Source organism: Camellia sinensis, chromosome 11 (assembly GCF_055761805.1).
Source record: "Camellia sinensis isolate YWXY chromosome 11, ASM5576180v1, whole genome shotgun sequence".
Taxonomy (NCBI): domain Eukaryota; kingdom Viridiplantae; phylum Streptophyta; class Magnoliopsida; order Ericales; family Theaceae; genus Camellia; species Camellia sinensis.
The window spans coordinates 110451036-110523124 of record NC_138971.1 but is presented as its reverse complement, the minus strand read 5'-3'; the positions used below and the strand labels follow the sequence as shown (position 1 = coordinate 110523124).

Genomic DNA, 72089 nt, shown 5'->3' with positions numbered 1-72089 from the left:
CTCCAAATTAGTAGTTATTGATCTAAATTATAGGATCTATCATTTTTGTATTAAAATTTTAAAAGACAAAGTGTTAAGTATTAATTTGTTAATGAAAAAAAAAAACATTGCTCTATGAGAACTAAATACTTGTGACTTTGTAGTATTGCTCATAAAAATAAACAAATTCATCCTGAGATGAATTTTTATTCATTTATTTATTTATTTTGGGTAATGATGATTCACATTTAGAGGGTGAGACACAAGGCCTATTTTCACAAAGGGCCTGACTTTGGTCCAGTCCACCATCGGATTAGACTGTACTGTTGGGTTTGTGAGGGTCCACCACGGGTCCCGTTTTGAAAATCTGAACCGTTCAATGTGTAGAACTCGTCAAGTACTATATGACTATTGAAAATCACGTTGATCGGATATCGATAGCTATGTGATCAAAAAAGTTTTTTATCAACTGTTAATTTATTCACCGTCTATTTTTTTATACAAAACTGATTTGATCACATAGTTATCAATATTCGATCAACATGATTTTTCACAGCCATATAGTACTCGACGAGTTCTACACATTAAACGGTTTAGATTTTCAAAACGGGACCCGTGATGGGCCCTCACAGACCCAACAATACGATTCAGTCCGATGACGGACTGGACCAAAGCTAGACCCTTTGACAAATTAGTTAAAAGTGAATTTTTTAATTTTTTAAAATCACAGCTTATTTGATTTTAGCTTTCAGAAATAAGTTTTGAGAAAATTTTACTTTTTTATTTTTCATATTTTAATGTTTTCAATAATTTGTTTAATATTTTAAGTATTTTTTAAAATTTTTAGGCACACCTAACATAAATACATTTAAAAAGTATAATATTTGTGATTTTTTTTAACAATACATTAAATACCAAAAAATACACACAAAAAATATACTAAATTCAATACATTTTTCATATTTTTGTATATTTATTAATTTTTTAAAATATTTTTTCACAAATATTTTATTATTTAGATACATCTAAGTAAGATACATCTAAAAAATAAAAAAAAAAATTACTTCAAATTTAAAAAATATTCACTAAAAATAAAAAATAAAAAAAATAAAAAAAACTTAATTTTTAGAAAACTGAAACCGAACACATTGTCTTTTTATTTTTTTCACCTATTTTTTTAAGAAATCAAGAAAAACAAAACACTAACCTTTAACATATTTTTCAAAATAGGCCCAAATCAACATAAAAAAATTATTAGTTGGTCTAATCATGTCCTCCGCTAATTACAATTTATTATTTTTTTTTCATATTTTTCAATTATCTATACAGATTCATTAATCTATACTATATATTAAGTAAAAGGAGGTTTTTAATTCCAAACTTTGTGGGAGCTCTAATCTCCCAATCTAAATTTTTTGATTTTTTAATTTAAAAAAAAAATATTATCATTTATTAACTTCTTCCAACTCCTAAGTCTTACCCTCATAATAATACTTTAATATATTAAAAACAAGTATAAAAAAAATTCTTTGAAATTCAACACATATGAATTTCTTGAAAAGTCCTAACACATATGATTATTATCCCTCATAATAACACTTTAATATATTAAGAACAAGTATAAAAAAAATTATTGAAAAGTTCAACACATATGATTATTATCAAATTATTAAACTTTAATATAATATAATAAAAAAAGAAGACATTTAATTTCTTGAAAAGTCCAACACATACGATTATTATTAAAATATAAAACTTTAATACAATATAAAAAACGAAAAAAAGAAGAAATTTAAAATATATATATATATATATATATATATATTTAAAAATCACAGTTCACATATATAGATAATTGTAAATATATTAAGAAAAATGGGGTTTCTAAACCCCAAGCCTTGTGGAGCTCTAATCTCTCAATCTTAATTTTCTAAATTTTTGATTTAAAAAAAAAAATCTCAGCATTTATTGATTTGGTCAAAATTTCCTGATCAGCATTTATTAATTTTTTTCAATTCACATGCCTACATTTATTGATTTGGTCAAAATCCTTTATTAGCATTTAAAATCTTCTTATACAAATAATTATAGATATAGTTCGTACTTAGTTACTGCAGTAATCTTTTTAATTTCTCTTATATACTATAATTAATAATAAAATTATTTTTATAAAAAATCTTAAAAAATATAATTTATATATTAAAAACAATTAAAGTAAATATAAATATGTATAATTATATGCACGGCTGATTGGCCAAAAAAAAATGATACAAAATCTCCTTTTTATCTACAAACCCAGGTCTAAAAAAAAAAAATAAAATAAAAAAAAATGATCAATCACCATTCTCTCCATCCTTGAATCGTTTTCTTCGTACATCTCCATGGCCGAAGATGGTGATAGCGAGTGGTCGACGACGACGCCGTCGTTTCGGTTCAGGTGGGACGTGTTCCTGAGTTTCAGAGGCGAGGACACGCGTCACAAGTTCACTGGCCGACTCTACACCGAACTCGTACAGAACGGCGTTCGAACCTTCTTCGACGAGGACGGTCTTCTTCGCGGCCATGAAATCTCTCCGAGCCTCGTGACGGGGATCGAAGACTCGGCCGCTGCAATCGCCGTAATCTCGGAGAAGTACGCCAATTCCTGGTGGTGCCTCGAAGAGCTTGCTAAGATCATAGAGTGTCGGAAGTTGTTACTCCCAGTGTTTTACGAGGTCGATCCCTCCGACGTTCGGCGTCAAACCGGTCCTTTTAAAGAGGATCTTCGCAAACTAGAAGATCGATTCGGAGTCGAAAAGGTTCTCAGATGGCGAAAAGCTATGGAAAAAGCCGGTGGAATTGCCGGTTGGGATACCAAAGTCTGGAGGTATTAGCCAGTTTCGGAATTAATTATTTTAGTTGATTTTTTATTTTTATTTTTTTATAAAAAATTGTGCAGAAACGTAAAGAGAATTATGTGATAAAATGGGCTTTAGAGTATGATGAAATGGTTAGAATACCGTTTTCTTTAATTTATGGGCAAATTACATATACACCCCTCGAGGTTTGGCTAAATTACAGATGCCCCTGAGGTTTGAGAAATTACGAATTCCCCCTGAATGCTATATTTGCATAAGAAATTAGGGGGTAATTTGTTATGAAATATAAACCTCAGGGGGCAAATTGTTATAAAAATACAAACCTCAGGGGGCGGGATGTAATTTCTGAAACCTCAGGAGTATCTGTAATTTAGCCAAACCTCGAGGGGTGTATATGTAATTTGATGAAAAATCTGTTGCAATGTTAGAGATGACCTTAGTATCACTTGGGTGTTTGTTATGTTTATGTCTGCTAATTTGTTTTTGAAAGCATAGGGATTCTATAGCTGAAAGTGCATTAATCAGCCAATTGTGTTGGTTGAGTTGAAATTTGATGCATTTTGAAGTAAAATAGACAGTGGTGGCGTAGCATATATATATATATATATATAATATTTGTGGGATGCCAATGAGTAGTGTAGTTGAGTTTTTGTTTGTTTCAACTTGGAAATTGTTTAATTATAAACTGCTTGTCCTCTCTTATTACTTTATATAAGTATTTTACTGTTCTTGTAATGGCTTCTAAACATTTAAATATTAGACCCACTATCATTTTCTTTAATATTCTGAGCATCCATTAAAAAATCAATTGTTGTTTCTATTACCTTAAGTAAAGTTATTAGACACTGATTTTGTGCAATGTTTGCTCTTGTTAGTGATTTTGTGCAATGTCGGCTCTTGTTTTTTGGGATAGTTATTGGGTGCTTTTGGGGCACAGGCCACATGGTGCTTCACACTGCTTACGGATGGACACATTATGTCGGTGACTCAGTGGGTTCCGTTTATGGGTCCCTTCTTCACCACTCCCGTATCCAAGGGCCACAAATTGTCGTAATATATCGCACCATACGTGGTGTGGAGCAATGCCCCGTGGTGCATATAGATCACTCTTTACAGTGTATATAACGGTTGGCAAGTGGTACATTGAAGCTACCAAAGTGCAGCCACTTTGCCACCGTAAGGTATCAACATCCTATCAATAGGAGTTGAATCCATGACCTCGCAATGCATAGTTGTGCTACCGATCACTGGGCCAAAATCCCTAGTCATAGAGCACTAATTAGTTTTCTCACTTTCTCCCCCTTTATACTTGTTATTAACAATTTGTTTGAAGGGGCTTATTTTTGTATTTATTTATTTTACAGCCATTCCAAAATGACTGCTCATCTGGTGTGCTTATATCATTGTTATCTTTATCTTCTCTTTGATATGCAAATTTGGTTGACCTAACCTATTTAAGAAGACTAAGCTCTATACTTGCATTGTTATCATACAAGTGTATGACGTTAAAAGCTTTCTTAGAATGGTAAGTTGGCAACCAACACCTCATCTAAATACTTTCCATGGATTTAATAATCCAGGAAAACAACTTGCCTTATTTCGCTATAAACCCTATTAGTCTTGTTGTGAATTTCATTTTGTTTTTGGAAGAACTTAAAAAGATTCAATGCCATAGGTGGATATATATGTATATCATGTGATTGCAATGGTACATCTTACAGTTAGTTTGACCCTTAATTGCAAAATCATCAAGTTGTGTAGTGCTTCTGATTGGAAGACATGCTAGATAGTTTTCCAGTACCTTGAACTATATATACTTCCACTATTAGAGATTGTATATATGTGAATTGAGTAAAATATCATGAACCATGAAACTTTATGCTGATGCTAATTACACCATTGCTTTCAAGGTGGAATACATGATAGGAAACATCTCATCTTAATCACAACTTTTATCACTCGAGAATCAAAATTTATAGTTTTTGCCCTATTGGCAATCTTTCCTTCTCAAATTGGTACAATCTCTTGGCTAATTTGATATTATCATGATTATTTTCAGGGAAGAAACGTTGTTAATCCAGTCTTTACTCAAGAATATTTTGACTAAATTGAGTAATACTCCCTTGGGAGTGGCTAAACATCCAGTTGGACTTAACCTTCGCCTTCAAAAGTTGATGATCATGTTAGATGTTAAAGCTAATGGTGTTCGAGTGTTGGGATTTTATGGAATGGGTGGGGTAGGCAAGACCACCCTTGCCAAGGCTCTTTACAATAAACTTGTCATTCACTTCAAACGACGTAGCTTTATTCCTAATGTTAGAGAAAATTCACGATTGCATAATGGTTTAACATCTCTTCAAAGCAAGTTTCTTGGTGATCTTTTATCAAGTCCTCCCCCAGAAGTAAATGAGGTAAGGAGTGGTATCATGTCAATTAAGGACGTCGTTCACAAAGAGCCAGTGCTTGTTGTTCTAGATGATGTTGATGATGTAAACCAATTAAATGCACTAGCTGGTGGGAGAGATTGGTTTTATGAAGGAAGTCGAATCATTATCACCACAAGAGATAAGGGAGTTCTACATGAGAACTTTGTGACAGAATTCTACGAGGTAAAAGAGCTGACGTTTCCAGAGTCACTTGAGCTATTTAGTTATCATGCATTTGGGAGAGAGAAACCTAGCAAAGATCTCATTAGTTTCTCTGAGGAAGTTGTGTCGCTTACAGGAAGACTACCTTTGGCTCTGGAAGTATTCGGTTCTTTTTTCTTTTATAAGAGGAGTATAAGAGAACGGGAAGATGCATTGAAAAAGTTGAAACAAATTCGTCCTGGTGAACTTCAAGATGTGTTAGAGCTCAGTTTTTGTGAGCTAGATATAGAAGTGAAGCGCATATTCCTTGACATTGCTTGTTTCTTTGTAAATATGAAAATGAAGAGAGAAGATGCAATTGACATTTTCAAAGGCTGTGGTTTTAAGGCTGAAATAGCAATGTCTGACCTCGTAGGTAAATCTCTCATTAAGATCATAGATGACAATATTTTGTGGATGCATGATCAACTTGGAGACATGGGAAGACAAATTGTTCTACGTGAAAGCCATGGAGATCCTGGTAAATGTAGTAGACTCTGGGATCGTGACAAAATAATGACTGTATTGAAGGATAAGAAGGTATCAGTTCTAACATGATATCCCATTCTTCTTTTATTAAATTCTTATTCTATTTGAAGGTTTTGATGGTATAGTTAACGTGTACGCATCAACCCCTCTCTGTCATGTTACCCTTTTATTTGATAAATTCACTTTTAGAAATTGTTTTAGTTTATTCTAGGAGGGAGAAAGTAATAAGAAAAATGGATGACATATTCTAAAAACTCTTTTTCTTCTTCTTCCCTTTTTTTTTTTTTGGTCAATTTGTTGTTTCGCTGAATGCTTATTACCAAGAATTACTTATGATTTGCGAAAGGATTATATGTTGAGTGTAAACATCAGTTTTTCTTGGAAATTCTGGAAATAATTGTTGGTTTGAGAGTTGTGTTACATGGATTCTTCTGGTTCTCTTCTCAGTGTACCCGTGTCACTATCTGCTGGATATGACAAGATAAAGAGTGTGGGATATGAGTCCACACCTGTATCCAATTTAGATAATTGGATCTTCTAATTTTATATGATGTTTGAAGAAGAAGAAACTCAAATTTGTTAGTAAGGCCAAGTTTGGGAAGACTAAAAAAGTGCACTTTTTGTCTTTTTGGACTAAAAAATTGAGGTTGAAAATATGGATGTTTGGGTTAACTTTTTGACTTTTTATTGAAAAATGTGTAATAAAAAATTGTAAAAATTCATTTGTAGGGAAAAATTTGAATTGGGAGTTGTGCAGCCGTAATTGTTGACTTTTGGTGAATAGTGTTAACTTTTTAACTTTTTGAGTAACTTTTTGGCTTTTTGGCTTTTTTTGAAGTCCCCAAACTTGGCCTTAGATACAAAACTTTTCACATGCATGGGGGGTATAAAATTCATATTTTTTTTCTTAGCCTTCATTTGGGAAGAACTTTTTTAGCCTGGGTTTTTGGGTATTTTAGATTGCCTAAAAAAGTTCAGTTTGGAAAGAACTTTTGGCTTTTTTGTAGTTTTGTGAGAGAAAGTGAAATGATTATGGTTTGGATGTGACATTTTGTTTTATTGGTTTGTTAGCTTATTTTGTCTTTTAGCTGGCTAATTTAGTCCCAACCTACTTCCCAAACGAGGCCTTAATCTCATTTAATTTGAATTACATTATTAAATAGTTTACTTCATTTTATCTAAGAATATTATATAATATATAATATATGTAAACGTTTAAAAGGTGTCCTTGTACTCATTCCCAACTTGTGGATGCATATCCAAATATCTTAAGATATAGGCTTAGGAAAATCTGACATTTGGTGACGCACCTCCACCCGATACTCGTATTTGAGTCCACGTTATATAGTGTGAGAGTATTTTGTAAATTTAACACAATAAGGTGGTGAATGCTACTTTGCAAACTACAGAAGAAGCTTATAGTTTTGCAGTATATTTGCATTAAGTATCATCTGCAAAAATATTTTGTATTGTTGATCCTTGGTGAATTTAAACTTTTGGTGAAAAGAGGTTACCAGTTGCAGTCCCATGCATCATATTTTTTTTGGCTATAGTTAAGAACGTCTTTTTGCTATGGAATCAATTTTATTATGTTGGTCTATTCTTTAACATTTTCATTCATAAGTCAATTAATCTCGCTTGATTAATGTTAGGGAACAAGAAGCATTGAAGGCATCACCCTCAACTTTGAGAAGAATTGTGATTTAAGCTTGAAAAATATCTATTGGATGAACTTTCAAAGATGGCCTGGTTTGGCTTCTGCAACTGCATACTGGAAGGAAATATACAACAAATCTTTTGGTGATTGTGTGGAAAATGAGAATAATGTGATACTTAGCACTAAAGCATTTGAACCTATGGTTAACTTGAGGCTTCTTCAAATTAATCATGTGAGTTTGGACGGGAGTTTCAATCATTTTTGTGCTGAATTGAAGTGGCTGCAATGGAAAGGATGCCCCTTAAAAACTCTTCCTGCTGAGTTTTTTCGTCTGGATCTTACTGTCCTTGATCTCTCAGAAAGCAAGATGGTGCAAATTTGGAATCGCAAGTGGTGGCATTGGCACAAGAACAAGGTTAGTGTTATCAATAGCCAATTTGAGAGCTTGACTTGATTCTTACAGAACGTATCAGGTCCAAGACTTCATGGGAAACTTGCCTATGGATATCAGCAAAATTAAGTAAATAGTTTTCATTTCCAAATGATTTTTGGTGGCACTTATGCTTCAATTCATGCATTAAGAAATTACTAAAATAATATATACTAAATATCTGAATTATTTCGTTGTAGATCCAGTCCAGTCTGATCCCATTCCGCTAATTTGTTCAAGGGTAAATTACACTCACCTCCCTTGAGTAATGAGTATAATATAATAAAACCCATAGTTATGACATAATTACATTCACTTGCACAAACTAATATATTAATAGTGAACTTTAACAATCAAATTACTTGTTTGCCCTTAATGGCAAATTTCACTTCAATCCCTTGTGGTTTGGTTCATTTTGGATTAGTCCTTATCATTTTGTTGTTTGTGAACTAAAATGCATTGTTAGCTTTTTCATCTAAGATAACAATTTTTGAGAGCCACACACGTAAGTTGAGAGTAAGTTTAGTTTTTTAGACGAAAATACCCTTTAAACATCTTCAATTTTATTTTTATTTTTATTTTTAAATGCCTTTCTTTTTTCTTCTTTTTCAATTGTCTCTCTCTCTACTCCCCTTCTTCCCTAGTCATTAGCAATGCACCTCTTATATTTACTGGAAAAACCACAACAGCCATTAGCAACTCCTCTTTCCTTCCCTTCTTCTTCCTTCATTTTCTTCTTTTCTTCTTTCGGCTCCTCCATCAACCTTAACTGTTTCACAGTGTACTGCCATAACCATGGCAATTCGATTGTAGGGTGATTCTCTCTTTTCACAGAAAATGGAGAGATAAATTGATGTATTTATTGGATCCGTCCGAACTGACGGGGCTCGAACACTCAGCTTCCGCCTTGACCCACCACCAACTACACAATCACTTCATCACCTGTGCCCCCACCCTGCCAGACCCTCTCCTTCCCACGCCATCCTTGAACCCCCTTCCACATTCCATGGCAACCCACTACCCAGTCAATCCCTCTGATCCGTCTCATAGCCACCGCCCTCCAAATCAGGTCAACCTTCGTGAATATTTTAATGCCCAAAATAAAATCAATACACACATCTGTTGAAAGTGGAAGAGGGATGTATACTACCGGTTATGTAGATGTACAAAAAGAGGAAATAAGATTGAATAAGCACTCCTTTTATTCAATTACAAACAAATTATACAAAACAGAGCTATCTCTCTATAAACTCTCAAACTCTCTGCTCTCTTAGAATTCTCCTTATCTGGAGATGTTATGTTTGTCTCTGGAGATTACATTTTCTCCCACTCTTTCTAATACAACCACACAACCTATCTATTTATAGATTTCACAAACGGGTGTAAACTGTGTGTGTTACAGTGTGTCTTCCTCCTTAAGTTTTATCATTGGAGCTTCCTTGAAGCTTCCTTCTTCTTCTTCATTTTGGTTTCCTCTTCTTCTCTCTGGAACTTTTCAGCAGCATCTTGCATGTTCTCCTCTTCTCTGGAATTCTCCTTCACCAAACTTAAATTGAGTTTGTTCTTCTAACATCCCCCTCAAACTCAATTTGTTGGATTCTCTACATGATGCCTCATATTTGCTCGTGGATGACCTCTTATCTGGTTTTGTTGTCAATCCTCTATTGACTTCTATCTCTCTCGAAACAACCTCTTGTTGTTCGGTACTGTCAACCACCTGTTGACATATGTCTCTTGGAACAACAACTTGTTGTTTGTTGTCTGTAAGGCTGCAAACGAGCCGGGCTGAGCCGAGCCGAGCTTTACTTAGCTCGAACTTGGCTCGTTTATTTATCGAGTTCGTTTATTAAACTCAAGCTCGACTCGATAATGAACTGGGCTCGAGCTGAGCTTGGCTCGATAATTTTTTTCAAATATTATTTATATTATTTAATATATAAATAATATATTTATTATATAATTTAAATAAAGATAAACGAGCCTAATATTCGAGCTCGAGTATGGCTCATTTATTAAACGAGCCAAGCCGGGCTTGTTCATGAATAGCTCGGTTCATTTGCAGCCCTAGTTGTCTGTGAAATAATCACATGTTCTCTATTGTGCGAAACAATCAATTGTTGTCTTTTGTTGCTAGAAACAACCATCGGGTGTTTATCTTGCGGAACAACCACATGTTGTTCACTCCTGCCAACCATCTGTTAACTTATATCTCTCCAACGTTATAGAGTAGCCACCCATTGCTTGTCTCATCCACAATATCTGGGATGTCTTCTATCACCTTTTTGTGATATCTTTTTTGTTGTATTCTTCGACTCCCGCTTCAAATAATATTTTTCTTACTTCATCTCTTCAAATAAAATATGCAAATTTTTGGTATAGAATTTGCACAATTTGACTGTACGGATGTGTCCAGAATGGTCCAAATAGTTGAAAATGACTATTGGATTGTTGTGATTGGGCTCAAGATGGCTTAGATTTAGCCAAAATAGATTGGCCGGTTTGGATCACCGATTGCACCTCAACCGTGTCACACGGAATAATTCCCTCTGGAATTCCGTACAATGACGTCAGCGGCTCGCGGCTTGGCGCAGCTCCTTTGCGGCTCGACTTGGCTTCAATGGTTTGTCAAAAAAAATAATTGAACTTGTGGGTTGGGGGATTCGAACCCTCGCCATTGTGGTTGAGGAGTAAGACTTAACCACTTTGCCAAACAGCTCCTTTGGTTTATGTTTCTAAAGTTATATAATTTAACTTGACTCTTGTTCACTTTGTCTCACTCGTCGTCTTCCTCTGGTTCGTGCGTGCGGCGCGTAAGGCGCGTGGGAACAGCGTCAGACGGCGCGTGAAGCGCATGCGGGCTTCTCTCGGCTCAATTTTTGATGCTGTTTTTTTTCTCTGTGCTCGTCTTGTCGCGAGTTTCAACCTGGTGTGATCAAATTTGGATTTCGACCACTTTGAAATTTGGGCAAAGTTTGAAAACACCTTTGTTCGTCTCTGTTTTTTTATTTTTTTGGCCAAAACTAACTCTTCTAGCTCTGATACCACTGTTGAAAGTGAGAGAAAGGTGTATACCGGTTGTGTAGATATACAAAAAGAGGAAATAAAATTGAATAAACACTTCTTTTATTCAATCACAAACAAATTTGTATACAAAACAAAGCTATTTCTCTGTAAACTCTCAAACTCTTTGCTCTCTTAGAATTTTCCTTATCTGGAGATGTTATGTTTTTTCCTAGAGATTACATTTTCTCTCACTCTCTCTAAAACAACCACACAACCTATCTTTTTATAGATTTCACAAACGTGTGTAAACCGTGTGTACTACAGTGTCTTCTTCCTTAAGGTTTATCAATGGAGCTTCCTTCTTCTTCTTCATTTTGTCTTATTCTTCTTCTCTTTGGAACTTTCCAGCAGCCTCTTGCTTGTTCTTCTTTTCTCTGGAATTCTCCTTCACCAAACTCAAATTGAGTTTGTTCTTCCAACAACATATTGATTGCCAACACTATTACCATATATTGGCTTTGATATTGATTATTCAATTCTAACATTTCTTGATGCACTATATATATGTATATGTATGTGTATTTAATAAATAGAGAGAATAGTTCACAGCACACAGTCATGGCTTTGTTTCTTTTTTTAATCAGCCAAAATAGAGGGAAAATTTGAGGCGTTGATTTTCAATCTTTGGAAGATGGCTGGTTTAAAATGACGGTGGAAAGTTGTGTTTGGATCGGTGGAGGCAGTGTATGATGAAGATAATATTTGTAGTGCCAGTGACTAGTGGAAGATCTCTGAAAAAAAAAGAGATGGTGGCACTAGCAGGTGTTCAGTGAGTAAGTATAAGGGATATCAAAATCATTTTAATCATGTTGTTAACAGAGTTAATGGTGCGCTTTACTCCACAAATGACTAACACCAGATTGGGGTGGGGGTTATTGTGGAGCTAGTGGTGGGGATTCAGTGTGGAGGCAATGAGGGTGATGAGTTGTAGTGGAGGGAATATAACGAAGAGGTAAGAATGGAGAGGGATGGAGATAGAGGACATTGGGGGAAGGAGGCTGCTGGGAATGGCGTCGGTGGTGATTCAGTGAGCTGGATGAGAAGGAGAGAGGTGAGAGATCAGGTGTTGTGTTTGCATCAAATGCTTTGATGTGAAAGGGTAATTTTATCTTTTCACTCTTAACAGGTGGTTTTTTGGGGTATACTCAATTAACTAAGGGCAAAATAGGTATTGTAATACAAAAATGACTCTTCCATTTAGCTGGTTGACGGCAATGGGTGAAAGTGTAATGCAAATTTAATAGTAAGGGAGGACAATAAAATTTATATCAAAACTATGGGGCTAAGTGTAACTATATCATTACTCAAGGGAGGTCAGTGTAATTTACCCTTTGTGTACGTAAAATCAACCGTCAAAATGCATTTTAAATTTTATATTATTATTAGAGTATCTCCAATGCTTACTCAAAATTTTCATCAAATTTGAGGAAAAGTTTGGTCTGATATGATGCTCTCTAATTGTTTAATCAAATCCAGCCGGTCGTCCGGCCTAGAGTAAATTTTCACCAAATCTTTCCAAATCCAGTGGTCCAGCCTGTCGTCCACCAACGGTCACCTATGAAATTTGATGAAAGGTTAAATGCTCCCTTGATTTGATAAAAGTTTTGATTTTGCCTTCATTTGATATGAGTTTGATGACATAGAGCCCTAAAAGTAGGCGCTTTTCATCAAATTCAAATTTGATGAAATGTTTGAGTAAGGGTTAGAGATGGTCTTAGACATTATTCCTATATAGTATGTGACTCTGCATTTGTGTTATGTTCCATTAATTTCAATATGTAATTGGTATGCATCACGATTCGCCATCAAATCCTTTTAAATTGGCTGAATTTAGATGATGATCTGAGAACTGAAACTTTTTTACACATTGTTTGTTCTACAGATTACTATTTAGTGGTGTCTTTACTGAAGCATTCCCAAACCTTAATTCAATCCAAACTTTGCCCTCTAAAGAATGCTGCAACAATTACTGCTTCCTATTTAGTCCTCTATTTTGTGTGGCACTTGCATGTAGATTGTATAATATTAAGAAACACTTTCTTTTTGGACAGATGGCCAAGAAGCTGCTTGTTATGAATCTCAGTGATTGCTACTATCTTACACATATCCCTGATTTATCCATGCTTCCCTTGGAAAAACTAATTCTTGAGCGATGCAAAGGACTAGTTAAGATCCATGAATCAATTGGTGACATGAGTACATTAACTCACTTGAACATGAAAGATTGTTCGAGCCTTGAGGAATTTCCTAGTGATGTCTCTGGTCTGAAAAATCTTGAGAACTTTATCCTCCATGGTTGCTCCAAACTGAAAGCATTACCAGAAAACCTTAGTGGCTTGAAATCTGTAAGAGAGCTTGACATTGATTGCACAGCAATAGTGAATCTACCTGATTCTATATTCCACCCGAAGAAACTTGAAAGGTTCAGCTTAAAAAATTGCGAGTCATTGAAACAACTACCTCCTACTATAGGGAAATTGAGTTCACTCTTAGAGCTTTACCTCGATGGTTCTTCTGCTTTGGAGGAAGTGCCTGATTCTGTTGGAAATTTGACAAATCTTGAGAAATTAAGTTTGAGGAGATGTGGTTTACTGACTTCAATACCGGATTCTATTGGCAATCTCAAATCTTTAATTGAATTGTTTCTTGACTATACTTCAATTGAGGAACTTCCAGCTTCTGTTGGTTTATTATCCCATCTAAAGATGTTGTCAGTTGAACGTTGTCGATCTTTGAGTAAATTGCCAGATTCTATTGGAGGATTAGCATCTTTAAAATTGTTGCGGTTGGTAGGTACACCAATCACAGAAGTACCAGATCAGATTGGCTCCTTGAATGCTCTTGAGAAGCTTGAGTTGGGAAATTGTGAGGAGCTGAGATCTTTACCAAACTCAATCGGGAACTTGTTGAATCTCACTACTTTGTCTCTAGATGATACTATAATAATAGAGTTACCACAATCCATAGGAATGTTGGAAAGACTTGATATGCTGAAATTGAATAATTGCAAGTATCTTCGAAGACTACCATCTTCCATTGGAAGAATGACAAGTCTGCGTTACTGCCTGATGAAAGGAACCGTTGTGGCAGAATTACCTGAAGAATTTGGGATGCTTTCAAGCTTAAGAATATTGGATATGGCAAAATGTTCACATCCCGAACAGGCCCAGAACATTGGAGGAATTTCTGAGGCCGAAGACTTAGCTGCACAAGATAATCTCAAACCCGTTGTTCTTCCAACATCATTTTTAAATCTCTCCTTGTTGGAAACCTTGGACTTGTCTGCTTGGAAGTTATCTGGCAAAATTCCTGATGATTTTGAGAATTTAACTTTGCTGAACAATTTGAATCTTAGTCACAACAATTTTTGCAGCCTCCCATCTAGCCTGAGAGGTGTTTCCCTTCTAAAAAAATTGACTTTGAATCATTGTAAACAGCTCAAGTTTCTCCCTACACTTCCCTCAAGTTTGGTTTATTTGACTGTTGCAAACTGTACTGCATTGGAAAGTGTACCCAACCTGTCGAATTTGGAGAGTTTGCAGGACCTGGATCTCACAAATTGCAAGAAGGTGACGGATATTCCTGGCCTTGAATACCTGAAGTCATTGAGAAGGTTTTATACCATTGGTTGCAATGCATGCTCTACAGCAGTAAAGAAAGGGCTTACTAAGGTCTCTCTCTCCCTTTCTCTCGCCTGCACATGCATAAGCTTTCTTTTTTGAAAACAAAAAAAACACAGGCAAACATTTTTTGAGAACTAATTTTGAAGAAAAAGAGGAAGAAAAATTACAATAACTCAAGTTTTATAAAAAAAAAAAAGAGATTATAAGTTGTTTTCTATAATCCTGAAAAAAAAAATGTTTTTGAATTCTTGAAGATTTGGTTATCGAAAACTCGAAAAATGAAACATAAAAAATGAAAACAGCACCAAAAAAGCCAGTATTTTTTATGGAATATTTCTTGAAATGCAGGTTTCTTTAAGGCATATACGCTTTTTGGGTATTCCAGGGAACCAAATTCCAGATTGGTTTGTCCCGGAAATACCCAGTTTCTCAACTCAGAAAAACCGTGATCTAAAGGGTGTGATTGTAGCTGTTGTTGTCTCTCTTGACCAGCAGCACCAGGATGATTTCAGAGATAAAGTTCCAGGAATAGTGGATATTCAACTGAAGATCTTCAGACCCAATGAGCCAGCATATAATGATAAACCAAAACATTCAACAGTACTTGACTTGAGGGGAATTCCTGATACAGATGAGGATCACCTCTACTTGTGTCGATTTCATGACTATAATCCATTTGTTCGGATTTTGAAAGATGGTGACAAGATACAGGTGACAATGCGCAGCCCGAGACCACTTTTCAATGGGCTTGAACTGAAGGAGTATGGAATTTATTTGGTTTATGAAAATGATGATGATATTGAAGATGATGATGTTGAATCGCAAGAGTCTGTAACAGAGAGGCTGTCCAAGTTTTTCGGGTCTCTGTGAAGGAGTTTATTGTAATTGTCGTTATCATTATTATTTTTTATTTCGAGTTGATTGTGACTTTCCTTATGATTTATATTGAGGGACAGAGTGAGAGGGACCATCATTGTGTTGGTTGGATTTGGTTCTTTATTTGCTCCTTTTGGTTTGTCAAATGATATTTTCTGTTTTGTTATCAATATTGGTCAAATGCTCTTATTAATGAGGGAGATTCAATGATACATACTCCAAAAAAGTGGTCTATCATATGTTCAGTTACGATTTTTGTAGTTTTAGTTATGATTAATATATTGTTTGTTATGATTTGATTATAATTTATTATGATATTATTTGAGTTATTGCAGTTATTTTGATTATGATTGAAGAGAAATTTAGTTATGTTTCAATCAGTATTTGGTTATGATCTATTTTAGTGTTGGTAATGACCTATTAGTGTTGATTATGATTTATTGTAGTTATTATTTTGATTATAATTGAAAAAGTTTCTTATTTTATCTCATATGCTGTTTGGTTATAATTCATTGTATTTCTTTTAATTATGACTAGATGTGATTTAGTTATAATATTTGGAATATCAATACCATAAATTATCATAATTTACATATGATAGGCATAGAAGAACCTTTATAGCCGACCTCATTTGATGAGAGTTAAAGCTTGGGTTGATTTGGTTTGGTTTAGAAGAACCCTTATACGTTGGATAATTAAGTGTTTGGTTATCATATTGTTATTCCACCAGAAAACCTTATTCCATGTATGTGACTAAATGAGGGGAATAACTATATCACTTCCTCATGGATTGTTTGGATTAAGTCTTACAAATTATTTTTCTTCTTTATTTAATGGTCAAAAAAATTCTTCTTATCCCACACCTTTATTGGGGTGATTAGTGAAAACTAATACTGAATAATTTTATTTCCCGATAAATTGTAAGAAAAATCCATTAATTCATTCAATCCCACTAATATAGAATGTTAGAAAATGAAATTTCATTTTTATGTTTTCACGGGTTTTAATGACTATTTATCATTGATTTTAAATGGCTACGTGTATTATTATGTCGACAAACATAATTGTTCTTTTCTTCTCTGAAGATTTGCATGATAATTAGTAGATATAACTGGCACTTTCTTACTTCTCAATGATTTACTTTTTTTTGTTGCTATTACATTCCACAACATTTCACAAGGTTGGACCTCTCTTCCTTCTCTCATTGCTCTACCTCTTTATCGCTATTACATTCCTCCGCCACAAACTTTCATAATCATCTCAACTCTTAAAACTCGATGGAACCAGTGAAACAAACCAATCTAGTCCAAATTGCCGGTTTGATCTGGTTTATGTTTGTTTCGATTTTGATTTTGGTTTCGAAAATGGTTAAACCATTCAAATTGATCTGGTTATTTATTGCAATAAATCTAAAATGGAGTCAAAATATACACGCACTAGACTGTGTTCTGTTATAAATATTATAACAATATTGTTTGTAAAAATGATATTGTCCTTTCAAATAATTGTTATAAATGTTATATAATAAATGTAGGGTAGTGAACAGCTTGAGCATGACTTACTTAAATCTCATTTTAAACTCAATTACTAAGTGATGAGTTCGAGCCAAATTTGTAAACTTTGTTTAATAATCTAGGTAAGCTCAAGTAGAACAAACTTGACTTGAATGACTTGTGAATACAAGGAAATGCAGATTAGTTTATTTTATTTTATTTTTAATAATATATCTATAATATGTTTATTATTGTTCTTTAAATTTATTTGCGAGTACAAGGAAATACAGATTAGTTTTTTATTTTTAATAATATGTAAATAATTATTGTACTTTAAATTTATATTGGTGTTTCTACAAATTTATATTTGGTGGATAAAATTATTAATAATATCAATTTTTTTTCTAAATCTTTTGCTCATAATTCCCCCCCCCTCCTAATGTACACGTTAATTTAGGTATGAATTTTCTTTTCAAACAAATTCGAACTTGAGCATGGCTCGTTTATATTATTGAGTTGATTCGAGTCAACTTCGGATTAAACACTAAAACAAGCCGAGTTCAAATTTTTTTTTTTTTTTGTTCTTTTTGTTAAATGATAACAGAATAATTATAAATATGAAAAATATTTACATCGCCAAACAACAGATTACTAGCTTACTATAACTATAAAGTCAACAATGTCACAACTAATATATCAATCTCACCAAGCCCAAACCCAAGCCCAATAACCACTACTAACTACATTCAATCCTATAAATGAGAGAGAAATAAACCACCACCATAAAGGGTATCCATTTCCTATCTACATGAGTTAAACTCTGAGACCATACACCACACAACTACTAAGCCAAATAACCTGGTCAAACTTGATTATTTAGATTTGACTTGAGCTCGGCTTGAATTTAACTAAGTTTTAAAGGCTCAAGTTCAAACACTTCAAAAGTTTAATTTGATTTGTTTCAATTATGAATATCTGTAATTTAGTATTGTTATATTAGGGCATCTCTATCCGTGGTTTAAATTTAAATTTGACAAAAAAAAAAAAATCTAATTATTAGGTCCAAATTCATCTCAAATTAAGTTTTACTTATTTATTATTCAAATTGAAGGAAACTCATTCTAAACGTAAATTTTCAACCTCTAAATATAAAGACAAACCAATTCATTTTTTTCACATTTTGTTCTCTTAACTCAAATTACAAATTTAATTGGAGTTTGCCACTGGAGAACTTGACATCAAATTTCATATAATAACAAAGTTACTATTACACATATTTTTACATCTAAATTTGAGTGTTGTTTGTTATCATCTTTATTGTTCATGTAATGAATTTTTACTAAAGTTTAAGTAAAAACTTGAGTAAGAATTGGCTTAGAACGAATCGGGGTTTTAACTTAATGATTATGCAATACCGTTTGGTATTGTGAGATTGTGGATTCAATTCCTATAACCAAGAGTTTTAGTGATTTGTTTGATATAATACTTTTTAGGCCAAAGGCTTATTTTTTTAACTTTTGAACCAATTGGCCAGAGCTTAATGCTTCATTTGGTTTCAATTTTCAAATGAGTTTTTGAGTGTCTAAAATTGAAAGCCCGTTTGTTTATCTCTATTTTCAAAATTATTTCCAAAACTATTTATCTCTATTCCCAAACTATTTCAAATCTATTCAAATTTATCTATTCCCAAAGCTATTTCAAATCAAATTTATCCCCATTACCAAAGTTATATTAATTGAACCGATATCTATGTTGGAGTATGCGGTATATCATATTTTCAAGTTACTCGAATTTTTTTGGATGAAACTTTGTAAAGAAGCTATTTGCAAATTCATATAAAAAATTAAAATAAAATAAATTTGTATTTCGAATTAACAAAAAAAAATTGAAAATAGTGAAATAAAAATGTGTTATACATTTTAAGTGTATTTAGATTGAGTAGATCTAAAAAAAAAAAAAAAATTAAAAAAATGTATATTTGTTAGTATTTAGTGATTTTTTAAAAGATTTTTTTTTATAAATTTTACCCATTTTAAGTATATTTAGATTGAGTGGATCTAAAAATTAATTAATTAATTTTTTTTATATTTGTAAGTAATTAGTATTTTTTTAAAAAAAATCATAAATTTTATATGTTCTAAGTGTATTTAGAAATTATTTCAAAATCACCAAACCAAATGCAATTTGGATTTTTAATTTTCTATACACTATCTTTAAAATGTATAACCAAACAAAATTTTAAATTTTTTACAAAGTTATATTTCAAAATTAATTTTAAAAACTAAAGCAAAACGAAGATTTTTCACTACACAATTTGTCTAAGTTTCTGGCTTCAATAATATCATAGGAATTTTTTTTTAAGATTCTTGATATTAAGATTTTATAAGACAAAAGGAAATATAATATTTTCATAAATAGTTAAGGTCCCGCAATATTTTCACAGAAAAAATTCAACTCACGGAGGAATTTCAAAATTTCTCTATGAAATTAGAGAAATTTCTCTATGAAAATTATAATTTCTCTAAGTCGTACAAAATTTCTCTGATTCAAATTTTTTCTGTGAAAATATTGAGGGACCTTAAGTAATAAAAAAATATCTTGAATCTAATGTTTCACTAATTTTTCCTAATATCAATCCTACTAGAATCTAATTTTTTAAATTATTTTAAATAGTGTACAATTAAAAAGTCCACCACAACTAATGATTCACAATTTATTAGCCTTTTATTCCAAGCCCAAATTGGATCCATTTTCCTATTTAGCATCACCACTTGTTGTTTTTTTTTTAATATAAATATTAAAAAACATATATAGGGTTTTGAGATGTAGGTTGGCTTTTTAACTTTTAACTATTTTAGTCTGTGGCTAAAAAATCTCGTTTGAGATAAGTTTTTTGACTTTTGTAAGAAAAAAATTAAATGATTATAATTTTAATGTGACATTTTATCTTATTGATTTGTTAATTTATTTTATCATTTTATGGCTGAAATAGCCTTTTAGCCCAAAAATCTTGTATGCCAAATGAGTGCATATTAAGGCTTCAACCAGGACAAATTGAGGGGTATGTTTAGGAGTGTAAAAATAGCTCGCAACCGATGGGCGGCCTGGGGGTGGGCCCGGCCCGGCCCGATTAAGCTCGGGCCCGAGCCTAGTTCGGGACCCTAGGCTTGGGCCTAGGCCATCATTTTGAAACTCGACCCGGCCTATGGGCTCGGCCTGCTTGGAGCAGCCAATCGGCTTGCTCAAGGCCTACTCAAAGTTTGGCCCAAGACTTGACCTGCTCGAGGCTTAGTGTCATTTTTGGTAGAAAAAAATAAAATTTTGGTGAAAAAAAAAATATATTCAAGCCCTGTCCAAGCCCGAGCCCAGGCTCAGGCCCACTACCTCGAGGCCTGACTCACCTGCCCACCCAAGGCCCAAATTTCCCATGGGCCTAGGCCTAATTTTTCGGCCTGTGGCTCGGCCCGACCCAACCCGAATTTTGACGGGAGCCCGCGAGACCCGACATGGGACGACCTAAGCCCGAACTCAGGTGGGCCGGGCTAGACCAGGCCAAATTTACATCTCTAGGTATGCTCAAACTCAATTCGAAGTGTAGATTTCGAATTATAGTCTTCAACTTGGACAAAAAAATGCGGATTTCATTTTCCTTTAAAATTTCACCAAAACATAGTCATCAACAAAGACTTTTATTTTAGACCTAGGTTGATCTAAGTGGTTTTGTTGCCACACCTTAAGATATGGTGAGTGGAAAGTCAAGGGTTTGAAGTGATGAAGCAGAGATGACCCCTTTAATTGTAACATAACTATACTAATATACTAATCACTATCTTGTGAACCCCCCCTAAAAAAAATATATTATTTTAAAAGAGGCAATTTTATAAATTTTGACTCAAAGTCAAGGTCAAATTATGAGTAGTGCTATTAGCACTTCATGAATTATTTTAGACCTTCCATTTCTTTGGACCCCCACTTATAAATTTTGAAACCCTTAAAATTTCTTTTCTCCTCTCAAATAATATCAAAATTATCCTTAAGCATTCCACCTATTGAATGCACATCCCTCACACCTTCACACCCCCAAAAAAACCTCACTTCTAAAAAATCCTAACAAAACCCACTAAGAAGAAAAAGAGTCTCATCCTTTTCAAAACCCACAAAGAAGAAGAAGAAGAATACTGTCTTTACCGGTTTAACCAACTTTTCATATGATATTTTTCATTGTTCTCAAATCCAAGCTCTTGATTTGAGCCACAATAGTCTTTCAAGGGATGTTCCAATACAAAACTTGTTTATGGTTGTCACCAACCTTAGTTATCTTAACCTATCATACAATCACTCTTTGAAGATTAAAATTTCTGATTCTCAGTTCTTATAATTGGTTTAGTTCTTCTAGTTTTCTTCATTCTGGACTTATCTTAGATCACAAAAAGTTCAAAATCAATGTTCAGGAGTTCAGTCTAGAAAAAATGACGAACATATTTTATTATTTTTGCCATTTTTTTCAAGAAACTTACCCTTATAAGGCTAATCTCTTCTGAGCTAAGAGCAACATCAAAGTTATGAGCCTCCTCTAAGCTTTTATTGTTGTACTTTTCTCGTCTTATGGAGTTATGATTACTAGAAAAACTCACTCATTGTCATAGCCGGAAAAGTATAGTTAATCAAATGGTTGCCACTGTTACCGTCGGAATATTACTGCCACAAGGTTTTCAAGGTTTTAAGGATGAGTAGGTTTTGAATGTGAGATTTGAGAAAGATGGATGGGTGGTAATGGAGGTAAGTGCTTTCATTAACTCTAATTAATGATGTAATGTGTGTTGTGCGGGGAGCAAATATTCAGGCAAGTCGCACTCCTTTCTTCCAAGCTCCTGTTTGTCCGATCGACCTGCGAGCACAACGGCGGTGAGCTACCCGGCGGCGTGTGGCCGGAAAACCCCTCCGACGATCAAGTTAGAACACACGCACAGGGGATAGATAGAGAGAAGGGAGAGTCTTGTGTTTAGTGTTTATCTCACCAAAAATGTCCTGTCTCAAGCATGGGGGCGCAGACTTGCTTATATACCTTCTGCGCCCCAAATCTACTCCCAGTGATCTCTCGACACGTGGTTCTGCTATCCCATCTGTCAGCATAAACCTTGCTAAGCACCACCTAACCCAACTGCCTGCCCATTCTCCTTGGAGCTCGGCAGCCGGGCAGTACTATCTCGGCCATCGTCTGCCATGCTGCGCTTCCTGCCCAAGTACTCCAACAGCTAAGCTTAGATAAGGATCGGACTTGGCGGCATCTCGGCAAAGTCGAGCTCGGGACAACTCACGCTTGTCTGCGGTCGACCTACCTGCCGAGCAAACAGGTACCTTGGTCCAACCTTGCCTTTCCTGGTGCTGGACTTTTCACCTGACCGGCTTCGTAACCACGGATCCTTGCAGCTCGGTCAATCCACGCGCTGCCTTAACCGAGCAGCTTCCTTCAAGGCCGGGCCACACAACTTGGCCCAACACTTGTTCGGCCCAAATCTGTCCGGCACAACTCTGTCCAACCCAAATTTGTCCGGCCCAATTCCATATCATTAATCTCCCTCTCAATTGCCCCTTAATTCCGTCCGCTGAAGCGTGACTGGGATTATCTATCCTGACCGAGGTAATACTTCCTCGGTCCTCAGTATGCAAGACGGTGACCGCACTAAGAAGGCGAGCAAGGTCCACTCCACGACTTCCTTCTTGGCGAGCAAGATCAGCTCGGCCAAGGAACTCCAAAGAAGGCGAGCAGCATCAGCTTGGCAAGGAACTCCAAGGAAGGCGAGCAAGGTCTGCTCCGCGACTTCCTTCTTGGCGAGCAACATCAGCTCGGCCAAGGAACTCCAAGGAAGGCGAGCAAGGTCCGCTCCGTGACTTTCTTCTTAGCGAGCAACATCAGCTCGGCAAGGAACTCCAAGGAAGGCGAGCAAGGTCCGCTCCGCGCCTTCCTTCTTGGCGAGCAATATCAGCTCGGCAAGGAACTCCAAGGAAGGGGAGCAAGGTCCGCTCCGCGCCTTCCTTCTTGGCGAGCAACATCAGCTCGGCCAAGGAACTCCAAGGAAGGCGAGCAAGGTCCACTCCGCGACTTCCTTCTTGGCGAGCAACATCAGCTCGGCAAGGAACTTCCAAGGTCGGTGAGCAAGGTCCGCTCCGCGACTTACTTCTTGGCGAGCAACATCAGCTCGATCAAGGAACTCCGAGGAAAGCGAGCAAGGTCCGCTCCGCGACTTCCTTCTTGGCGAGCAACATCAGCTCGGCAAGGAACTTCCAAGGTCGGCGAGCAAGGTCCGCTCCGCGACTTGCTTCTTGGCGAGCAACATCAGCTCGGTCAAGGAACTCCGAGGAAGGCGAGCAAGGTTCGCTCCGCGACTTCCTTCTTGGCGAGCAACATCAGCTCAGCAAGGAACTTCCAAGGTCGGCGAGCAAGGTCTGCTCCGCGACTTGTTTCTTGGCGAGCAACATTAGCTCGGCCAAGGAACTCCCAAGAAGGCGAGCAAGGTCCGCTCCGTGACTTCCTTCTTGGCGAGCAACATCAGCTCGGCAAGTAACTTCCAAGGTCGGCGAGCAAGGTCCGCTCCGCGACTTGCTTCTTGGCGAGCAACATCAGCTCGGCCAAGGAACTCCAAGGAAGGCGAGCAAGGTCCGCTCCGCGACTTCCTTCTTGGCGAGTAACATCAGCTCGACAAGGAACTTCCAAGGTCGGCGAGCAAGGTCCGCTCCGCGATTTCCTTCTTGGCGAGCAACATCAGCTCGACAAGGAACTTCCAAGGTCGGCGAGCAAGGTCCGCTCCGCGACTTGCTTCTTGGCGAGCAACATCAACTCGGTCAAGGAACTCCGAGGAAGGCGAGCAAGGTCCGCTCCGCGACTTCCTTCTTGGCGAGCAAGATCAGCTCGGCAAGGAACTCTGGTCTTTCTACCAAAATGATTGTCAATTGCCCCTCTTCCTCGGCCTTCTGACTGACAACTTCCAAAACCAAACTCCCTAGATCTCTTCCACGGTTGTTCGTATCGCCATCGTCTGAGCTTCCCACCGGGATAAATCATCTCGGCTGAATCTTCAGAGTTGAGCAAATCATCAACTCATTTGGCCGGAGTATATCATCTCGGCTGAATCTTCAGAGTTGAGCAAATCATCTACTCATTTGGCCGGAGTAAATCATCTCGGCTAAATCTTCGGAGTTGAGCAAATCATCAACTCATTTGGCCGGAGTACATAATCTCGACTGAATCTTCGGAGTTGAGCAAATCATCAACTCATTTGGCCGAAGTACATCATCTCGGCTGAAACTTCGGAGTTGAGCAAATCATCAACTCATCGGAGTTGAGTAAATCATCAACTCATTTGGCCGGAGTACATCATCTCGGCTGAAACTTCGGAGTTGAGAAAATCATCAACTCATTTGGCCGGAGTACATCATCTCGGCTGAAACTTCGGAGTTGAGCAAATCATCAACTCATTTGGCCGGAGTACATCATCTCGGCTGAATCTTCAGAGTTGAGCAAATCATCAACTCATTTGGCCAGAGTAAATCATCTCGGCTGAAACTTCGGAGTTGAGCAAATCATCAACTCATTTGGCCGGAGTAAATCATCTCGGCTGAAACTTCGGAGTTGAGCAAATCATCAATTCATTTGGCCAGAGTAAATCATCTCGACTGAAACTTCGGAGTTGAGCAAATCATCAACTCATTTGGCCGGAGTAAATCATCTCGGCTGAATCAGAAAAGTTCTTAAGAAAAAGTAATTCACTTCTATTACATTGACAAAAAAAGTATCACATTCAGAAGTGTAGGGGAAACAAGTTCTTCCTCAAAAAATTACTTAAGAACGATAAGAATATAATAGTTTGAGGTTAGCCGCATTCCATGGCCGGGGTACGCATTTGCCATCCAAATCTTCTAAGTGGTCCCCCTTACCCGCCAGACCGGTTATCTTGTAAGGCCTTTTTGTCTGTTGCTACCAGGGTTGTCTTCGCAGTGGACGCCGCTGCATCATCCTCTACTCGGATGTGCTCATTGATTCGCTGCATTAGTTGCCCCATGGATGGCGGCTGGTTCATTGTAAGCGAGTCCCTCAGCCTATGTCCGACCGGGAGACCGCGCTTGTATTAGGTGATTGCCAGGTTGACCGGGCAATCCAAGATCTCGTTGAAGGTTTCCCAATATCTGGAGTTGTATGCCTTCAGTGTGTCTCTCGGCACCATCTTGACACTGAGAAGGTGGTCAACTTCCTTTGGCGTTTTGGTGTTGGTTTTGAAGCGCGTCACAAAGGCTTCGGCCAACTGCTGCCACCTTTCTATGCTCCCCTCCGGTAGCCTCTCAAACCATTTTAAGCCCAGCTCGCCCAAACTTGACGGGAAGATAAGACACATAAGAGCGTCATTCCGCCTATGTCCGGCCATGACCTGTAGGAAGTGGCTTACATGCATATAGGGATCGGTTTTTCCGTCATAGAGCGTGAACTTAGGCTGGTGGAAGCCCGCGGGAAGCGGTGCTGTTTCTATCTCCACGGAGAAAGGGGTGGCGCTCAACCTTGCCAAGTCGGAATCCACAAGGAGTGGCGCCGCTAGGCAGGGTGGAGGCATTCCGACCTCCTCGCTGGCGTGAACCCCGTAGGATAACCGCTGGAAAGACGGTATCCTTTGTGCCTCCCGCCGGCAAGCTCGTTCCTCTAAGACTGCCAGCAAATCTTCTGATCGAGCGGAATAGGTGTACCTCGACATCGTCGCCGGACATGAGGGCTGGTAAGTGCTATCTTGCGCGCTGGACTTCTCTGCGCGCACATCGGAATCACCAACCTTGTAACTTCTGGTAATAGAGATGGACGGTGTATGCCGCTGACTCTGACTACCTGAACGGCGGGGTTGGGTGGGCTCACTGTGGTCTCCCACTCCAGCTACACCTTTTCCTTTGACATGCCGCTTCAGCTCCTCCATCTCCGCCGCCATTCGCCGGATGACGGCGTCCTGGTCCTTTAGCTTATTTTCCAGACGTCTGGCTTGTGAGTCTCTCCTCCGCCGATGACCGTCTGGACTCCGTGAATGACCATGACTTCTTCCGCGCTTATCCCGCGCGTCTCCCGACTGTCCTCCCGGGAATGTCTCCAAGTCCCCCATCGGAGTAATGGTGGGGTGTTCCTTTCTCCGTCTGCCTGACTCCGGAGTGGCTCCATCGATGGCGGACAGCGGAATCTCTTCGTTGTTCGCCATAGAAAGCGATCGGATGAGCTTGGAAGACAAGGTTTTATCTTTAAAAGTTCCCACAGACAGCGCCAATTGTGCGGGGAGCAAATATTCAGGCAAGCCTGCACTCCTTTCTTCCAAGCTCCTGTCTGTCCGATCGACCTGCGAGCACAACGGCGGTGAGCTACCCGGCGGCGTGTGGCCGGAAAACCCCTCCGACGATCAAGTTAGAACACACACACAGGGGATAGATAGAGAGAAGGGAGAGTCTTGTGTTTAGTGTTTATCTCACCAAAAATGTCCTATCTCAAGCATGGGGGCGCAGACTTGCTTATATACCTTCTGCGCCCCAAATCTACTCCCAGTGATCTCTCGACACGTGGTCCTGCTATCCCATCTGTCAGCATAAACCTTGCTGAGCACCACCTAACCCAACTGCCTGCCCATTCTCCTGGGAGCTCTGCAGCCGGGCAGTACTATCTCGGCCATCGTCTGCCATGCTGCGCTTCCTGCCCAAGTACTCCAACAGCTAAGCTTAGATAAGGACCGGACTTGGCGGCATCTCGGCAAAGCCGAGCTCGGGACAACTCACGCTTGTCTGCGGTCGACCTACCTGCCGAGCAAACAAGTACCTTGGTCCAACCTTGCCTTTCCTGGCGCTGGACTTTTCACCTGACCGGCATCGTAACCACGGATCCTTGCAGCTCGGTCAATCCACGCGCTGCCTTAACCAAGCAGCTTCCTTTAAGGCCGGGCCACACAACTTGGCCCAACACTTGTTCGGTCCAAATCTGTTCGGCACAACTCTGTCCAGCCCAATTACATATCATTAATCTCCCTCTCATGTGTGTAGATTTAATTGTGAGATGGGTGTCCTAAAATTAATGATGTCATTTGTAGTAATTTTATTTGAGGTTATTATTGTAATAAAAAAAGTTAAAAATTGAGGGGTTCAAAATAATTTATGGGGTACTAATAGCAGCACTCCAAATTATATATATATATATATATATATATATATATTTCTTTTTTAACATTTACGATTAACTAACTAAAACTAGATTCTCATTTGGGAATAGGCTTTCTAGTAACTTTTTGGTTTTTTGGCTAAAATATGATGTAAAAAAAAAAATTAGTATGTTTAGGATGACTTTTTAATTTTTACGAAAAAATGTGTAAAAAATAAAGAGAAAAATGAATCTTTGACTTTTTGATATAAGTTATTGAATTTTTAATTTTTTTAATAATTTTTTAACTTTTAAACTAAAAAGTGATTTTGCCCAATAAAACTTAAATTTTGGATAAAAGTTCAACTTGATTAGTTGGTTTGGGCTAATGACAATTTCTTCAATTGCCCATTCGAAGTCCAAGGGGACCCTCGGATCTTCCATCCAGACAAATCAATGCCCTATGTATACCTGTTTACATATAATGAGTTGACACACTGAGTCAATGGTTTGAAAATAAGTTATAATTTTTGCAAACTCATTTTTAAGAATAGGGTAAAATGATAATTCAGGTGTTGCATTTTAGTCCAAATTTTCCTGGGTCTTTCTGATTATTTTTAAAAAGTATTGGTTAAAATGCTCCAAAATTAAACCACAAGAGTATAAAATGGATTTTGTCCAATTTTTTATGTATTGATGATCTTCTAGATAAATATATTTTATTGCCTTTATGGTTAAAATGTCTTTACTTAAAGTGGATTTTTTTTTTTTTTGAAAGAGTTTTTACAATCTTTGCAATTGAGCGCCTTTAAATGAATAAGTATTTTTGGCTGGTCCTGGTATAAGGTATTTTTTATTGAATTTTTGGACAAATGAAGTGTTTTTTTATTGGGTTTTCAAAAAAAAAAAATAACAAAAAACAAAAAACTCTATTTTCAATACGATGACCACATATTTTTACTATCTTCATTTAATATTTTATCATGTGAACACTATATTTTATAATTATTATAGTATTAACATTTTTTAAATTATTAAATTAAATTTTTTAACAAAGAAAATTTTGGTAAAATTATCACTAAAAAATTAATTAGATTTGTATTATTTTAATTATATTAATTTTACACAAATAGTTATAAAAAGGATCAATTTAACTACATCCTTCTTTTTGCCTGGTTCAAAAGCAAGACTTTCTGATGAGGTTTTTGGACATTTGTTATATTTTGAAGGAAAATGTCTCGTAGATCAAATTTTGTGGCTCAAAAGTGGCTCAAATGGCCAAAACGACGTCGTTTTGGTCATTTTTATGTTGTTCTGTACTCAAAACGACGTCGTTTTGGCCATTTGAGCCACTTTTGAGCCACAAAATTTGAGCTACGTAGCATTGTCGTATTTTGAAACAGAAATGATATTTGTACTTTTTTTGGATTAATTATTCAAAAATTCTATTTACGATAGTCAATTTTGTTGAAGTCTTTTCTTAAACTTTATAAGCAACGTGGGTTGCCTTTGGAATTAGTTATTTTAGTTGATTTTTTAATTTTTTATAAAAAAAATATATAAAAAATTTTTGATAATAACTTGTTAAGTATTTTAAATGATTCACAAACTTGAATCCTCATTTGAAGTTGTTTGATCCTTTCAATATTGTATTACCCTTCACAGCTTGTAGGTGAGAATGAATGCAAAGTGAAAATTTATTTGGTGGTTTTGTTTGATTTGTTTATATTATATTACCCTTCACAGCTTGCGTGAAGGTGAAAATGAATGCGAAATGAAAATTTATTTGGTGGTCTTAGACAAGAGGTGTCCAATATTATTTTAAGAATAAAGTTTGAGACCCTTAGTAGGGGTACTGGGGTCCTCTCTAATTGGCCAAAAAAACAGTTTTTTTTTTTTTTTTTTTTTTTTTTTTTAAGTTTTTGGCCATTGGCAGCCTCCCACGTGGAGGTGGGGGGTGCTGGGGGTCGCCCCCACTGGGAGTCCCCAGCATTGCCGTTATTTTAATTGGTTGGATCAGTGAAACTTATTATTCGTTTTTTAGAAATAAGTGTCATCGTATAAATGGTGTGAAATAATATTCCAAGATCACCAAATAACTTCTCATTCAAAACACAAGTGATACACAATTTAATGTAACATGTGATGATGTGTCACGTAATATTTGTTATTTGTTTAATAAATTTTAAAATATTACCACTCTTATTTGTTTTTTGTTTTTATAAATTTTAAAATGTCATCACTCATATTTTATATATTTGATTTTAATAAAATTCATATTTTTAAACTTTACTTATCGAGATCTATCATATAAGATATGAGGGTAATTTCATAGGATAGGATGTGTCCTGAACCTATTTTAATAATTTGAATCGTTCATATTATAAAGTTTGTCGAACATGTTATCCATAAAATATAAAAAAAAAAAAAAAAAGTTAATCTAACATTTTTAACCTTATGATCAAATCATAACTGTATATTTTTTTTAAAAACAAATATGGCATTGTTTTGAAGTTATAGATATTCAATTAATTTAAATTTTTTCATAAATAATTAATAAACATTACACTATGAACCATTCGGATCAATAACATCAGCCCGGGACAACGCCCCCATGAGCCTCACAGCAACGTGGTGGGCCTTATAAACATAGCACTCACTCCTTGTCCAATTTCATATAAGTGGAGGTTGGAAAAAAATATTTTCAAATTGATGAAAAATATTATAAACATTAAAAAGTAAAAACAAATGTTTTTTTCATGAAATTGTAATTATTTTTTTAAGAGATCTATGACATGTAAATTTTCCTATGATATTTGTGTATGAGGTTTGTAGGAGAGGGTTCAAGAAAGGAGTTGGAAAATTCGAAGATCTTCAAAGATCCTTGAAGAACAACTTCGAATTCTCTAGAATATGATGAGAGGCTTAGATTCTTCAATAATCTCAACTTAGGAACGCAACAACAAAGGAGATGATGGAGATAAGAGATTGGGTGAAGAAGAAGACAAAATGGCTAGAGAATAGAATAATGACAAGGCTCTCCCATTGATCTCCCACTTTCACTCTCAAGGTTGATAATGGAGAAGGGAAATTAGTTCTTTCCCAAGAGTTAAAAATCTCCAAAATCCATCCCTTGTAAAGCTATGGGTGGGTGCTATTTATAGGCACCTCATGATGTAGGATGGAGCCCATGTGCAAGGCACATGGGGGATATTCTCTCTAACCACCTTGTCCGAGGGGGTGACCTCTCCGAGGAGGTGACTTCTCCGAGGAGGTGACCTCTCCGAGGAGGTGACTTCTCCGAGGATGAGAAAACCCCGAAGAGGAGATCACTCCCTCGGCGAACCCTTCTTCTTAGCCACACCTAACCAATGATCCCCAATCATCCCAAAGGGTCAGGGGTAGTCCCAGAGGACGTCCTGCCGCAAAGTATTGCCGAGTCTCATGGACCCCCCGGGGTCGTGCCACCTCGACCCGGGTATAGGCTAGTTTAACCGAAGAGTGAATTTGTCTCCACTCACCGTCCTCGGGATCGGGTCCTTTGTTCGAACTCCATTACGCCCATGGTTCTGGTGCGTAGATCCCGGAAAGCTCCGAGCCCGCAAGTGTTCTGGGACTCATTAACGGAGCGACTTCTAGATTGCGTCTGAATCCGTTCGAAGCCAAGTATTTGGGACCTCTAGGTTCGTGGATCCGAACCCTTTCGAGTCCGAGTGCCTCGGATCTCTAGGCTTGCTTAATACCCTTTCGAGTCCGGGCCCGAGTAAGTCTCTAGGTTCGTGGATCCGAACCCTTTCGAGTCCGGGCTTGAGTAAGTCTCTAGGTTCGTGGATCCGAACCCTTTCGAGGCTTAGAGCCATTCAGCCCGTTTGACGGCGATAAATCCAAGCCCACCAATCTTGGACTTGCGATAAATTCGGGCCCACTAATCTTGGGCTATTGGGCCTAAATAATTTAGTGGGCTTAAATTAGCTCCTCTTACATTTGCCCCTTGCGTGTATGAGAAATTGTAATTTTCTCGGACATGCATAATTTCACCTTATCAGCCATGCTTCACATTATGTCTTCGAGAATATTTGGCCTTGATAAAATCTATGGATAAAAACTGAGGACTCACTGTAAATTACGGATAAAATTGACAACTAATAAAAAAAAAATAAATAAATAAATAACTTTTTTTTTTTTTGTAGACTTTTTTTTTTTTTTTTTTTTTAACAACAACTTAGAATATTGATAATTATATTTTCACTTCTCCAAGTATTTCTCCAAGTAAAAGAAATAAGAATTAAGAAATCAAATTTTTTTTTTAACAAGATAAAGCCACACTTTTTTTTAAAAAAATACAGCAGGATCACTTTTTTTTTTCAAGTCAAAGGTAATAAAAGCAAAGCACTCACCTATTTTTTATTATTAAAAAAAAAAGGTAAGGCTCAAACATTTTTTCATGGCTTAGAAGTGAATACGGCAGCCTCTTTTATATATACATATATATATATTCAAAATATTTGATAAAATATTCCATGCATCAAACCTTTTTTTTTATTTAAAGAAATGGCACAAAACCCTAACTTCACCAACCTATTTTTGCCTCAGCCGCCGAAATCACCCACATTTCTTCTCTTAGCCTACTCTCTCTCTATATTGAGAGACCCAGTTCTTCATTTTCAAGAAAAAACTTTGCTTCTAAAATACTACTAGGCGCCACTGTCGGGCTCTCTTTCTTCAACAAAGAGAGACCCAACTTTCTTCTTCATTTTTTTTTTTGGTCTTTGGCAACCCAGTGGCACAATCTCACTTTCTAAGCTAAGGACTAAACTTCTTCTTCTCCAAGAAAAGTCTGCTTCTACAACACCATAGGCCGCTGCCACTTGCTCACTGACCTCCACCGCAGCTCCAAGCTCCGCCGCTGTCGTCGTCTCCACTGCAGCTTCATCGCCAACCCACTGTCGGCCTCTTTGCTGCGACCTCTCTGCCAGCCTTGACTGTCCAATGCTGACCACACATATCGCCCCACTCAACGCGATGTGTGGTCACCGTTCAGCTTGTTGACAGCGTGGCAACTTGGAGGCGCGCACTCGCTCACGGCAGTCAGTACACTGAGTTGTTGATCTGCTCCACCCACTGCTACACTACGGTTCAGCTCTCACCTTCGTGTGCCTCCAGGCTTGCATTATTTTACCGATTTCAACTCGGTCGTGGGCCATCCATGCCGATCTCATACCACACCAATGCTCACTAGTGTTGCTTTTCACCCAGCTCCTTCCTGCTGATTTTTAGTTGTGCCGATTCAACCATTCATTGCTCCGGATCGGTAGACGAGCTTTTGTTCAAAGCCCATTTCTGAACTTCGTTGGGATTCGGGTTATTCGACAGCTTGTAATTCTGATTTGGGATAGCCAGTGCTTTATTAAATCTTGGTTTAGTATCTCTGACTCGTTTTGAGAATATATATTTTGAAACCTTTGCATGAGATTTGAGCTTCTATTGATGATCCCGACTTGCATAGAACTTTGATGCTGCAATTTTGTCTTTGAAATAGCTATTGCCTCTATTGAATCTTGATTTGCATGATAAATGTAGTCTTGAAATTCATGTTTTGAAACTTGTCATGTGCCGATAATTTTGACAATAATTTTGACATACATACAGGTCTGATGTTGAATAATTAATTATTGTCTTGTCGATCTTGTAGATGCTCGGAAGATAAATAGTGGATGCCCGATGCTTTGCCTTCGTCTTCAGCTGTTCAACGCGAACCACACGTCGCCCACTCAACGCGATGTGTGGTTTTGCCTAACACCATCCAGCTCGTTAGTCTCACAGTCCGGCGCTATTTTTTTTTTCGGAGTTTGAATCTCGATTTTTGCATACTCACTGGATTCGGCCGTGATTAATCAACGTGGACCACGTCGCCCTTTCAACGCGTCGTGTATGGTCGCCACCTTCTTTCCGACACCATTGCTGCCTCCGGCCTCAACTTGTCCAACGCCGACCACGCACGTTCGCCCACTCAACACAACGTGTGTGGTCTTGCCCAGCCTAGCTCAGTCCTGTTGATTACAGTCTATAAAACCTCTCTGATTTCAACTTGAATTTCCAACATCGGCTTCGGACTTCACCCCTCTAACAGTCCCAAATTTGTGAGTATGAAATTCGGCTCCCTCTTCCTCTCGTTGAATAATAAAGATGATATATTGTTGTTTGTTTAACTTGTGGATGCTTGGGAAATACATAGCTGATGCCAAAATTTTGTGTGACCGTTGTAGCTTTACGTCGGCTTGAGAGGAGCCGGCCCGAAGAGACAAAAACTTGATTGTTGCATTTTTTCACGAACTCGCTCAAAGGAGTAGAATTGTTGTAGCTTAAATAGATCATTATTATTTGTTGATGTTGCCCCATTCTGATAATGCCTGAATCATGATCTGAAATTGATATTGTTTGTCTCGTTTGTTGGCTTTGCTATTTCAGGCAAATGAATTCTTGATTGAAATCCATGACCTCGGGGCCCTTGGAACCCGCACTAATGAAAGCAAGGGCCGTTCCTCAGAAGTCCGAACAAAAGCAAGACTGTCCCTCGGGAGTCCGACGGTAGCACACACCCTACTTTGGCAAGAAAGATTCCTCTGGAAGATAACCGAGTCTACCAAGCTTGCACCAACAGAAGTAAAGATTGTCTCTCAGAAGTTCGAGCGAAAACAAGGCGGTCCTTCAGAAGTCCGAGCAGAAACGAGGCTGTCCCTCGGAAGTCCGAGTGGATGCGCACTTCTACTTCGGCAGCTAATGGAAGCAAAGGCTATCCCTCGGGAGTTCGAGTAAGAGTTCACTCTACTTTGAAAAGAAAGATCCTCGGAGCTCGTATTGATGAAATCAAGGGCTGTTCTTCGGACCCGCACTAATGAGAGCAAGAGTTGTCCCTCGGAAGGCTCTCCCTCAGAAGTCCGAGCAGAAATAAGGCTGTCTCTCGGACGTCCGAGTGGATGCACACTTCTACTTCGGCAGCTAATGGAAGCAAAGGCTATCCCTCGAAGCTGGCACTGATGGAAGCAAGATCTGTTCTTCGAAAGTCTGAGGCGGAGAACACACTCTACTTCAGCAAGAAAGATCCTTAAAGCTTGAACTGATAGAAGTAAGGGCTATTCTTCGGAAGTCGAAATGGGAACACACACTCTACTTCAATAAGAAAGACCCTCGAAGCTTGCATTGATGGAAGTAAGGGCTATTCTTCGGAAGTCCGAGTGGGAGCACACACTCTACTTCAGCAAGAGAGACCCTCAAAGCTTGCATTGATGGAAGCCATGGCTGCTCTTCAGGGGTCCGAGTGGAAGTATACTTCTACTGTGTCAAGAAAACTCCCTTCAGGTTGGTAATTGAGTCTACCATTCCTTTTTCTTCTTTGAGGGGCAACAAAATTGAAAATTCTTCCGTGGAATGTTGACATTTGCCCCTAGAGTTGCAAGATCATTTGGAAAGCTTTCACCAGCTGCTCGTGTTGTGGCCATCATGCACCATCATAGCCATGCCTTTGGATCTTTTTGTACAGACTGATATCCTCATCCTCGCAAGACTTTTCATGGATCTGTTGTAGCCGGAAGCTTGCTTCTTGTTGGCCAACACACCGGGCTAGGAATCCGGTACCTCCTCGGAAGTAAAGTTCACCTTGAATAATTGTGAATTGGGCAAGCTTGGCCGTAGTCAGTTTTCCAACTTTGCTTCTGAGTTGTTCGAGGACTTCTCCTCTCCAGTCCTCCGGAAGGCCTTTGTCTTCGGGTATTATTGAAGGTTCTGTTCTCTTCTTGATAACAATTGTTGCCTCTTCCTCTGGAATGTCAACTCTTGCCCCTAATGTTGCGAGGGCATCTAAAAACTTGTTGTCGGAGCGAGGCACATGCTCTATTTCGACCTTCTGAAATTTGTCAAGAAGCCTTTGGACTGTTGTTCGATATGTGGCCAAGGCAGGCTCCTTTAAGACGAACTGTCCTGAAACTTGCTTCACTATCAGCTTTGAGTCCCCCCGGATCCGAATCTTCTTGATACTGTGCTTCTCAGCTGCTATCAAGCCTAAAATAAGAGCCTCATACTCGGCTTCATTATTCGAACAATGGAAATCCAGTTTATAAGATAAATATAACTTTTCCCCACTTTTGCTTGCAAGGACTATCCCGGTTCCTCCCTTCCCTCCGGCTGCTGCTCCGTCAAAGCTCAATGTCCAGAAGCTTTCCTCGGAAGCCATAGCTGCGTGCACCTCTCCTCTTAATTCTTCATTCACTGGTTCATAGTCACCACTTGGAAATTGGGCAAGGAGATCAGCTAAGGCTTGGCTTTTGATCGCCTTGGGGGCTACACATGTGATCTCGAATTCACCCAGTGCTAACAACCATCTTGCCACCTTCCCGGTTGGAGCAGGCTTGCTGAGGAGGTATCGGATTGGATCACTTCTAGTAACAATCTGAATCTGATGTGCTAGGAAGTAATGTCTGAGCTTTTGGGCAGTGAATACCAAAGCTAAACAATGTCTCTCTACTGGAGTATATCGGACTTCTGCTCCTCGAATCTTCCGACTGATGTAATACACCGGGCGTTCTACTCCATCTATATCTTGGACCAATAATGCCCCTATGGACTTGGGGGTTGAAGTTAGGTACAACATTAGAGGCACCCCGGGCTGCGGGGCTATCATGGTCTGAGGCGAGGTCAAGGCCGCCTTGATTCTCTCGAAGGCCTTTTGGTGCTTTTGGTTCCACTCGAACTTGGTATCTCCTTTTAACAAAGAGCCGAAAGGCGCAGAGATCTCTGCCAGTGCTGGGATAAACCTCCGAATATAAGACACCTTCCCGAGGAACTTCTTTAACTCCTTCTGAGAATGCGGGGGAGGCATTGCTCTGATAGATTTGACCTTGTCTTCATCTGCCTCGATACCATGCCTATGTACAAGAAACCCGAGGAACTTCCCGGCCGTCACCCCGAAAGCACATTTGAGAGGATTCATCCTCATTTTGAATTTCTAGCACCTCTTGAATACCTTCTCAAGGTCTCGGAGATGGTCTTCTTCTTTCTTGGATTTCACCACTAGATCATCAACATAATCTTCCACCTCATGATAGATCATGTCATGAAAGATTGCAGTCATAGCCCTTTGGTAAGTTGCATCGGCATTCTTGAGTCTGAAAGGCATGACTGTATAGAAGAAGTTTCCGAGGGGCGTTCTAAAAGCAGTCTTTTCTGCGTCCTCTTCAGCCATCTTAATCTGATTGTATCCACTGAATCCATCCATGAATGAGAACATCTGGTGTCCCGAGGTAGTATCCACGAGGGTGTCGATGTGAGGAAGAGGGAATTCATCCTTCGGGCAAGATTTGTTCAAATCTCGAAAGTCTACACATACTCTGATTTGGCCATTCTTCTTCTTTACTGGCACGATGTTTGCTAACCACGTGGGGTACTGTATTGGCTGGATGAAACCAGCCTGTTGAAGTTTTTCAATCTCCTCTTTAATCTTCTCTTCGAGGTCTGGATGATATTTTCGAGCAACTTGCTTAATTGGCTTGGAGTTTGGGAACACATCAAGATAGTGGGAGACTAGGTCAGGATCTAGTCCGGGCATTTCCTTATATGACCAAGCAAACACATCTGAGTATCGGCTTATCAACTTTAACAACTGTTCCCGCTTCTCTGGGCTAAGGCTCGAACTTACGAATACCGGCCTCGGTGCATCTTGTCCATCACTCAGATCTATTTCAATAAGTTGTTCGGGCTGAGGCTTCGGCCCATCTTGCATACATTCTGGAGCCACTTCAGGCTTTATTACTATATCATTGTCAGGAGGCTCTTCTTTTGACTCAGAGTCGGTGACTGAAGAAACCGACTCCCCGCACCTTCATAAATAGTACACCATCTTGCCTCCTTCTCGAACTTTCATCACCTTCCGAGGAATAGGCGGACTTTCTGTTCTAGACATTGCCCGCTTACTTGACTCTGCCATCGGCTCCTTGTCATCTTTGATATCTTCCCAACGAGGAATTTTGACCCCTCGAGGCTTAGAGGTGGTGGGAACTTCTTCGACAGCCAGTTCGGTGAAGTAGATGGCATCAGAATAATGAGCTTCATGGATCTCGAAAGGCCTTTCTGTAGCCTGAATTGTCACCGTCTTCTTTCCCCATTTAGCCTTAACACACTGATGATAACTCGATGGTACAGCCCCATATCTATGCATCCAGGTCCTCCCTAGAATGATGTGATAATTTGCCTCAGAATCGATAATATGGAACTTGGTGGCCGAGCGAATCTCTCCAACGGCTAAATCAACTGTTACGCATCCGATAGTAACTCTCCTTTCTCCACCAAAGCCAGTGATGACTATCGGCTGCTTCACAATGCGTTCTTCAGAGATTCCAGCCTTTTCTAGAGTAGCGCGAGTCATAATGTTGATAGAGGCTCCACTATCTAGAAAGGCCCTTTTGAACTCAACCCCGTTAATAAAAGCAGTCACATAAAGCGGGCGATTGTGAGAAAAAGGATACTTCCGATCAACCTCGGAGAAAGTAATGGCACTAGATTGCTCTTTTGCCTTCCTCGGGATAGACCCCTCAGTCGACATGCATTCCTCATGGTGTGCCTCGGCTATATTAATGATAGACTTGGTGATTTCCGTTCTTGCCTCCCTGGAAAGTCCAAGCTGGTCAAAGAACTGCTTGAACTTTACACAGTCTTGCAGGGTTTTGGCATAGTGATCCGGATCTTTTTCCACTCTTGGAGGCTCGTAGTTAACCATCTCCTCGGTCTCCTCAAAATAAGATGCCACATAAACATGGTGTCCTCCTCTTCCATAGTATTCTTCTCCTCCTTCTGGATCAAAGGGATCTTCGCCATGAGTCATAAATGTTCTGCCCTCTGGATCGAGAGCACTTCCATAGTAAACTTGCTCACCCTCTGGCTCGAGGATGTCGTCCAGATAACAGTCATCGTCATTGAGATTAGCGATAGCCTCGATCATTGGGCCTTCATAAGCTATCATAGCAACATTCTTGCCCTTGTCTCGGTGTTGAGGATATGGTTGTTCTCGGATGTCTTGAGTCCCTCGCTTTTTGAACCTCAATTCGTCTGCCTCGACTTTATCTCTGAAGATTTTCCTGAGAGTCCAACACTTCTCTGTCGGATGTTTCAATGTACGATGGTAGACACAAAATTCAGGGCTCTCGCGGTCCTTTTTTGATGGCATTTCTTCAACATAAGGCAATTTTAGCTCTCCGTCAGCCACCCATTCCTTAACTAGAGCTTTCACTTCCTCGATTCCACATGGATAAGAAACATTCCCCTTTTCATCATTATATTGCTTTCTTTTCTGGCCTCTATGACCTCCTCCTTGTGAATTTCGGGTATCCGGGGCAGAGGCAGCAGCAACGATAGGTCCACGAGATGACTTGAAACTAGTCTTGTAACTAGTTTTAAATCCGGACTCCTGAGCCTGAGGAATGCTAATGTTCCGAGCTGCTTCTATTAATGCCGAGAAGGTGGGTAGCTTGTGGTTAACTAGAAACATTTTGTACCTGCTCAATGCCCCTTCTAGACAAATTTGAACCAGATAACTCTCCTCAACTGCTTCATGACAATCCACGGCCTTGTCCTGAAACCTTTTGACGTAGTCAAGGATGTCTTCACTTTCTTGTTGCTTCTCTTTACACAATGTAAGTGTGGTCACCTTCTCCGCCACTTGAAAGAACTTGGAGTGGAATTTGTTAACCATTTCCTCCCAACTTCGGACAGAGTTTGGGGCCAAATTAACATACCAACTATATGCTCGGTCGGTGAGGGACTTAGAGAATTCTCTCAGTCGGAGGACGTGGTTTGAACCATGAATACCTAGAGTCTCGATGAATCGCACAACATGTTCTCGGGCATTTCCTTGTTTGCCGTCGAACTTGATGAACTTCGGCACTGTATACCCCTCAGGGTATGGATAACTCAGCATCTCAATGGGGTAAGGCGGCTTGACGTCTGGATCAGGCAAAGAGGGTAAGGTCCTCTTGCCCCGTTCGAGATCGAACATGGCCTGCACATCGGCGAGAGTGAGAAACTGTTGAGGGAGAGAGTTTGATGGTGGTATTCCCGGGACTTGGCTTATGTACCCGAAGACTGAGCTAGGGGCGTCTTGGCCATTCTGGTGCTGCGAATTCATCATTGGTGAGGACATTTGACGATACTGGCCATCAGCGCCTATAGACAAGCCAGTTGGTGATGGGATATTGAATTGAGGCCCATAGAGTCCACCGCACAGCGCCGCTATACCGGGTTGTGCTTGCAGATTTGTTGTTGGCACCAAAGGAGGCCCGCTTGGTGCTTGGGTAACATTCACTGGTGGCGTAACAAGATTAGGTACGGGCATAGCTCCCTTTTGCGCCATCATGCTCCTTATGTTTTCCTGGACACCAGCAGTCGTTGGAGTGCCGTTCATTACACCAGAAACTCCCCTAGTCACCATTGGATCTTGGCTCGGCACGCCATGGAGCCCGGGCATGGGCAAACTGTTGCCGCCTACTGTGGTTTGAGCATGTGTTACTGTGGCTGTGTTGCCATGAGCCACAGGTTGATTGGGGCCTGCTTCTCCTTGGATTTGATTTTGCGCTCCGGCGGGAATAACTCCACTACCCGTTTGATTTCCGTTTGGCGCCGGTGCAAAATTAGAACTCATTACTAACATGGTGTGAGTGAGATTCTGAAGAGTGGTAAGAATCTCTTGCTGAGTATTTTGAAGTCCTTGAATGGCTTCAACCAAAAGTGGTTGATCTGGAGCCATGGTTCTGTCATCACCACCATTAGAGGATCCTTGTTGGTGAACTTCATCTTCTCCCGCCATCCTTGTTGGAGTTGTGTGGATTCCAGATCTCGTTGAGACCATTAACCAATCCGCCTCCCCAGCGGAGTCGCCAAAATGTAGGAGAGGGTTCAAGAAAGGAGTTGGAAAATTCGAATATCTTCAAAGATCCTTGAAGAACAACTTCGAATTCTCTAGAATATGATGAGAGGCTTAGATTCTTCAATAATCTCAACTTAGGAACGCAACAACAAAGGAGATGATGGAGATAAGAGATTGGGTGAAGAAGAAGACAAAATGGCTAGAGAATAGAATAATGACAAGGCTCTCCCATTGATCTCCCACTTTCACTCTCAAGGTTGATAATGGAGAAGGGAAATTAGTTCTTTCCCAAGAGTTAAAAATCTCCAAAATCCATCCCTTGTAAAGCTATGGGTGGGTGCTATTTATAGGCACCTCATGATGTAGGATGGAGCCCATGTGCAAGGCACATGGGGGATATTCTCTCTAACCACCTTGTCCGAGGGGGTGACCTCTCCGAGGAGGTGACTTCTCCGAGGAGGTGACCTCTCCGAGGAGGTGACTTCTCCGAGGATGAGAAAACCCCGAAGAGGAGATCACTCCCTCGGCGAACCCTTCTTCTTAGCCACACCTAACCAATGATCCCCAATCATCCCAAAGGGTCAGGGGTAGTCCCAGAGGACGTCCTGCCGCAAAGTATTGCCGAGTCTCATGGACCCCCCGGGGTCGTGCCACCTCGACCCGGGTATAGGCTAGTTTAACCGAAGAGTGAATTTGTCTCCACTCACCGTCCTCGGGATCGGGTCCTTTGTTCGAACTCCATTACGCCCATGGTTCTGGTGCGTAGATCCCGGAAAGCTCCGAGCCCGCAAGTGTTCTGGGACTCATTAACGGAGCGACTTCTAGATTGCGTCTGAATCCGTTCGAAGCCAAGTATTTGGGACCTCTAGGTTCGTGGATCCGAACCCTTTCGAGTCCGAGTGCCTCGGATCTCTAGGCTTGCTTAATACCCTTTCGAGTCCGGGCCCGAGTAAGTCTCTAGGTTCGTGGATCCGAACCCTTTCGAGTCCGGGCTTGAGTAAGTCTCTAGGTTCGTGGATCCGAACCCTTTCGAGGCTTAGAGCCATTCAGCCCGTTTGACGGCGATAAATCCAAGCCCACCAATCTTGGACTTGCGATAAATTCGGGCCCACTAATCTTGGGCTATTGGGCCTAAATAATTTAGTGGGCTTAAATTAGCTCCTCTTACAAGGTTATTCCGGAAAAACAAAAAACAAACAAACTTACTAGATTAAAATTTCTTGAGAATGACCTCTAGTTTCTAGCAACTCTATAAAATAGGATTTGTCACTAAATACTTGTTAAAAAAAGTGATAAATTTAGAGGTGTTTGGAAGTTGACTTTTTTAGTAATTTTTTTTTAAAAAAATTTAAAAAATAATTTATAATGACTTATTAAATTTTTTACTATTTTAGTCCCTCCTCCAACGGGGTCACATACTCAAAGTCAAGGTAAAAAAAAGGGGCAATTACACTGCAGTTGCACTTTCAAAAATAACTACTAATTAATGGAAAAACTTACGACTTTGTGCTTTAATATGTATAAAGTTTATCATTAATTTAAAAATATTTTTACAAATTTACACTTAATTGATATGGCCCCAGAAAAAAATTAATTTTACCAGCGGAGACAATTTAAGTCAATATTGAAAGTTCAACTTGGTTAATAAATACGTTGGGCTGAAAGAAACTTCCAACAGAGAAAAACCCACCTGGTAATTAATGTTTTTTAAATATACATAATCTATGTAAAATATTTTACTAAAAAAAATTAAAAATAATACAATTTTTATGACTATTTTACTTTTTAGGTACACTTACATTAGACACATTTAAAAAATAAAAAAAATAAAAATTGACTAAAATTCCCAAAAAAAAAAAAAAAAAATCACTAAAAACAAAAAATGTGAAAACCAAAAAAAATTTATTGGCTCATCTCTTTATTTGTGATTTTTGTTATTATCAAATTCATGTCCTTCTAAAATTGTATTTTTCAAATCTAAACAATTTTTATTTTTTTTATTTTTTATGATTAAACACAACTTTATGCTTAAATTTGAATGTTTCAAAACACTAATTAAATAGATATAAAATTCAAATGCTTGCGTTTGAAAAATTAGTTTATAAAACCGCGTGTTTGATAAATTCCACTACTTTTTCCTCTCTCTCTCTCGCCGTGTCTGCTCTCCCTTTCAATAGAGGAAACTCCAACGCAAAAACAGTTAAGCAGGTTATTCCTCCATCCTTATATACAACAAAACAATCAATAAATTGTCTCTGGATACCTTTTCTTTCATTACCCGTCAGACCAAGCAATTACACTCTTTTGCTATCTTCATCCTCAAGCTCAAGCTCAAGCTCTACCTCTCTCTCTCTCTCTCTCTCTCTCTCTCTCTCTCTCTCTCTCTCTTTGTTTTTCTTCACTCTTCAACTCAAATTTTCTTTTGCACATGACGATCATGGAGATTGGAGCATGTGCATAGATCTCCATCATACAAAGGTACGTAAAAAAAATAAAATAAGAACATATATGTCAGTATATTTTAGGTAATGTTGGGTTCATGAGATTGATTATTGTATTGCAGGTCCATAACTTTGATGTAGGAGTGATAAATATACCGAACAGTTAACTATTTAAATTTGATTTGACTGTTTAAATTTGATTTGAAAATTTTAATGAGTTATAAAATATGTTTAAATTTAACTTGTTTACTTAATAAACTAAACTTGAATAAGCTTTTAACGAGGCGAACATGAGTCGAACTCAAACTGTTTGGTTTATTTATCACTCAGATAAATCTCAATCACACAATGCTATTCATGGGTAATAATTCTTGGTTTGTAGCATTGTCGCTAAATAAATACATTAAACCACACAAATTTAACATTATATTACATTATCTTAAATTTTAATTAACATTAGCATCATTTTTATTAGTAATTCATTAGTTATATGGCTAAAAAAATGATTTTTCTCTTTTACATTTAGGCCTAGTTTGGGAAGACTAAATAAGTGTACTTTTTGACTTTTTATGAAATATGGGTTGGGTTTGGGTTGGGTTTGAAGTGATGTGTTAGAGAGGTGATGTGACTTAAATAAGATGATGTGACTTAAATAGGATAGTGACTTTTTGACTTTTTGTCTTTTTTCAATCTTCCCAAACTAGGCCTTAATGTATATCTTTTCTTGTTTGTCGTTAGAGTTGGGCTTCTCTCATATTGATCATCTCAGCTTGAGAGAACATTTGGGTTTGGTAAGTCTATTTTGAGATCGATTTTGGTGATTTAAACCGTTCACTTTTTAAGATTTGTTGAGTAGAATATTCATGCAAAAAAAATTAAGATGATCGGATATCAGTAGCTATATGTTTGAATTAGATTTGTATTACAAAAAATGGATGACTATTCTTGAAATTATATTTGTCGTCTAATTTTTTTAAAACAAACATGATTGAAAGCTACAACTATCGATATCCAATCATCTTGATTTTTTGTATGAATATTATGCTCTAAGAATCCTAAAAAGTGAGTGATTTGAATCACCAAAATTGGTTCCAAAAGAGGCCTACTAAGCCCAAACGCTTTATTAAATTGATATGACAACTTGAGAAAAACCACACCCCGTTTTATCTACTCATATTTGCATTAACTTTGGTTGATTAAATTTTAGTAGAAGGAAAATCAATGTAAATATGTCAAACTTGTATCTCAAGTTAGTCAGTGTAATTTATCTTTTCTTTTAGGACAAATTATACTGGTAGTCCCTATTATTTGCCGCTTTTGATACCTATAGTTTTAAATGTTTCAATTTCGATCCTCAATTTTATATTTGGTGTTAATTTAGTCCAATCCAACAATTAGGCTTTTTTTTTTTTTTTGGAAAAAAATCACTCGCGTGAATAGAGGTGAGCAAGGTCCGAATTAGTTCGATTTGGACTAAAATCGAAACCAATCTATTATCTACGGTTCCATAAAAATTGAAACTAATTCAATCCATTTAAACCGTGGAACCAATTTGAACAAAACCATTTAAGCACGGTTCGATTCGGTTTGGAATCATGGATTCACATAATCTATTAGCAAAGAAAAATCATATAACATTTTCATTTCATAATTTTTCAAAACATAAACATTAACATGCATATTGTTCTACCTTTAATTTAAACAAATATAATATCTAGTTCCACAATAGCAGCAGCAATCACCAAATTCAAAAAAACAAGAAAGAAAAAATTAAATTGGTTCCACTAGACCATTAAAAAACTAAAACTAAAACTTAAAAAAAAAAAAAAAAAAAAGAAAAAAAGAAAAAAAAAAAAAAAACACAATAATAACAGCAGCAGCTTCATAGCAGCAAATTCCACACCAAATTCCATAGGTGTATGGTATGATAATAAGAGGTATGATAGTATGTATCAGGAATGTATGATATCAATATAGTCTAAGTTGCATACGGTCCGAATTAGTTCCAATCCAAAACCGTGAAGTGTAATTTGGAACCGATTTGCAAAACGCGGTTCCTCAATTTTTCAATCTAGAACCGAACCATGAATTCAAAAAATCAGTCCAAACCTATTAGATTGGACTGGACCAAATCGATTTGTAGATTTTACGGATTCCTTGCTCAGTCTTACGCATGAATAGCACATCTCTATTTTTTCAAGGATAAAATAGTCAATTTTTCCATTACTCATTTCACACACTGAGTTTCTAAGTTGACTAAGTCAAATCTAATTAGAAAGAGAGAGAGAGAAGAAGAAGAAGAAGAAGAAGAAGAAGAAGAAGAAGAAGAAGAAGATAATGATGATGATGATGAGGCAATTGGTGGGAATTGGAAGAGGGTTTGGTGATGGAAGATTGGAGATGGCGGACGTGGTAGATGAATAGTGGTAGAGGGGGTTCATATTGTTGGACGATGGTGCTGGGGTGGGTTTGGTATTATTTGAAAAAAGAAGGGTTTGGTGGTTGATATGGGTTTGGCAGAACGAAGGGTTTGATGGTCGATGGCGATGCTTTGTAAGAGACATTAAAGACAGGAGGGTTGCTATGTACCCCTACCTTTTTACTTTGGCCCTCCTTCTTCTTTGAACTGCCACCTAGCAAAATAAAGCCCTCCATTTTCACTTTAAACCCTCCACCTTAATACCAACTATACCCCTAATCCCAAATCTAAACCCAAACCCAAACCCAAACCTTAACCCTAACCTTAATCCTAATTCCACTCCCACCAACTCTGGAAACCACCATCGCTATCTCTGGTGGCCATTGAAGATGACGGTTAGCTCTGGCTACAGCCTCCATCGCTGCACACTGCCACCAACCTCTGCTGTCACCCCTAGTTCTTTCTTTTCTCTCACCATCCCTAGACCTCAATCTCGACCTCGTCTAGCATCGCTGGTTCCATACTTAAAGCCGTCGACGACAAGGGCAAAAAAAAAACGCATCTGGGTTTGCGATGACTGTGGAGTAAGGTGAGGTAGAGTGGCACATTTGGGTTCCATACTTACGTCTCGTCTTCTCTCCTTCGTGATAACGATTGTGGGGTGACGGTCATGATAGCGAGACAGCCGTGAAGGACAGTATGGGCGGCGACCCAAGAAGAAAAAGAAAAGAGAGAGAGAGAGTGAGTGAGAGAGAGAAGTGGACGGGGGTCGTGGTGGTGAGAGATTGTAAGAGGTGGTCATCGGTGAGAAGGCACAGGAATGACTGTCGGAGGAGGCTGCCGATCGGAGTGGAGTGGAGGTGGAGATAGAAGTAGGGTTGGGGTTGGGGTTCAAGTTAAAAGGATAAAGATGGCATCAAAAATGAAAATTGATGTTAGAGCAAAATTATAATATAAAAAAATAGAAGAGGTGGGGGTTCAAAGGAAAAAGATAGGGGCATTTAGCAGTCCTCTAGAGACGAGCTACGTAGTGGATAGGAAAACACGTCAATGTACCATTATGCCCTTGAAAAGTGGTCATGTGCCATTAACGTGAGCTAATTTCGTCAAAAAAACTTAATTGTTCTTTTTAATTGGACTAAATTGACACTAAATTTAAAATTGTGGGTCAAAATTGAGTTAATTGGAACTATAGGTACTATTAGCATAATTTACTTTTTTGCCATTTATTATCATTAATAATTTTTTGTTTTGCATAGGAAAAATAACAATACTAGATCCCCTCAATTTTAAATTTACAAATTCATTCATAATAATGTGGGAGGAGAGTTGAGCCTTTTATCATTAGGTATATAACAAATTAAAAGTTGACACCTATCATACCAAATCATTGTGGGTGAAATTGTGAGAAATTTTTCTAGGACTCAAATATTTTCTTAAGAAAACTTGTTTGGTTAGTTTTCAAAAACAGTTTTCTAAGTTTTCAATTCGTACTTTTATGTCTTTAATGATTTTTAAAAATACTTTAATTAATTTTTTTAATTATTATTTTTTTAACAGGCATTTTTTTTTTAATTGTTAGATACACTTTTTAAAAAATTGTACAAAAATCTTTAAAAAATTCATTAAATACAACAAAATACGAAAATATATTAAATTTTCATATTTGTTTTGTTTTGTTTTGTTTTGGGTATTTGGTGAATATTTTTAAGTTTTTTTTTCACAAATATTGTATTTTTTTTAAGCGTATTTAGGTTAGAATATTTAAAAAATAAAAAATTTGCATACAATATTAAAAAAATGGGAAAATTAGTGAAAAATCCATCTCCAACTTTGTGTAGTAGGAGAGGTCCAATTTTTTTTTATATTAGCTAAGGTCTCTCAATATTTTCATAGAAAAAATTTGACTCAGAGAAATTTTGTCCGACTCAGAGAGATTTCACCCAACTCAAAGAGATTTCAGAGAGAAATTTCAAAACTTCTCTGATATGATTACAGAGAAATTTCGAAATTTCGATATGAAAATTGAAATTTTTCTATAAAAAAAAACTCAATTTTGTGGAAAGTGAACTCAAATTTCTAGAATCAAAGAAATCTGCTCTGCGTGATTTCACCTTCAATTTTATTTTTCTTTTATATGTCGGTGGTTGAAGATTATTAGCATTTTGGGAGCTTAATTTAGCTGATTTAAAAGAATATATAATGCGTGTATATCACTAGAAATGTTGTTGTTGATGAAGCTTTTTCTTCACCGGCTTTGAAGGGTTTTGTTTGTTCATGAATCAAAGGTAGGCTATGCTTTAGTGTTGATCATTGGTTAATTATTTTGAATTGCCTCACTCATTGTGGGCTCTGCTGACAATGGTTTAGTCTCAATTTCTTGTCTTTAACACACTGAACCCCGAGGATTATTAGAAAATGTTTGGGACCTCTTTTTGGGAAGATCCCCACTACTCCCACAGTGATGTGAATCAATTATGTGTTTGTATTATTTATTTATTTATTTTTCTCTTTTTTACATAGACCAATCACGAGTGAGTGAGTGAGAGTTGTGAGGATGATATTTTGTAGAGGTCTGAATCATTACTAAGGATTATTTTAGAGCTTGAAATATAATATAATTTATTATTGTTGAGTAACATTTCCGTGAAAAAATTGTATCACAACATGAAAATATATAATTGTATCACAAATGATTGTAACTTCATTTTAAAAATTACAAATTATCATAATTTTTCCAGAAGTTTGTGTAATGTTTACCACAAAGATTTATAATATTTACTAAGAAATACTCCATCCGTCCCAAAATATTACTCTCTTTTGGGGAATTCAATTTTTTTTTTGATAATACAATTATTACATTTCAGAAATATTAATAAATTTCCAAAACTACTCTTAGTAGTACAATTATTACACTTCAAGCAATTTTAATGAATTTAAAAGAAGGGCAAAATAAAAAATTCATGTTATTTTTTTTATTATTTATTATTTTTATTTTTTTTAACGCGTGTTATTTTAATTGATTTTTGAAAAGGGGACTTATCGGATAAATTATGCAAATGGTTCCTATAGTTTACTCTTTTTTTTCATTTTGGTCCATGTTGTTTCAATTTGATCAATTTTGCCCATTAATTTTACGGATTGTGTTATATTGGTCCAATAAATAACAGCGGTTAAGTTTAATGGACGGAAAATCAAATGATATTTCAATTTGGTCCGTGTAGTTTACAGGATGTGTCAATTTGGTCATTATAATTTATAGGAAAGTCAAAATAACAGAGACTAAATCGACACATCTTGTAAATTACAGGGACCAAATTGAAACATCATTTGATTTTCCGTCCATCAAACTTAACCGCCATTATTTATGGGACTAATATGACACAATTTGTAAAATTAAGAGGCAAAAGTGATCAAATTGAAACAATAGGGACCAAAAATTAAAAAAAAAGGTAAACTACAAAGACTACTGTTGTAATTTACCCAATATTTTAGGAAAATAATGGAATAAGAGACTAATATTTTAGAACGAAAGAAGCACATAATAAGGTATAAATATGACAGATCCTATATCTAAATAATCGAGCAAGATCAGTTAGATTATTTTTTGCTATTTTGTTCTATCAAAAGCTATGTACTCAATTAAATTAAACAAATTCATATGTATTTTTTTACAATCTCACCCATGTCAATTTAAATCTTCCCCTCTCCCAAATATTTTTATTTATGGTAATCATATCACTTTTCTTATCTTTGCTTCTATTAGTTTTGGTTATGTATGACAAAACCATCTTAAATCTATTTTCTCTCCATTTATTTCAATTAGTGCTACTCCTCTGGGGAGGTGAGTTTTCCCTTTGCTAATTCTACTTCTTCTTCTTCTTCATTTTTTTTTTTTTTTTAGAGGTAAGAATCTTCTGAAGAATGCAAGCCACTTAACAAGGAAGAAGCATACAAGGCTATCCCTTGTTCCTCAAACAAAGGCAAAGGATTCACAAACTTTCATTCATCTTTGAGATTTGAGCATGACTGTTTCTTGGGCAAAAGAAACATGTTCCTCTTTCTCTTCCTCCTCCATTGCACCACAATGCAAACACGACGTCTTCTTGAGTTTTAGCGGCGTTGATACCCGCAAGAATTTTACTGGCCATTTGTTAGCCGCTTTAGAGCAAAATGGCTTTTACACATTTAGAGACGACACGAAGCTCAACAAAGGAGAAGATATTGGTTCTGAACTACTAAAAGCAATTGAGTCATCAAGAATTTCACTTATCGTCTTCTCAAAAAACTATGCAGCTTCGAGGTGGTGCCTTGACGAACTTGTCAAGATCATGGAGTGTAGAAAGACCTTTCAACAGATTGTTCTGCCTATTTTTTATGACGTTGACCCATCCGATGTGCGGGCACAGAAGGGGAGTGTTGCAGAAGCATTTGCCAAGCATGAAGAACATTTCAAAAACGGTTCAAATGGCAAGGTGGAGAAATGGAGGGCTGCTCTTACGGAGGCTGCTAATCTGTCTGGTTGGGATTTGAAGAATGTGGTCAATGGGTATTTTTCTCGAGCCTCTAACAAATCTTGTCAATCCAAGTATTTCGTATCTGATTTTGTATTTGAATTTCGTTTTCCTAGCATTGCTGTTATTTTTTTTTTTGCCTAAATTAGCATGTTGTATCATGTAGTAATGGCACTTATAAATTTACTAAATTCTCTCTTCTTTTGTTTTTTCTTCTTAATAATTATGCTCAAATTGGCAGACATGAAGCAAAGTTAATTGAGCAAATCACTGAAGAGATTGGAGACAAATTAAGTGTTACTTATCTAAATGTTGCAGACCACTCAGTTGGACTGAAGTGTCGACTAGAAAACCTCAACGCATTGGTGTGCATGGATTCAAATGATGTCCGCATTGTTGGAATATGGGGGATTGGTGGAATAGGTAAGACGACAATAGCTAAAATGTTGTACAATCATATCCATCGTAACTTTGAAGGCAGTTGTTTTCTTGCAAACGTCAGAGAAACTTCAAAGAAAATAAATGGTCTAGTTGTTTTACAACAGCAACTTCTTTCTGATATAGTAAAAAATGAAACTCATAATATAAGAAATTCTGATCAAGGAATTGAGGTTATAAAACGAAGAGTTTTGTCTCGAAGGGTTCTTCTTGTTTTGGATGATGTGGACAATGTCCAACAATTGAAGGCCTTAGCCATAAATCGAGATTTCTTTCGTCTTGGAAGTAGAATCATCATAACAACAAGAGATAAGTCTTTTCTGAATTTGCTTAATGTGGATGAGATATATGCACCAATGGGGTTGAATAAGAACGAAGCTCTTCAACTATTCAGTTGGTATGCCTTTAAGAAAGACCACCCTATAAAAGATTACGCTGAGGTTTCATGTCAAGTAGTCGATTATGCCGAAGGGATTCCTTTAGCTCTTGAAGTTTTGGGTTCTTATTTGTGTGGAAGAAACATTGTTGATTGGAAAAGTGCAATAGCAAAATTAAGAAAAATCCCTGACGATGGCATTCAAGGAAAACTTAAGATAAGTTTTGATTCACTAGGTAAAGAAGTGAAGGAGCTATTTCTAGATATAGCATGTTTCTTTATTGGAATGGATCGAGATTTTACAATAAAGATACTAGAAGGATGCAATTTTGACCCAATAATTGGGATGGGTGTTCTGGCCGATCGATGTCTCATAAGAATTGGGTGCAAGAACCAGCTTGAGATGCATGATATGCTTAGAGATATGGGTAGAGAAATCGTCAGGCAAGAATCCCTAAAGGAGCCAGGGAAGCGTAGTAGATTGTGGTATAATAATGATACCCTTGAAGTGCTGAGATATGGCACGGTAAGAGCAGTATGCATCAACCTTTAATTTTTATTTGATGTTTCCTACAAGAATTCCATATGCTTATGCACATTCTTAATTCTCAGAATTGCTGACATGAACATACTGGATTTATGTGTTGTTTTCTCACTACGGTTATGGGTTTTCTTTTCAGGGAACTGAAACAGTTGAAGGCCTCTTCCTAAACTTTCCGGAGTCAAAAGAGGTCCAAGTAAATGCAAAAGCATTTGAAAAGATGAATGGGTTATGGCTACTTCATCTCAACTACGTTCACCTAAGTTCAGATTTTGAACATAATTTTAGAAGGCTATTATGGCTAAGTTGGAATGGTTGTCCGTTGGAGTGGCTGTCGGCGAAATTATATATGGAGAAGTTAGTTGCTCTTGACTTGCGTTATAGCAGTCTAAAACAAGTTTGGAAGGGAACCAAGGTACACGATTGTTTCTCTCTCTCTTTTATACATCAATCATATTGTACTTTTTGTGAAAAATAATTTTTCTTATTGTATTTTTGACAGAATCTTGATAATCTGAAATTCCTTTATCTCAGTCATTGCTATTACTTAACCAAAACTCCTGACTTCTCTGGACTCTACAGTCTTGAGGAACTGTTGCTTAATGACTGCACAAGTTTGGTAGAGGTTGATGAATCTATTGGATGCCTCAAAAGACTTGTTGTCTTAGATATGGCTAATTGTAAAAAGCTTGCACACTTTCCCTTGAACATTTGGATGTTGAAGTCTCTTGAATATCTTGATCTATCTGGCTGTTCCAAACTAGGAGAATTAGCTGGATTTAAAGAATCACCATTTAAATCATGGTACACACTCCTCTCATCTCAAGCATTGCAAACAAAGAATGTGGATTCCATTGGTTTGTCATTACAGGGATCGAGTTTGAAGAAATTGAAGATGGCAAATTGCAATTTGTCACATCTACCTCGTGAAATTGGGAGTTTGAGCTCACTAACACATTTGGATCTTAAAGGAAACAATTTGGGTACCTTACCGGATAGTATTTGTAACCTTATTTTCTTGCAGAATTTGGATGTGGCAGGCTGCAACATATCACATCTGCCCAGTGAAATGAGGAGATTGATTTCATTAACACATTTGGATCTTAAAGGAAACAATTTGGGTACCTTACCAGAGAGTATTTGTAACCTTACTTGCTTGGAGAGATTGTGTATGGAAAGTTGCAACGTATCACATTTGCCTTGTGAAATTGGAAGGTTGGTCTCATTAACACATTTGGATCTTAATGGAAACAATTTGGGTACCCTGCCGGATAGCATTTGTAACCTTACATGCTTGCAGTATTTGTATATGTCAGGTTGCAACATATCACAGCTGCCTTGTGAAATCGGGAGGATGATCTCGTTAACACATTTGAATCTTAAAGGAAACAATTTGTCGACCTTACCTAATAGCATTTATAACCTACCTTGCTTGCAAAGATTGAATTTGGCAAATTGTAACGTATCACATTTGCCTTGTGAAATTGGGAGGTTGATCTCATTAAAACATTTGGATCTTAAAGGAAACAATTTGTGTACCTTACCAGATAGCATTTGTAACCTACGTTGCTTGCAGAAATTGAAGTTGGCAAATTGCAATGTATCACATTTGCCCTGTGAAATTGGGAGGTTGATCTCATTAACACATTTGGATCTTAAAGGAAACAATTTGTGTTTCTTACCAGATAGCATCTGTAACCTTACTTGCTTGCAGAATTTGTATATGTCAGGCTGCAACCTATCACATCTGCCATGCGAAATCGGGAGGTTGATCTGTTTAACACATTTAGATCTTGAAGGAAACAATTTGTGTACCTTACCGGATAGCATTTGTAACTTCCGTTGCTTGCAGAGATTGAAGATGAAAAATTGCAATGTCTCACATCTGCCCTGTGAAATTGGGAGGTTAATTTCATTAACACATTTGGATCTTAGAGGAAACAATTTATGTACCTTGCCGAATAGCATCTGTAACCTTACTTGCTTGAAAGAATTGTCTATTTCAGGCTGCAATGTGTCACATCTGCCATGTGAAATCGGGAGGTTGATTAGTTTAACACATTTAGATCTTGAAGGAAACAATTTGTGTACCTTACCAGACAGCATCAGCAACCTTACTTGCTTGGAAGAATTGTTGATGGCAAACTGCAATTTGTCAGATTTGCCTAGTGAAATTTGGAGGCTGAACTCATTACAATACTGGAATCTTAGTGGAAATGGTTTGCGTACCTTACCGGATGGCATCAGTAACCTTACTCACTTGGGATACCTCAACCTAGATAAAAGTGCAAAGCTCCAATCACTTCCTAAGCTTCCTGCAAGTTTAGTTAGATTGAATGCCAGCGACTGTGCTTCATTAGAGAACATTGAATCAGAAGGGTTAGTTGGGAAGACCATGATCCTTCATGGTTGCCATAAATTAGTTGAGAACACGTTTGCAAATAATTTCATAGAAGTATTCACCAAGCATGAGGTACTATTTCTCTCTCTCTCTCTCATTTGTACCGTTAATCCCTGCTAATTTTGAATTAATACAATTACAAATATCTCATTAATCTAAAGCTATGTTTGGATCTTGAATCTGTGGAGATAAACATAGGAAGGGAAATGTGGGGAAAAATAAATTAGCTCATATTTCATTAACTTTTCCCTTTCCATTTCTATTCTCTCCACAAATTCAAGATATAAAGTGCCATCATGATATCGGATTGGATTAATTATTTTTTATTCCAAATCTTACTATGAAAAAGAAATTTAGTTTGTAAATTAACTAATGCATCATCTATTGGAACAGGAATTTTCTGCACTCAAGAGTTCTTCTGAGATATTACTTCCAGGTGGTGAGGTTCCCAGATGGTTCCAATACCAAAGTGCAGGGTCATATTTATCTTTCATGGTGCCTCCTCTTATAAATCAGAAAATACTAGGGTTGATTGTATGCGTAGTTTTCTTCGGATCCAAAGAAAAATTCAATGGTTCAAGTTTTCTTCACTATGATATTCATAATAAAAACATTGTTTTTCTACCAGATCAGTCTTATCATGTTCAGTATCAGTTCATCTTTGAAGATCAGATGTGGCTCAAACTCCTACCACAAAGTTGCTTAGAAATGCAATTAGAAGGTGGTGATGAAGTTGAGATCTCAATAATCGTAGATGAGCCAATACAGGTGAAAAGGTGTGGGGTTAATCTAGTTTATGAGGTTGATGAAAATGTTACGAAGACAAATGATGAAGCATCGACCCAATACACCTTGTCACCTTACCAAAGTGTCGTTCTTGAAGAAGCAGAAGTTGGTTCAACAAACTAATTGTAAAACTTAGAAGAGTTGAAGCAAACGGTATGTATAGACTTTTTTGCATTTCCTTTTTTTGCATATATTTTTGTACACAATGTTCATAACTAATTATCTTTTCTTTTTTCTTTTTTTTGTTGGGTAGTCCTTCAGTTTTGAAAAGTAAAATAAAAAAAATCTCACCTAGATGAAATATTTATATAAGAATTTTAAAAAATCGAATCTTACATAAAAGTTATACACAAACTCCACCAGAATGATGTGTTATTTTACAATCAAAACCACCTTAACATGTATTTTTATTTTGAAGTGAAAAAATCTGAATTCAACCACTCTTCTCCATAAATTTGTATAACTTTTGTGTTTGTTTAGCATTACTTAAAAAAATTTCCAATCCTTCTTCCTTTAGTTTCTCAGGGATTAATGTATCTAATTAATTCAACACTGATCTTTTTGCTGTATTTTGGATTGTTTGGCTCATAAGGAGTTTTCAACAACACAGAGATCAAATGGAATGAGGTAGTGGACGTGATCAAGATCAGAACTGCTCTATGGTTGAAAGCAAAAGTTGGACAATGCACAATTCTCAATCAATGACTTTGTGTACAGCATTGAGGGGGTTAAGAGATTGAAGCTTCAAGAAAAACAAGTTCTGACTTTGAGGAAGTGATTGTAGGACTGATAAGGTAGTTATTCTATGGTTATTTTTTTTATTTTTTTTGGGTTTTCTTTTGTTGTTTGTTGGTTGTAGTTGGTGACTTGCCAACATTTGGAGGGTCTTTGGGTGAAGGTTTATGCTTTTTGGGGCATGATCTATGGTAACAGTATCGCTCTGATCTGTATTCTCTATATCTTTTTTATTATTATTAATGAATTTCTGTTGCCATTCACAAAATAAAAAAATATGATTGTTGTTATCTTTCACTGTGCCTTTGCTTATTATGGATTGTCATGAAAAATTCATGAAAGGATGATACATTTATATATGGTTTTGCTAGCCACCAAGAGCATGATGATGATTGATTATTTACTATTAATGATGTCCATAGTAATATTTAGTGGATTCATCAACCACCATAATCCAGTTAACTCTGAAATGAGTCAGAAAGAACTATTACTGAAGACCTCAAATTATGATTATAGAGTTGTAAATTGATTTTCTGATCAATAAGGTTGTTTATAATAAAATTTTACCCTACATTATTTATTGGTTGTGCCTTACAAAGTAGGTTTGGGTATTATTGTTCGAGTCTCTTAATATGGATTTGTGGGGTCTTGCTTTTCCTCTCCCAGAATCTACTCTGTTATGTCTGTTCTTCATGGAATAAGCAATGTTCTCCCTCATTCTTTCCTGCCTGTTATTATGCATTTTTGGCTCCATTTTCATATGGCCCGTTTAGCATCACCACTTATTTTTTTTTTTGGTTCCAAAAATGGGCTTCAACTTGGATAGGTTGAGGGTCTTCTTAGACTTAACTCGAAGTGTCGAGAGATTTATCCAAGTCTAAGCTTGAGCCCAATTTTTGTCAAAAAATTTTGCCCAAGCTTGAGTTTAACTAAAATAATTATGGCTTGCCTCTGGTTGTCAATTTTGGCATACTTACCTTAGACTCCCTTAAAGTTTTATGTCACATAATACTTTACTCCCTTTTCGTCAATAATTTGTTGGTCGTATGGATTGAAAATGATGTTGTCATCTCTTTTATACTGAATTATATATTTTTCTTTATTTATCCTTGTGTTTTCACACTTTCTATATTAGTTTCGACCACTTTAGTTTTACTAAAAGGGAGGTTAGTGTACTTATGACAAAACTATGAGGCTACTTGTATTTTCTCCAAACCTAAGGGGAGGTTAGTGTAATTTATCCAAAAAATAAATAAAATCCCATAATTTCAAAAATACCATCGTCACATAATTCGGGAGGTAATTTTTATATAAGAATTCTAAATAATAATAATAATCTTATATTAAAGTTGTATTGAAACTCCACCAGAATGATTTGTTATTTTAAAATTAAAAATTATCTTAACAAGTGTCTCGATATATTATTGTAAGTCTCAATCTGAATTTGTGGGATCTTGTTTTTCCTCTGCCACGGTCTCCTCTATTCATGCTATTTTTTGGGATGGTGTGATTCATACTATTGTCATATTGTGGAATATTGTGTCTCCTCTCTTCAATTTGGATTTGTGGGATATTGTGATTCATACTATTTTTTTTCCCCTTGCATTGCATTTGGATTAAAGATTTGAAAATGGAAAGGGAAAAGAAAGGGGAAAATGAATAAAATAGAGCTTTCTTCTTCTTCATTTTTTTTTCCATTCCCTTCACAAATCATTGATACAAACACAGCCTAAAAATTTGTTTCAGCAGCTAGCAGGGGCGCAAATATTTGTTATAATGATCACAGTCTGCATTGTTGTAGGATTGCTCTTTTGCAATGTAGAGATCTTCAAAATAGCCTTTTTAAACTTGCTTGTTTGCTGCACTTGTCAAGAATTCAATTTTCAGGAGAAGTTTCAAGGCGTGTGAGGTTAGAAGTGGTGTCTATGGCTTTAAAAGTTGTTAGAAGTTTTAGAATGTGCTATATTTTGTAAGAGGAGTTATTTTTGAACCCACTAAATTAATTAGGCCCAGTATTCCAAGGTTGGTGGACCCGAATTTATCGCAAGTCCGAGATTGGTGGGCTCGGATTTATCACCATCAAACGGGCTGAATCGCTCTAAGCCTCGAAAGGGTTTGGATCCACGAACTTAGAAACTTACTGGGGCTCGAACTCGAAAGGGTTCGGATCCACGAACCTAGAGATTCGAGGCACCTAGCTTTGAACGGATTCAAACGCAATCTAGAAGTCGCTCTGTTAATGAGTCCCAGAACACTTGCGGGCTCGGAGCTTTCCGTGATCTACGCACCAGAACCATGGGCGTAATGGAGTTCGAACAAAGGACCCGATTCCGAGGACAATGAGTGGAGATAAATTCACTCTTCGGTTAAACTAGCCTATACCCGGGTCGAGGTAGCACGACTCTGGGGGGTCCATGAGACTCGGCAATATTTAGCGGCAGGGAGTCCTCTAGGACTACCTCGGCTCTTTGGGATGATTGGGGATCATTGGTTAGGTGTGGCTAAGAAGAAGGGTTCGCCGAGAGCTTGATCTCCTCTTCGGGGTTTTCCTCATCCTTGGAGAGGTCACCTCCTCAGACAAGGTGGTTAGAGAGAATATTCCCCATATGCCTTGCATATGGGCTCCATCCTACATCATGAGGTGCCTATAAATAGCACCCACCCATAGCTTTACAAGTGATGGATTTTGGAGAGAAAACTCTTGGGAAAGAACTAATTTCCCTTCTCCATTATCAACCTTGAGAGTGAAAGTGGGAGATCCATGGAAGAGTCTTGTTATTATTCTCTCTCTAGCTACTTTGCCTTCTTCTTCACTCAGTCTCTTATCTCCATCATCTCCTTCACTCTTGTCTTTCTAAGTTGAGACTATTGAAGAATCTAAGTCTCTCATCATCTTCTAGAGAATTCGAAGTTGTTCTTCAAGGATCTTCGAAGATCTTCAAATTTTCCAACGACATTCTTGAACCCTCTCATACATTTGGCGACTCTGCTGGGGAGGCAGATTGGTTAATGGTCCCAACGAGATCTGGAACCCACACAACTCCAACAAAGATGGCGGGAGAAGATGAAGTTCACCAACAAGGATCCTCTAATGTTGGTGATGACAGGACCTTGGCTCCAGATCAACCACTTTTGCTTGAAGCCATTCAAGGACTTCAAAATACTCAGCAGGAGATTCTTACCACTCTTCAAAATTTCACTCACACCATGTTGGTGATGAGTTCTAATTTTGCACCGGCGCCAAACGAAAATCAAACTGGTGGTGGAGCTATTCCTGTTAGAGTGCAAAATCAAATCCAAGGAGAAGTAGGCCCCAGTCAGCCTATGGCTCATGGCAACACGGCCACAGTAACACATGCTCAAACCGCAATAGGTGGCAGCAGTTTGCCCACGCCTGGGCTCCATGGCATGCCAAGCCAAGATCCAATGGTAACTAGGGGAGGTTTTGGTGTAATGAATGGCGTTCCGGCGACTGTTGGTGTCCAGGCAAATATAAGGAGCATGATGGCTCAAAAGGGAGCTCTGCCCGTACCTAATCTTGTTACGCCACCAGCAAACGTTACTCAAGTACCAAGCGGGCCTCCTTTGGTGCCGACAACAAATTTGCAAGCCCAACCTAGTACAGCTACGCCGTACGGTGGACTTTACGGGCCTCAATTCAATTCCCCATCACCAACTGGCTTGTCCATAGGCGCTGATGGCCAGTATCGTCAAGTGTCTTCACCAATGATGAATTCGCAGCACCAGAATGGCCAAGTCGCCCCTAGCTCAGTCTTCGGGTCCATAAGCCAAGTTCCGGGAATACCACCATCAAACTCTCTCCCTCAACAGTTTCTCACTCTCACCGATGTGCAAGCCATGTTCGATCTTGAATGGGGCAAGAGGACTTTACCCTCTTTGCCTAATTCGGATGTCAAGCTGCCTTACCCCATTGAGATGCTGAGCTATCCATACCCTGAGGGGTATACAGTGCCGAAGTTTATCAAGTTTGATGGCAAACAAGGAAAGCTCGAGAACATGTTGTGCTATTCATTGAGACTCTGGGTATTCATGGTTCAAACCACGTCCTCCGGCTGAGAGAATTCTCTAAGTCCCTCACTGACCGAGCATATAGTTAGTATGTTAATTTGGCCCCAAACTCTATCCGAAGTTGGGAGGAAATGGTTAACAAATTCCACTCTAAGTTCTTTCAAGTGGCGGAGAAGGTGACCACACTTACATTGTGTAAAGAAAAGCAGCAGGAAAGTGAAGACATCCTCGACTATGTCAAAAGGTTTCAGGACAAGGCCGTGGATTGCCATGAAGCAGTAGAGGAGAGTTATCTGGTTCAAATCTGTCTAGAAGGGGCATTGAGCAGATACAAAATGTTTCTAGTTAATCACAAGCTACCCACCTTCTCGGCATTAATAGAAGCAGCTCGGAACATTAGCATTCCTCAGGCTCAGGAGTCCAGATTTAAGGCCAGTTACAAGACTAGCTTCAAATCGTCTCGTGGACCTATTGTTGCTGCTGCCTCTACCCCAGATACCCGAAAGTCACAAGGAGGAGGTCATAGAGGCCAGAAGAGAAAGCAATATAATGGTGAAAAGGGAAATGTTTCTTATCCATGTGGAATCGAGGAAGTAAAAGCTCTAGTTAAGGAATGGGTGGTCGATGTAAAGCTAAAATTGTCTTATGTTGAAGAAATGCCATCAAAAAAGGACCGTGAGAGCCCTGAATTTTATGTCTACCATCGTACATTGAAGCATCCGACAGAGAAGTGTTGGACTCTCAGGAAAATCTTCAGAGATAAATTCGAGGCAGACGAATTGAGGTTCAAAAAGCAAGGGACTCAAGACATTCGAGAACAACCATATCCTCAGCACCGAGACAAGGGCAAGAATGTTGCTATGATAGCTTATGAAGGCTCGATTATTGAGGCTATCGCCAATCTCAATGACAATGATTATTAACTGGACGACATCCTCGAGCCCGAGGGTAAGCAAGTTTACTATGGAAGTGCTCTCGATCTAGAGGGCAAAACCTTCATAACTCATGTCGAAGATCCCTTTGATCCAGAAGGAGGAGAATAGTACTACGAAAAAAGAGGACACCATGTTTATATGGCATCTTATTTTGAAGAGACCGAGGAGATGGTTAACTACGAGCCTCCAATAGTGGAAAAGATTCGGATCACTATGCCAAAACCCTGCAAGATTGTGTAAAGTTTAAGCAATTCTTCGACTAGCTTGGACTTTCCAAGGAGGCAAGAACAGAAATCACCAAGTCTATCATTAATATAGTCGAGGCACACCAGGAGGAATGCATGTCGACTAAGGGATCTATCCCGAGGAAGGCAAAAGAGCAATCTAGTGCCATTACTTTCTCCAAGGCCGATCGAAAGTATCCCTTTTCTCATAATCGCCCGCTTTATGTGACTGCTTTTATTAACGGGGTTGAGTTTAAAAGGGCCTTTCTAGACAGCGGAGCCTCTATCAACATTATGACTTGCGCTACTCTAGAGAAGGCTGGAATCTCTGAAGAGTGCATCGTGAAGCAGCTGATAGTCATCACTGGCTTTGGTGGAGAAAGGAAAGTTACTATAGGATGCGTAATAGTTGATTTAGCCGTCGGAGAGATTCGCTCGGCCACCAAGTTCCATATTATCGATTCCAAGGCAAACTATCACATCATCCTAGGGAGGACCTGGATGCATAGATATGGGGCTGTACCATCGAGTTATCATCAATGTGTTAAGGCTAAATGGGGAAAGAAGACGGTGACAATTCAGGCTACAGAAAGGCCTTTTGAGACCAATGATGCTCATTATTCTGATGCCATCTACTTCATCGAATTGGCTATCGAAGAAGTTCTCATCACCTCTAAGCCTCGGGGAGTCAAAATTCCTCGTTGGGAGGATATCAAAGATGACAAGGAGCCAAGGGCAGAATCAAGTAAACGGGTGCTGTCTCGACCAGAAAGTCCGCCTATTCCTTGGAAGGTGACGAAAGTCCGAGAAGGGGGCAAGATGGTGTACTATTTGTGAATGTGTGGGGAGTCAGTTTCTTCGGCCACCGACTCCAAGTCAAAAGAAGAGTCTCCTGACAATGACATAGTAATAAAGCCTGAAGTGGCTCCAGAATGCATGCAAGATGGGCCGAAGCCTTAGCCCGAGGAACTTATTGAAATAGATCTGAGTGATGGACAAGATGCTCCAAGGTCGATATTCATAAGTTCGAGCCTTAGCCCAGAGAAGCGGAAACAGTTGTTAAAGTTGATAAGCTGGTACTCAGATGTATTTGCTTGGTCATATAAGGAAATGCCCGGACTAGATCCTAACCTAGTCTCCCATTATCTTAATGTGTTCCCAAACTCCAAGCCAATTAAGCAGGCTGCTCAAAAATATCATCCAGATCTCGAAGAGAAGATTAAGGAGGAGATTGAAAAACTTCAACAGGTTGGTTTCATCCGGCCAATACAGTACCCCACGTGGTTGGCAAACATAGTGCCAGTAAAGAAGAAGAATGGTCAAATCAGAGTATGTGTAGACTTTCGAGATTTGAACAAATCTTGCCCGAATGATGAATTCCCTCTACCTCACATCGACACCCTCGTAGATGCCACCTCGGGACACCAGATGTTCTCATTCATGGATGGATTCAGTGGATACAATCAGATTAAGATGGCTAAAGAAGACGCAGAAAAGACTGCTTTTAGAACACCTCTCGGAAACTTCTTCCATACGGTCATGCCTTTCGGACTTAAGAATGCCGGAGCAACTTACCAAAGGGCTATGACTGTAATCTTTCATGACGTGATCCATCATGAAGTGGAAGATTATGTTGATGATCTAGTGGTGAAATCTAAGAAAGAAGAAGACCATCTCCGAGACCTTGAGAAAGTATTCAAGAGGTGCCAGAAATTCAAAATGAAGATGAATCCTCTCAAATGTGCTTTCGGGGTGACGGCTGGGAAGTTTCTCGGGTTTCTTGTACATAGACATGGTATCGAGGCAGATGAAGACAAGGTCAAGTCTATCAGAGCAATGCCTCCCCCGCATTCTCAGATGGAGTTAAAGAAGTTCCTCGGGAAGGTGTCTTATATTCGGAGGTTTATCCCAGCACTTGCAGAGATCTCTGCCCCTTTTGGCTCATTATTAAAAGGAGATGCCAAGTTCGAGTGGAACCAAGAGCACCAAAAGGCCTTCGAGAGAATCAAGGCGGCCTTGACCTCGCCTCAAACCATGATAGCCCCGCAGCTCGGGGTGCCTCTAATGTTGTACCTAACCTCAACCCCAAGTCCATAGGGGCATTATTGGTCCAAGATGTAGATGGAGTAGAACGCCCAGTGTATTATATCAGCCGGAAGATTCAAGGAGCAGAAGTCCGATATACTCCGATAGAGAGACATTGTTTAGCCTTGGTATTCACCGCCCAAAAGCTCAGGCATTACTTCTTAGCACTTCAGATTCAGATTGTTACTAGAAATGATCCAATCTGATACCTCCTCAGCAAACCTGCTCTAACCGGGAAGGTGGCAAGATGGTTGTTAGCACTGGGTGAATTCGAGATCACATGTGTAGCTCTCAAGGCAATCAAAAGCCAAGCCCTAGCCGATCTCCTTGCCCAATTTCCAAGTGGTGACTATGAACCAGTGAATGAAGAATTAAGAGGAGAGGTCCATGCAACTATGGCTTCCGAGGAAAGTTTTTGGACATTGAGCTTTGACGGAGCAGCAGCCGGAGGGAAAGGAGGAATCGGGATAGTCCTTACAAGTAAAAGTGGGGAAAAGTTATATTTGTCTTATGAACTGGATTTCCATTGTTTGAATAATGAAGTCGAGTATGAGGCTCTTATTTTAGGTTTGATAGCAGCTGAGAAGCGTAGTATTAAGAAGATTCAGATTCGGGGGGACTCAAAGCTAATAGAAGAAGCATTGAGGGCACTCCCCTGAGGTGTCTCTCTAAGGAGGAGTTGGATCTAGTTCTCAGAAGAGCCCACGAAATTGAGTATCAAGAAGGGGCTCGGCTGTTCGAGCAACTTATACACCTTGGGTATTACTGGCCGACCATGGAGTCAGATGCATCCCATCATGTGAAGAAGTGACTTGTCAGAAACACGGAAATTTGATCCATGCTCCAGCTGTAGACCTGCATAGTATCAAAACGCCTTAGTCGTTCCATACCTGGGCTTTTGATCTGATAGGGCGCATCTCCACACCTTCTAAGGGGTACAAGTGGATTCTCACAGCTACAGAACTGAGCACAAAGTGGGTCGAAGTAATCCCTCTGAAGAACGCTACGGGGCCCACGGTTGCGAACTTCATCAAGGAGAATATCATTTGTCAGTTTGGAGTACCAAACACCATCCTCTCAGACAATGGCACTCCCTTCATAAACAAATATGTGAAGAGCCTCCTAGAGACTTACCAAGTGAAGCATCACAAATCCACACCTTACTATCCAAAAGGGAACGGGCAAGCGGAGGCCACAAACAAGACACTGATAAGGATTCTAAGCAAGATGATGGATGAATTTGGGGGGACGTGGTCCGAACAGTTGATAGTAGCCCTATGAGCGTATTGCACTTCAAAGAGAAAGCCGACTCAAGCAACTCCTTACTCCATTGTGTATGGGTCCGAGGCAGTGTTACCTATAGAGTTGGAAACACCATCTGCTCAGATGGCTCTCGCCTCGGGGATGGTATTGGAGCCTCAAACCACCAGACTTGAAGCATGACAGAGCTGCAAAAGTCATGGAAAAGTATCATGAGTCCATCGCCCGAGCCTATAATCAGACTGTGGTGCCAAGAAAGTTCAAGGAAGGTGACTTAGTATGGAAGATTGTAGACCCAATCATGCGAGGACAACCCTTGCCCAAGTTTTCTCCAAAATGGGAAGGGCCCTACAGGGTGGTTCAAGCAAGCTCAAGCGGGTACTACAGGCTTGTAAGGGTTGAAGATGGCTTCCGAACTGGCCCGCTTAATGCAAAGTTTATGAAGCGTTACTATCCGTAGATAGACTCATCTATGTTGAAATTTATTTTCATTTTCTTACTTTATCTAAAAGTTGTGTTTCCCTTACGTTATGAAGAAGTTGGTTTTCTTTCTGGTGTATGTTTATCCCATCACTTGCAGTGAATTTATTATACTTTTGTCAAGAAAGTTGAAGAATTAATGAGAATATTTCAACTTTTATAAACATGTGCATATGATTGTTCTTTCCATTGTATCATTCGAAATAAATATTTTATCAAGTAGAATGAGAAAACAATGCGAAAATATCCAAGCAGCAAAGATTTTGTCATTTCATTGCATTGTCCTAGATAAAACATTTTTATCGAAAGGGGCAAGAAAGTAATACAAAAAAAAAAAAAAACTCAATCTCTCCTAAAAACACCCTCGAAGAAACTGCCCGTCACATCTACATCCGGAGGACAAACAGCAGAGTGTGCCTCTAAAGTCTCCAAGGCCCGAGTATAGCCCAACTCAAGTTCACGAAGAGTTACCTTTGTCTCATCTATAGAGGTCCGATACGAGGCAAGCACAGATAAAATTTCCACCCGATGACTGGCGTTCGAAGCTATATCCAAGCACTTCCGAAGCCATGATAAATCCACTTGGTGACGCTCCATGTCAGAGATCCCCTGATACGCTGTCTCGACTACTTTCCCATTCAGGTCACACAGCCGTTGCATGTCCAAGCTATATAAGATAGTGACATAAGACTCAAGAAGAGCAGTCTGAATGAGTGGACATTGGCAAGCAAATGAAGCAAAGGTCTCAGGGTAACTCGAATTCACAAGCTGTAGAACTGAAGCAAACTCAGGAGCTACCCAATAATGGAGAAATGATACTTTGCCAGAAGCTGAAGGAGGAATTGGGTCAAAAAAGCTACTAGTCTCAGGAATCTCCCCAATGTCTATCGGGTTAGATGAACCACCCGGAGGGGTAACTTCCGGTAGAGGTCCCGAGCCTGAAAATGCGGAGTGATAAGGGGAAAGACCAAAAACATCACTATCAAAGTGGAAATCGCTGAGATTCAGATCCAAAACATTCGAAGGCACTGGCGATGAAGAACCTCTAGCAGTCGTCTCAAAGGCAGGTGTCTCCTCTTGAGAAGGAGAACCATGAGAAGTCACAAAGAGAGTCGGAGCAAAGTCCGAGGCAGGTGAAGGCAGGACCCCGATGGCAGCTAACACTGAAGAAAAGATAAGGAAGTCTTATTAAGGGTGGGGAACAGTAAAGCCATTTGAGTAAAGATTTCTCACAGATAGAAGTACATGACAAACTTCAAAAAGAAAGATTACCAGAGGGAGAATCATTATGCAAAGCCGGAGCAACTGAAGGGCTCCTAGCATCAACAAGGTCACTTGGCCGTACAGGGGGCGTCTGGTCGATCTCAATGTCTAATGACGCCTGAACAATAGCAGTCATCCCTGAAAAATGAAAGAATGCCGGAGGATGAGGACCACCATAAATGCCAGAGCGAGTCTTAGAGATTTCTAGCACATCCACCTCCATACCATTCCCAGAGGCGCACCTCATCTCTACATTACTTCTAGAAGCATGGCTTGCGGCATCAATTTCTGTGACATCAGTACCTTCAATAATCTCAACATCAGAATGATGAGCCCCAGTGTCACGACCCAAACCTGCCCCTATGGGTTTAGTACCGTAACCGGCCAGTAATCCGAGATTACCGAAGGCCTACTTAACAGTAATACAGAGTACAGGGGCATGGCGGAAGCCAAAACAGTAAATAGACAATGTCCAATGAGCTGTGACAGTCTGTATGCAAAAAGACTTTTCATATATATATATATATATATACAATCAGTACCAAGACAGTATGTACAATGTATACAATCATTCAGGACAAGGACTTAATCCCTATTAAACAGTACAGTACAAAAACATTCGGTCTAAACAATAGTTACATAATAGATACAAAAAGGGGAATACTAAAACACCCCCAAAGCCCTGGCTTGACAGGCCCGGAACCTCGCAGTGAGGCACATAGGTTGGCTTGACAAAACTGGAGTTTACCCCGACGCTTTTAGCAACGGTCCGGTGCCTGTACACCTACATATATATATATGAGCAGTGAGCTAAAGCCCAGTGAATAACATAATGCGTAAAGAGGTTAAGAATGAATGTCCTTTCAGTATTGAAAACAGTCAATTGATTCAGTATATCAGTCATTCAGTCATAACAATCATATGTGGTACATCCAATAGCAGGACAGTATAGTAGACAGTAGGTCTTGAAAGACCGAACAGTCAATGATGGCCATCAGTAATGGTTCCAAACATGGGAACCGACAGAGATCTCTGTAACAGTAGCAGTAACAGTAACAGTAGTTGCTAAGGATGCCACAATACAGTTCAGAATAGAGGACAACATTCATTTAGTTAACAGTAAACAGTTCAGAAAACAGTTCAATTGATCATTCAGAAAATATTCATTTTCGAACATATTTTTACAACATTGTTACTCACAGAGTTCTGGGTTACAGATAAGCTAGAGCGCGTCCTCGGTTGCCAACCCTACACAGTTACAGAGCGAACACACACTACGCTACACAGTTGGGAAAAAAATAGTAACTTAATCCCTAGTTTGACTCGGTGTGGTCCTACATCAATATCCTCATTAAGATGCCTTAAACTAGGCCTAAGAATGCCTAGAATGGAATGAGGATGAAAAGATGCACTTTGAAAACATTTTTGGAAAATAGAGGTCCCGTTTGAGCGTGGGTTTCCTCGCTCGAGCGGACATGCAACAAAAGGGTACGCTCGAGCGTAAACTTTCCCGCTCGAGCAGACTGAAAAAGTACTGGATGTGTGAAAATCACGCTTGATTGGGCGCTCAATACCCGCTCGAGCGTGTGACACAAGTCCTCGATCGAGCGTCCAATACCCCGCTCGAGTGGACTGTAAAACAGTGCAAAGTGCTAGGAGCACGAATTTCACGCTCGAGCGTCAGTCACTCCGCTCGAGCGTGAGTCCAAAATCTAGAAATTTCAAATTCGAACCTCAAGCTCAAAACTAAGTTTTAATGTACTAAATTCGATCCTTTTGGGCTAATTTTCTGAAAAACACTTCAAAACCCATAGTATAACATGTTTCAAAGATCAATTTGAGAAATCAAAGCCCAAAGGTAGTTCAATTAAATCCAATTTCAAACCAATTTTCATGAGCAAAGCTCAAACATGACATGCATGAGTTTAAACCAATTCAAAGCTTCAGTTACATGCTCTAATGAGCCAATTTCTTCTAAAACATGGTAAAATCATGAACTATGATCAAAAGATGAACATGCATGAAGCAATCTCATGAACAATAACTTTAAAACTCAAGAATGGCAACATGCATGCATGAATTAAGCTACAATACAACATTATAAGGCTCAATCTAGGCTTAGATCACTAAGGACACAAGAACCATGCATGAATCAATTCAAAAACAAGTTCAAGAAGGTGGATGTTCTACCTTAAGTCTTGTATTCAAGGTCTAGGAGCTCAATTTGGCAAATTCTCTAACAATTCTTCCAATTTCCAAGCAAACCATCAAGTTAAACTCAATTCTCTCACTCTCTCTCACTCTTGGCCGGCTAGCTCTCAAGGAAAAAGGCTGATGAAATGTTTGGTATGAATGTAATGAAGCTCAATATGTTTTGTATGAGGTGGGCCACTAGGTGGCAAAGTGGTAATTAAGCCAACTATTACAATTTATCCTTAATTAATTCAATTAAATCATACCAAAACACATTTAAGATAAATACACCATAAAATCACATAAATTATGATTAACACATATCACTAATCAATTTCAGATTCGGCCGCCGATAAGTCCTTCAGTTTGCAGTTTAAAGCATAAAACATGAACAGATAGTTTAACAGTCAACATATAGATATGCATTTAAACTAGCACATTCAATCAATCAGTTCAGTTTTTCAGTCAGCTCAATTACTTATCATGATCAGTCTCAGTTTAGCAGTAATCAGTAGCTTAATTAGTAATTAGTGGTGAGGGCTATTACACCCGGTAACCTCGTCACCAAGATGGCACTCCTCCTCTGAAGCTGAGCGATGAGGGGAACATCTGACCAATTGAGGGGCATCCTCAGTCACAATAGGACGGTGACGACGCATACGTGGGACAAGGTCACAAAAATGATCAGAAGACTCAGCCTCATCATCATCATCTATAACTGCTATACAAGGGGTGCGCATCTTCACGAGTCTTGCAGACAAATGGAGGGTGTCATCTAGGTCTGAGTCCGGCCTGGTGGAGGCAGCATGGCCAGTAGCCACGGTACTGAGAAAGTCAACAACTGCGGGGTCCTACACAACACGGAAAAATAAAAAGTGTTCATTTAAGAAGGTACAGTCGCAAGAAGGAAAGTAACTTCAAATCAAAATTTTCGGGTACCTGATGGAGCCTTTTGGAAAGGTGAGGAGTGAAAGGACTGGCATCAGAAGCCCTCTTATGAGCCATCTTCTTAAGGCGGGTTGTCCAAGGACCAGAGGCCTTATTCAAAGGGACTGGCTCTAGAGAAGTAATTGCCAAGCTAGAAGCAGGCACCCGAGCCGAAGGGTCAGTTGGAGCAGATGAAGTGAAGAAACTCTCGTACATGTGATCCGATTTTCGACTCTTGGGCAGCTGAAGAGAAGAGTCATTCTTATAAATCGGCGGAGGCAAACATATGGTCGGTCTGCTTTGGACAAATTCAATAAATGCATCGATAGTCTTCTGCCAGTATCGCCTGAAAGAGGGGGTGAAACCCTCTACTCGGCTCAAGCCTGGCATCGTCAAAGAGCCGGATATAGGAAGCATGGTGTGTACAAGTCCGCGACTGAAGCTCCCATAACTCTTCGAAAATGATAATAAAGGAGGTGCTGGCCCCGGGGCACATTGGTCAAACCCGAATTGACATGCTACACGGTCAGGTCTATAGACGGCACTATCAACGCCTTCCTCATGCCATACCGGTAGTGAACTGGGATGGATCATTATCAGCATATCAACAAAGTGTGCAAGGATGTTCTTCGGCAAAGGAAAAGACACCAAGCGGGAGGAACCATGATAGATAAGTGGTGTTGCCACACCCACTGGTGGGCATACATACGGTCGTGCCACAAAGTGCCGGGGATCATCCACCAGAGTATTCAAGGATAAGGTGGAAATGGTACGTGACCAACGTGTAATCAACGGCTGGCAAGACTTCGCTTTCTCAAATATCCGAGACCCGTCAGTACTAAGCACGGGAATACCATCTTTATCTACTATCTCCTGAAGAACCTCTGCCTCGAATACAGTTGGAGTAAGGGCAAACTTTGGGAACCTCTCGAAGAAGAAACAAAGCAAGAACTAGTTGTGAATAAAGGAGACAGGCTCATATCGACCCATGGAACAAACCATGTCTCGATGTAGTAGATCCAGTCGGTAATAACGATTCCCAAGAAATAACAGAGCCAAAGGAATCTAATCCCCTCTGAAGAGCCTAACTGCCAAGAGAAAGACAAAATGATTGAGAGAATCCGGAGGTGTGCTCGAAAGAATAAAGAATAAAAGGAAGCAAGCCAAAAATCCCAAAAAATAGAGCCTAGAGCCATAGATCGGGCCGACCTCATACTCCCGAGAATCAGGGTCAGCATCTCTAGCCAGGGGCTGAAGATCTCTGAAGAAGTGGCGGATCCATGCGGTGTAGGAGGCATGGTCCGTCCTTACTCGATTGGTCCTTCTCGCTGAACCATCAAATACGGAACCCCACCGACCACAAGCTTGAAGATTTAGCTTTAGAGATTGGATCAAAGAGACATCCTCGGGGGGTGTCCGCTCAGGGTAGAAGGCATCAGGGCCGGTCACTTCCAGACGCAGCAACATGAACACATCCTCAAGGGTGGGCCCCATCTCATGCTGGCCAAGTATAAAGGTGTGTGTCTCGATGCTCTACCGAAGAGCCATGGCTTCAAGGCTAGCATTGTTGCGACGAATGGATAAGGATCGAGATATTTTCACTGGGATCAATAGTCGGGCCTCTTGAAGCTGCTGACAAAGGCTCCTGTCTGAGAGGACATCATCCACCCATTCCCGTCAACCAAAAGGAGGGTTCGAGAAGGCCTTAAACTGGGGATAGCAGTATGGAAAGTCCCTTCGCTCAACCCTAAAATGTAACACTGAAGAAGGGGAAATGAGGACCTCATGTCTGGGGTCGGTGTCCTCAGAAAGACACAATGGAGCTCCCTTCGGAGTCAGAAGAGAAGTGGTGGAGGTAGCCGCCTACCAGAAGGGGTCCTTCCGACCAAAATAAGGAGATTTCCTCCACTCAGACGCCGGAGGTACATCCCTCTCTTTCATGAGAGCCGGTTCTGATGACCCCGGGACAACAGGTTTCTTTCGAGAAGACATATGGCTGAAACAACAGGTATAAATAGCAAGGAGTTGACCATATTAAAATTCATAATATTGGAATTGAAGCAACACATTCAAATGAAATTTCGGCATCAGCTATTCATTTCTTAGAGAATCCATGAATTCAACAAATTCTACGAGGAATTTTTGCACCAAAAATTCAAGCACGATGTCTACTATTCTAAGGGTCGCAACAATCAGTTATTTGATAATGAGATTTGCATGCAACATGATGGGTTCATTAACAAATTCAACCTCGGACGTCATCAGCAATTCATTTTCTCGGGTATTCACAAACTCAACAAATTGCAGTACCAATGTGTGTACCATCAACATATAGATTTCAAGTTTCTATATGCAATGTCATAGGTCGTTTGGTGATGAAATTCAAGCGGGCCATTTTCTCAAAATTACTGTGTTTCATATTAATGATCCAATTTATACGGGGCTCAAAATTTGGACAATGTGAAGTTCAATAGCAAATTTCAGGCCCGAGATCCGAAGTATGTTACATTGCTCATCAGTAACAAGATTTAATGGATTGTCATGCAAATTACAAGAATGTTCCTCCCAAGTCAATGTTAATTGCTCAATTCAAGTGGCAAGTATTTTATTACAAGTGCAAAATTCAGCAGCAATGGTTCAATTTATATAAGCAATAACCCATAATTTCTTTGGCAAATTTCAAGTCAGAAAACCATTTAAATAAATCCAAAATCAGGGAGCTATTTTTCTCAAGATAGCAAATAAAAAAAATGGGTCAATCACTCTCAAGCTCTACAAATGTTAACATGAGTGGGAGTGACAACATCAAACAAATTCAAGCTCTACAGTGCAATTTTAAAATCACAAGCACTAAGGCCCAGTGGAGCTAAATTCATGAGCACAAAAGTCCATCAAAGCAGGAAAAGAAAGTGGGTTTGAATAGGGCTTACCTACAGATTTGAGAGGGCAACAGTAGATTTGAAGAAATAAGTTAAAGATAGTGCCAACAGAGATGGAGAACCGCAGCTGGAAGCAGTGGCAAGACCATAAATGTGAGACACATACACCCAAGGCCAACGCCGAGCTGAGCAGTGCTAGGCAGGCCCACACACACGTCGCGTTGAAAGGGTAAACGTGTGTGGTTGGCGCTGGGTAGTCAAAGCCGGAAGCAAGAGTGGTGCCACAGAGGAGTCAGCAACCACACACGTCACGTTGAGTGGGCAACGTGTGCGGTCTGCGTTGGAACAGTTGAAGCCGATGGCGGAGTTCCAGCAGAGAGAAGCCAACAGTGATTGGCGGTGGAGTAGCAGCAGAGTGAAGCCAACAGTGAGCGGTGTTGGGCAATCGAGGTAGGAGTCACAGGTGATGTAGCAGAGACGACACTGTCAGTGGCTCTCGAAATCCAGAAGCAGCAGTGGTATTACGGAGACGCTGGCATTGGTGCTATTCGGCAAAATCGAGCTTCGAAGAGTCTAGGTCTCTGAGGAAATTACGTTGATTGGCTCTGCAATAACAATCAATGTGCACACGACTTTAGCCTCTAATCTGTTAAAAGAAAAATGTGTGTCATTGGAATCATAAATTCTGAAATAAGACTTTTCACAAAAACTACCACAAAATATATGTTACAAGAGGAAGAGGGAGCCACAGTTAGGGGGGTGAAATTCGAGGCCGATGTTGGAAATATAAGCTGAAAATTAGAGAGGTTTTACGGACTGTGATCAACAAGAATGGTGGCACGAGCAATGGCTGAAACAGGAAGTAGGCAAATCGATATCTCGTTGAATCGACGACGCGTTTTGCATTGATTAATCACGACTGGAGCCAATGGGTGTGCAAGCAAAACCAAAATTTGTGTGGTCCAAACTTTGAAAATATCACCGAGATTGCAGTAGGAAAACCACGCACGA

At 38.9% G+C, this 72089-nt stretch overlaps 2 protein-coding genes across 3 annotated transcripts; both read left to right on the top strand.

Annotated features, from left to right (window-relative positions):
* Positions 1–2221: 2221 nt before the first annotated feature.
* Positions 2222–15907, top strand: LOC114272875 (uncharacterized). The gene is made up of 5 exons (XM_028214579.2): positions 2222–2845; positions 4897–6004; positions 7606–8025; positions 13155–14774; positions 15075–15907. Exons 1-5 carry the CDS (start codon positions 2361–2363, stop codon positions 15594–15596), a joined length of 4155 nt encoding a protein of 1384 aa, XP_028070380.2. The 5' UTR covers positions 2222–2360; the 3' UTR covers positions 15597–15907.
* A 26429-nt stretch (positions 15908–42336) lies between these two features.
* LOC114272876 (disease resistance protein RPS4B) lies at positions 42337–55079 on the top strand. Of its 2 annotated transcripts, none has more exons than XM_028214580.2 (7): positions 42337–42630; positions 48917–49561; positions 49768–50866; positions 51021–51296; positions 51384–53354; positions 53676–54221; positions 54661–55079. In XM_028214580.2, exons 2-6 carry the CDS (start codon positions 49038–49040, stop codon positions 54189–54191), a joined length of 4386 nt encoding a protein of 1461 aa, XP_028070381.2. In that variant the 5' UTR covers positions 42337–42630; positions 48917–49037; the 3' UTR covers positions 54192–54221; positions 54661–55079. The 2 variants fall into 2 exon arrangements, with proteins under 2 accessions (XP_028070381.2, XP_082750624.1); XM_082894498.1 differs by lacking the exon at positions 54661–55079 and having other exon boundaries at positions 53676–53777; positions 53911–54135.
* The last annotated feature ends 17010 nt before the right edge of the window (positions 55080–72089 follow it).

Bases quoted from the DNA above. Each gene is read 5' to 3' on its own strand.
- LOC114272875 (XM_028214579.2), top strand. From the start codon at position 2,361: ATGGCCGAAGATGGTGATAGCGAGTGGTCGACGACGACGCCGTCGTTT. The intron at 2,846-4,896 runs GTATTAGCCAGT...GATTATTTTCAG, and splicing joins TGGGATACCAAAGTCTGGAG to GGAAGAAACGTTGTTAATCC. The intron at 8,026-13,154 runs GTTAGTGTTATC...CTTTTTGGACAG, and splicing joins GGCATTGGCACAAGAACAAG to ATGGCCAAGAAGCTGCTTGT.
- LOC114272876 (XM_028214580.2), top strand. From the start codon at position 49,038: ATGACTGTTTCTTGGGCAAAAGAAACATGTTCCTCTTTCTCTTCCTCC. The intron at 49,562-49,767 runs GTATTTTTCTCG...TCAAATTGGCAG, and splicing joins TTGAAGAATGTGGTCAATGG to ACATGAAGCAAAGTTAATTG. The intron at 53,355-53,675 runs GTACTATTTCTC...CTATTGGAACAG, and splicing joins AAGTATTCACCAAGCATGAG to GAATTTTCTGCACTCAAGAG.